Source organism: Ixodes scapularis, unplaced genomic scaffold, assembly GCF_016920785.2.
Source record: "Ixodes scapularis isolate PalLabHiFi unplaced genomic scaffold, ASM1692078v2 PGA_scaffold10__122_contigs__length_95168666, whole genome shotgun sequence".
NCBI lineage: Eukaryota > Metazoa > Arthropoda > Arachnida > Ixodida > Ixodidae > Ixodes > Ixodes scapularis.
In genome coordinates this window covers 74,688,581-74,760,669 of record NW_024609836.1, presented here as the reverse complement: position 1 = coordinate 74,760,669, position 72,089 = coordinate 74,688,581, and the positions used below count along the sequence as shown (strand labels likewise).

General features: G+C 46.3%; 1 protein-coding gene and 1 pseudogene across 2 annotated transcripts; both read right to left on the bottom strand.

The window, feature by feature from the left end:
- Positions 1–22,788: 22,788 nt before the first annotated feature.
- Positions 22,789–28,508, bottom strand: LOC120843966. Of its 2 annotated transcripts, XM_040215494.1 has the most exons (3): positions 28,279–28,508; positions 28,077–28,162; positions 22,789–23,597 (listed from the first exon to the last, which is right to left on the bottom strand). In XM_040215494.1, exons 1-3 carry the CDS (start codon positions 28,319–28,321, stop codon positions 23,376–23,378), a joined length of 351 nt encoding a protein of 116 aa, XP_040071428.1. In that variant the 5' UTR covers positions 28,322–28,508; the 3' UTR covers positions 22,789–23,375. The 2 variants fall into 2 exon arrangements, with proteins under 2 accessions (XP_040071428.1, XP_040071427.1); XM_040215493.1 differs by having other exon boundaries at positions 28,077–28,508.
- Positions 28,509–45,002: 16,494 nt separating this feature from the next.
- LOC120843962 lies at positions 45,003–49,401 on the bottom strand (annotated as a pseudogene).
- Between the last annotated feature and the right edge of the window lie 22,688 nt (positions 49,402–72,089).

Here is a 72,089-nt window from a genome sequence, read left to right as displayed (position 1 = left end):
GCTCCCACGTCGTTTGACCCTCTTCAAGCCACGGACGCATCTGCGACACCAGCTTGCCTCCTACCTCTAAGGCTTCGCAAACACACTTTAGGTCACCATAAGACAGCAGGACCGACCAGTGCTTTAGAGACGTGCTCTGAGAGCATTGACATGAGCTAGAAAACGACTGAGTGGAAGAAGAGAGTAGCCTGGCGCTTTGATTCGCGATGTCATTGAAACAGATGTAGACATCGCACAGGCTTTCGTACGGCATCGTAGTGAGCTCAACGGGGGATTTCTTCTTGCTTTTTGAAAAGGTCGACATGGTGTTCTACCCTTCTTTGACTTTAACGGTGAAAAACGACCGATATAAAGGGCGGGAGCGGCTATTCAAGAGTGGAGTCGATCTCGACGTTGATTGCCTGTGAAGGTTGTGCGAATAATGAACTTCGACAAGAGGAGCTTTTTCTTGCCTACCCGCTTTAGAGCTCTGTGCTCTCTTATCGTTCCATTATCGGTGCGTGATGTCACTTACCTCGTGCTTTTTTCTCCTGCTGGCCGTTAGGTATTGTAGATAATGTTGCCGCATTATCCGGACAGCCAAAGCAGTAGACAGATACGAGGAATCGTCACGGCCGAACAATAGTGGCTATACTGTTCTTTCTTCTTCAGTAGAAGAGGCCGCCTCCGATAGCGTATCAGTTCTCAGAATATGAAAAAATGGAATCATGATATATATGGCGACATGAGACAAAAACGAAAAGGGGATTAAGACAGCAGAGACGAACCTGCGAAAAGTCGGCATATAGAGCCGTCTGTCTTGGGGCTTGTTTTATGTCTTCTTTTTAGGAACGATCTGGGTTGTTATGTTAAAGCGAAAATAAGAAAGTTCTCGGACGACTGTATCTTGTTCCCCGATATAAAAAAACCAGGCGACAAGCTTTATTTCACTAAACTTTTGCAGGCTTTCTAAACTGGTGCTCTGCCTGGCAAAGGCCATTTAACCCAACCAAATATGCCAGTGTGACCGTAGCTAGAAAAAAGTGTCCATTTACGTTTTGATACACAACAAACAATCTTCCCCAAGCATCTCGACCTTTAAATGCCTTGGCGTAACTCTTTCAGCGGACCTATGGTGGAGCCTTCATTTTGATACAACTGTACGCCAAGTACAAGGCCAACTTTGGCACCTAAAACCTAACCTAAAGCATTGCACGAGAACAACTAAGCAGATTGCATATACAGACCCTTGCTTCGCCCAGTACTCGAGTACGTATCAGGTGTTTGAGACCATCCTACACAAGCAGATACAGTCATGTCTCGTTAATACGGACCCCTTTAATGTGGATGCCCCGCTATATGGACACCATTTTCGAGAACAAACTGGGAAAATGCATGCATACTTTGCTTGTTATTATGGACAACTCATATTCTGGATAATATATGGGGGGAACAGAGGCGTCCGTATTATCGAGGCATCACAGTGTAAACAAACTGGAAATGGTTCAACAGAAAGTACTACGTTTCATATATAATAAATGAATATAGAAACCTTGAGTCTCCCTCTCTGCGCACAAGCCAGTTTGCACACGCCAATAGAAAGGCGCTACCACACTAGGATGGTTTTCAGGTTTTCGCTATTAACCATTGAGTCTAATATTGACGTGGTTAAATACCTCAAACCGAGATTGTGTCGTGTAGTTATAGGCTCCAACAGTAGGCAGTTTGTGCCCTTATCCTCTCATACAAATCGTTTCAAGGGATCATTCTTCACATTCTCCTTTGATAATTGTAGCATGCCTCCTCCAAAGGCCACGGACTGTGACAGCGTCTATATGTTCTTAAATTGTCTACGGAATTTTATTTGGAAGAATTACTCCCACGTGCTTTAGTGCAACCTCCATTGATTTGAGGAAACATATAAATGATTTGTACTGATACGAAATATTTCTTTATTTTGTCTCAAAGTGTAGTTTATTTATTTGACTAAGTTCTGTATAATCTAATGCAAATGTTTTTTTGTTTTTTTGTCTGCACATTGATTTCATGTACATACCACCCACACCTGCTAGGGCTCTCAAATGTAAGCCAGCAGTATGTCTGAATAATAACTAATAAAAGTGTAGTCGCCGATCAAATATCCTAATGTCGGGCATTACTAGGGTTTATTTTCGCAGCAAAACTCTATAGCAAATATTTCTACAGAGTCAATCGAGGTCTATGTACGCGTAAAATACTGGTACTGAAACTTGAAATACCGATATAGAGAATATTATTCAGGTTAAGGTTTCCTTGTACACCAAAAGAAAAGGCTATATTGTGCCAATTCATTTAATAAGCATTTGACTAAAGCCCCCGAGACTGGGAAGAGAAGGGACGGAGAAGCACAAGCTCTCAAACAGAGCTGAAATTTATTGGACAGCGAAAGGTCTTATATAGGCATCAAATCCTACACAAAAAACTAGGGAGTAAAGAAAGAGAGAGTGAGAAAGAAATGGGAAAACCCTTGCCACAGGCACTACAACAAAGCAACGTTTACCATAGAACTTAGAAGCAGTGACCTCCTTTAAAAAAAAAAAAAATAAAAAAAAAAACAATAACCAAAATGTTTTTCAACACTGTTCACACCGGAAGTGGCCCCAAAGAACCCCGAACGATGGACGTTTCAAGGTTCACTCAAAGCGTAGACTTTTCTGGCGAAAGCCAGAACTCTGGAAAAGGAAGGACGCAACGAACTGAATGACCTGGAACCTACCAAAAAGCGAACTGATATTGAAAAAAACTTGAACTCGGACGAAAGTCATAACTCGGACAAAAGCAGTTTATCTTTCTCTCTCTTTCTCTCTAGTGTTTTGTGTAGGATTTGATGTGTGCATAAGCCCTTTTGTTGTCGAATAAATTTCAGCTGTGTCTGAGACCTTGTGTTTGTCCGTCCCTTTTATTTCCAGTCGAGGGGTTTTTAGTCAAATGCTTACACACCACCAGCTCGATTGCGGCCAAGCCTTTTGTGCATTTATGTATTAATGCACTCTTATTTTTTACGTGCTCAAAAACATCGGATGCCATTTAATAATGCGCAGATGTAAGATTAAACAGTAAGACGAAACTTGGATTATACAAAATCTGGGTTAAAAACGTGAATAATCGTTGCACTGAGGGTGTTATACCATTGTTGTAAGCGTGTCGAGGGGCTCGTTGGAGTGAATTGATCAGCAAAGGAAGTAAAAAAAAAAAAATTGCGAACATTTTCTCAAAAGGGGAACATGAATAGCTGATGTTAGATAAGGACTATCAATTCATTCATAAAGCTTTTTATAAAAAGAAATAATACAAACTCTAGCTCACGTTGTCTTGTTCTCATATAGGGAAGTTGCATCGTTCCAAAACTCTTGTATATTTATAGCAAACACTGCAACCACTATAAATATCACAAAGCATTAAAACGTTACTGAAAGCTTTATGTTAATACCTGACTCCAGTGTCGCAAGCGTTACCGAAAAAGTAACTTCCAAGTGAAAGGAACACGTTAACAACACACGTTACCTCGAATTAAAGGAAACGTGTTTCCGCTGCCATTACATAAAAAAGTAACGCACATTACCTTTGCGTTTAATAATTTATGTGTCAAAACTATTTGCCGTTTTGACGTTACAGGTATGCATAAGCGCCATATTTAAAGGAATATTATATCCATGCCGAAACATAACATAACTACCTTATTTGTTTTTCAGTTAGAAATAAATACTCAGAAATAAAATCGCAAAAAAAAGGCAAATTACAAAAAATTATATATCTTCGTGCCCAATAACAAAGATTAAAAGAATTCAAGTAGACATAATTTCGTTAGGTCTTGGGAAAAAATGCAAGGAGTCACGTGACTACCTCACTTGTCCTCAAAATGAAAAACCAAAGGACGTCATCAGTTTCTGTTTTAAAAAAGTAACGACCACGTAATATTATGAGAGATGCCACACCCCCGATTGATAAACCACCCTTAGTTTTGGCAAGACTTGCTATTCTTTCCAAAACACTCAAATATATCTCACTTGTAGTAATTGCAGGGCTCTGAGCGAGGGCGACCTTGGCTGAATTGGTGTTAATAAGTTGTAGCGGGAGATAAGCGGAAGTGAAAAACTGAGGACAGTTTTTTTTTATCCACCGTTGCCCCTCAATGTAAAAACAATCTTGACAGGTCACAAAATATAAAAGTAGCATTCTTAACAATTTCCTTGATTGCGCAACGAAAGTTAGCCCATTCCTCATTTTCACCCAATTCGCTCTCACTTTTAGGTGGGCTATATCTCGGAATTTTAAGGCACGTTGTTATGTTGGCAAAAAGTCACGCGTTACCGCCAACACTGTTTGACTTGTATTCCCAATGTTGTTCCAGGCGACACAAAGTAGTTCTACCTTGTATCAAATGAGCACAATCTGGGGTGGCGCGCCACCCCACTGTTCGGCTACCGCGCTTAGGAAGCGTTGCCTGTCGCGCGCGAGAGTCACGGGGAACGGCGGATTCCTCGTTTTGTCTGATAGGTTCTCGTTCATTGTCATCCCGATCACGAAGATGCAACTCTTCCAAGTCTGTGATGTGGACCGGGGCAGACTCCTCGTTCGTATTTTTCCGAGCGAGCCTGTAGTTAAGACGTGACAGTCGTGCCTTTACCACGTAGGGCCTTTCCTACTTCGGAGCAAAAAAGGCTGCATTTCTAAAAGGATCGCTTCTCCTGAGGACGAGGCCCCCACGTTGTACTCCAGGTGAAGATGACTCTTATCGTACAGAGCCGCCTCTTCGATCCTGGTGGCATCGAGATTCTCTCTGGCGTCGTGCAACGCATTCAAAAGACAAACTTTCAACTCCGCCGCGTATTTAAAGAGCCGTAGTTGCTCGTGTCTGTCTGTACAACGAACGGGCAGTTAAGGTCTGGCAGGCACAGGCTAGCTGTGGCTGCTATCGCCTTCGTGGGGGGAGAGAAAGCTACCTCTTGTTCTTGGCCCCAGGCACATCTCGAGCCTTTGTGGGGCAGAAAGTTCAGTGGCCATGTTAGTCCAGCGGACCCTGGAATGAACTGCCGATAAAAACCGACCATTCCAAGGAACCTTCCAAGTCTCTTCGCGTCGCGCGGTGGCGGAAGGATGGCCTTCAATTTATCCTCGTTCGGCCTCGAGGTACCATCATCTACGATAGAACCCGGGTGGTTGACTCTAGAGTTGGCGAGCGGTACCTTATTTCTATTAATCGTTAACCCCGCCTTGCTCATCCTGCTTAAGACCCAGGTAGCACACTTGGTTGGATTAGCTGGGGCCAGGATTGGCACCTAGTTGTGATAGCTTGGCCACGACTGCCCAGCCATTTACGTCTGTATACCAGCCTGGCCCTTCAGTCTTCCCTTGCTCCAGAAAGCCACGGAACTACCACGGAAGGTCTTTCCTGGTTGACCAATCAATTTCCTTGGTCATTGATGGCCAGGTAAACAGGCCGCTATTAGTATTTGATGCACCCTGGCTGTCTATTGATCTTCCTCGGTCAGAGATGGCCAAGGTAGCAATGCGTCTGCCAAGCTTCGAGGTTCCATGGTGGTTCATAGGAATTTCCTGGTTCACTCAATACAAGCAACAGCCAGTGTTTGGGCATGTTGCCAGATCGAAGATAGGGTGAGCCAAGGAATGACAGGAAATTGCCGCTATGCAATGTTCCTTGGCTCAAGCTCGTATTTTATTGGACCCAGAATGACCGCTGAAAGCCACTGCTACTCTCCATTAAAAAAAAAAAAACGATTTGAGAACAGTTTGGATATGAACTGGTCAAACCCGAAATTAACTGGTTGTAGTTGAATTGTACCGGGCAAATTGGAAATCAAACTGTCGAAACTGGCCGAACTTGGAAAGTGATCTGGCCAAGCTGGCGGCAGAATTGACTGAACTGTTGATTGTACAGTTCAAACTGGTAGCTAACCAGGCAAAACTGGTAGCTTGAACTGGCGACTCTGGTGTTTTAATGTTCAAGTTGGCAGCCAAAGAGTTTGAACTCGCAGTTGGCCTGTTCTAACTGGCAGTCAAACAGTTACCACTGGCAATGAATCTGGTCTGACTGTATCGAAACAAGTCATACCGCGGAACTAAAGAAACTGCTCGTTGAACTGGTCAAGCTAGCAGTATGCCCAGTTTAAAATAATTCACAATTGGAATCGATCCAATTGGCATTTTTCATTTGGATCAAGTTGGTTTCAATGTTTCTAATTTTAACTCCCAAGCGAGAGAACCGCAGTAATGACTTTTTTTTTTCCACATGAGCCGGATTGGGCTTTTACACTCCGCACAACTCACTATAAAAAAATAATTGGCAAGACAAGTTCTTATTAATTCTATGGGCAAATATGTGTTTCTAGAATGAACCTTGCCACAGCAGAGAAAATGTCTGGCCTTTACAGAACATTTTCTCTATGCAGATGTCGCATAACAGACTAGTAGAAAAAATAAAAGCTTTATTTTGATGCATGTACAGTTGTACCTAGCTTGCGACAATAGTTCGTGACAGGTCAAGAATTCAGTGTTGCAGTCGCCTCATAGAAGTTCATTTCCTTCTGCCGGCCAATCGTTCCCCCTTGGACTTTATAACTTTCCCTCTTTTTACCGCGGCCTTTATCCACCCTGGCTTGCACCGAAAAGCCGCTTCCAGCGAAAGTGCCCGATGCAGAGAGCCTCCGACGTGATGTTGGAAAAGCGCAGGAAAATGTGGCAGTGGGCCGATGTGTCAGGCACCTGGAATATGCCGGTGCCCTGGGACCGTAGGTCATGCAGTGTCCTAACAACACCTCTCAGAAGAGAAGGCCGTATCGCTCTTCTCATGACGTCGCGAAGGAAGGCCATCGGGGGGCGCCTCGAAGCGAAGGCAACGCGCGTGGATCGACCGTCGTAACGCGCTTTTAGCCACATACGCGTGTCTTATTAGTTAAAATGAAGGCTGCACATAGCAAGGGGTCTGGAAAATATTTTATTACACGGGCAAAATATTACACCGCTAAATAATTGGTATGCAATGGTACGAGATAGGCGTATAAGAGAAAGCATGAAGTCACGCAATTAGTGCCATAGGAATGCATATTTTACACAAAAATACTTCGACAGAATGGCGAGAAACGCAGTAATTGGACACAGCAAACCAGATCACAGTTAAAAATCAGGTAGATGTAGTCAACGCGGACACGGCTAGACAAGTGTCATTTACGATCATGTAAGCAATGTTATCGCGTGCAGTTCACCCTAGCAGTTCAGAGTTGGAGTTGGAGAGGGGGCACGGCGAAAATGCTACAACAATGACACCTAACATACCGCTCCTGTTTACTCTGCAGGTTAGCAGGCAAAAACTTTCGTGCTCCGTTAGGGGCAATTACGTTTGTCTTGTTTTGCCGTGCCCACGGATGTGTCTGAAGCGGTTTCTTGACTTGTTGTTACTTCTTAGTGGAGACATAGAGCATAACCCTGGTCCCATGTTTAAATCTGAAGCCGAGTCACTAGCGAAAATAGAGTCGCTTGTCAGCGAAATGCATTACGGCCAAGCAAGCGTGTTGATTCAGCTCAAAGAAATCAGGGACGAACAAAAACGAACAAATGACTCGATAACCACTCTTACCGCGCGTGTTGAAATGATTGAAAGTGATCTCGCCAGTTGCAAATCGAAAATGAACTCGACAGACGAACTTGAGGCGAAATTCGAGTCTGTACTTTCGGAATTGGCCATTCTCAAGCGTCGTTCCGATGACGCAGTGTCGTTCCCGTCTACACAACTTGATTTTCTTTGGCATAGATGACTCGGCTAAGTAAACGTGGGCTCAATCGGAAAGGCTGGTTTTAGATGTTTGCTCAGATAAGCTTGACGTACAAATTGACCCTGCTACAGTCGAACGGGCTCACCGCATCGGGAAGTTCGACACCAGCAAGAAAAGGCCTATCGTTGTAAAGTTTTTGTTCTTTAAACATAAGGATGCGGTGCTGGGGTCGTGCTACAAGCTAAAAATACGAGTATTTCTATCAGCGAGGATTTTTCACAAAATGTTCAACTTGCCATAAAACGGCTGTATGAATTTGCTCGTACCCAGGGGGGTAGTTACAAACTTCGTGTCGACAAAGTGTATATCGGCGATAACCAATTTTTGTTCCACCAGAACACAAACGAAGTTTATGAAGCCGCCTCCTACCTAACTAGAGATAGCGCGTTTGAATCTGTCCCCACTGAGCTAAAAAAAGAACGCCGGTAAACACACGCGGAGTCCCCTTTCTTTGCCAAATGAGATATCAGTTCTTTTTACTAACATGAGAAGCCCAGTCCGTAACCGCGATGACCTGTCAATAGTTATTGATGCATCATCAAGCGATATTGTTGTTTTGACAGAAATGTGGCTTTCAAGTGTCGTCCGTGATAATGAAATTTTTGACTGTTAAATGCTACAATTTTTATCGGTGTGGCAGAACAGATAGGCATGGGGGAGGTGTTTTAATCGCAGTGAATATAGCCATTGAATGTTATCACGTGAATATTGTTTCACCGTTGGAGTTTGTTTGTGTACGCCTACAGTGCGCGTATAGAAATATTATTTTGTGCGTTTGTTACCGTCCTCCCAATGCACCTGCAAATTTTTGCTCGGATTTGAATGATGCTCTAAATATGTTTTGTTCAAGGTTCCCCCTTGCACCCATGTTTTTACTAGGTGATTTTAATCTTCCCTGGATCAACTTGTCTGGACCGTTTCCCGCTGCATCTTGTAGCTCTTCTGAATACTCGGATTTATTAGTCTCTGTTCTGATTTTTCATTTTCTAAATGTGTCACTGAGCCTTCTCGGATTACTGATGCGAAGGCCAATGTGTTAGACCTTATTCTTACAACTGACCCTAATCTCGCTTCTCCTATAACTTGTTTACCGGGCATTAGCGACCATGCTATTTTGAATTTCAGCCTGCAAGCTTCCTCGCATGTTGCTAACAAATCTACCAAACACTTTCTTGATTATAGCAAAGCAAACTTCGGTGCAATAAATAATGAGTTGGCTTGCTTTCTTGCCGAAGTTTTGCCTGCGTTGTCAGAACGCACGATTGAGACTAATTGGAACATGTTTAAAAATAAACTAAATTCTCTAATTAATTTAATCATTCCGTGTAGGATTATCGTACCTAACCACATGTCTCCCTGGTTTAATGTAACTCTTAAACGCCTTGCTAATAAGAAAAACGCCTTTTCCGCGCTGCAAATTTGTCTGGCCTCGCTGAGCGCTGGGAGCTTTATAAATCTGTTGTCAATGCTTATAAGGCAGCCATCAAGCAAGCAAAACTGACTTTTTTTAACGTTACCCTTCTTTCAATGTCAGCAAATAGCCCTAAACAGTTTTGGAGTGTTATGAACGGGCCTAAAGGAATGGCGCTATCGCTCACTGATGTTGAGGGTATTGACATTCCGAAAGCTCAAAGTGCATCCGTTATGAACGACGTCTTTGTCAAGCCGTTTACTGATAGTGATGGTTTAGATTATCCTATTTTCCAGATTATGCATTCTTTCCCATGGATGCGCTCGCTTTTGATTACGACGGGATTGTAAAGTTGATTGATAATTTGAAAGTTTCTTCCTCGTGTGGTGTTGACAACATTACCTCTAAATTTCTTAAGAACACTAAACATTACATGTCAATTTTTCTTACAAATATTTTTGAGCAGTCACTCAACCTCGGTGTCTTACCGGATTATTGGAAAAAAGGAGAGGTGGTTCCACTTCACAAGACAGGTAACAAACATAATCCTCTTAATTACAGACCCATTTCTTTAACCAGCACCCCCTGCAAACTTTTAGAGCACATTATTTATTCTCACTTAGTTAATTTGTTAGATTCAAATTCTTTCTTTTCACCCTCACAGCATGGTTTTCGCCAATCTCTCTCTTGTGAGACTCAGTTTTGTCTTTCACTAATGACCTACTTTCCATTCTTGACCGTGGGTCCCCGGTTGACTGTGTGTTTCTTGATTTCGCCAAAGCTTTTGACAAAGTTTCTCATAAATTATTACTTTTTAAACTTAGCAAACCTAACATTGATCCTAATGTTTTGTTGTGGATTACATGTTTCCTAACTAATCGATCTCAATATGTTTGTGGGAATGAAACTAATTCTTCCCTTAGTCCTGTTACCTCTGGTGTTCCACAAGGTTCCGTTTTAGGACCTCTTTTGTTCCTTATTTATATAAATGACTTACCACTGTGTGTATCATCCTCCATAAGTTTATTTGTTGATGACTGTGTAATTTATCGTGAAATAACTAAGGATTCCGACGCAAAACTACTTTAATGTGACCTGTGGGCTGTATCCGAACGGTGTAACTTATGGAAAATGAATCTTAACACTAACAAAAGGAAATCCATGAGGGTTTCCCGACGGAACACGTCCCCATCGCCATATTCAATTTCTAACAACCTACTGGAATCTGTGACGTCTTACAAATATCTTGGTGTTTACATCACTTCTAACGTTTCATGGAAATTGCATACTGATCATATTATCGCTAACACTAACTCTATGTTTGGACATCTGAAAAGAAACTTCTCTTTAGCCCCAATATCATTAATATTGCTTCTGTACAAAACTCTAGTTCGTTCAAAATTAGAGTACGCCTCATCAATCTGGGACCCCGGTCTCACAACGCTTGTGACTAACGTTGAAGCTGTTTAAAATCGTGGAGTACGTTTTATCTATACTAACTATCATCGCACTGCTAGTGTATCATCTATGGAAATCTCATTGTCCCTGCCTCTTCTTTCCTTACGGCGAATAATATCTTGTCTATGCCTTTTCTTTTAAATTTATCACTTCAACGCTTCACTAAAAGAAAAGTTATTCCTTAACGACGCATATATCTCTTCACGCATTGATCATCGTTTCAAGGTCGGCATTCCTCACTGTCAGACATCAGCATACAACGACTCCTTCATACCAAGAACGTCTTCTGAGTGGAACCACCTTAAAGCATCTTTAGCAGCTATCCCATGACTTGATTTATTTAAAGAAGCGCTTACCAATAACTTTTGTTAATATTTTGTCGAATTGATTGCGTTTTGATCACTGCCTTTTACGTTTGTATTTTCTTTTGAGTGAGTTCTTATATGCCCCGCCCCCTCTGTAATGCCCTATGGGCCCTGAGGGTATTGAAATCAATAAATAGAAATAAATTCGACAGGAAGGTGGTTGATATTTTCCAGTTTCCTCAAATATGTCTGGGTTATGTCTGCAGTGATATCTACGATGTCCAGAGATTGCAAGGCTAAACAGAGCGATGACACATTCACTGAGATTCTATCGTATTTGCTAATTTCATGTGAAATCATGTCCTGCGTAACCGCAATAATGTAATTTGCTCTAGAATTGTGGTTCATTTGCTAAAATGATCTGAATCCTGCCGCTTTAAAGTTAACGGGGATGCCAGATGGTGTGCTCTTCGGATATGTCACTTGATTGAAAGGTGTTAATTCGTTGTTTTTGTCATTCGCATCAAGAAGTAGCATGACGTCTCGTTGTTATCCTTTGCAGGTGTCCCGTCCTTGTGCACTCTTTTGGTATGGATCATGACATCTTTCTCGTTAGTGTTTTTATTTTCAGTCGAATGGTTCATTGTAGTGCTGTTCCATGGATGAGGCCACCATGCGGATCCGGACTTTGTCGCCTGTGGCCGCCTTTTGCAGCTCACGGCAATGTGTTGTTGACGATTCTGGACCAGCGAGGCGCCAAAGTGCACTATCGCCACTGCTGATATGTTCAGATGTTAAAAGTTGTGGTAGGGTTGCCTTGCTGCATGTCCATCCGGTAGGAACAACACAAAGCCGAAATTTCCATAGCAATAAACTACATTTATTAGAGTAACAGGAATGGGTTCTTAATATCAAATAAAACATTGCCGTAGTGTTCGAACTTCACACCTCCGTGACCTCGGTCCGTACGCCCCCGGTTTTGTGGGCGTGTCCTCCTTTTAATGGCTCTTTCCTCATGCGCAGTTGGGCAGTTTGATACTAAAGACCAGGGTTGTAAAAGTTACTTAAAAATGTCCCTAAGATACAGTTACAGTTACTCCTACGAAAAGGTACGTAGGTACGCAACTAGGTACTTGCTAAAGGATGTACCTAGGTACAGGTACAGTTACTTTAAAGATACTGTCTTTATTTATCTTCCCCAAATTTGCAAAAATATATTGGAAGAAGAGCTTCTTATACTAAGGATGCACTAAAAAACGAGTTCGATAAATATGCGTTATTGGTGTCAATGCGATGTCCACATCGGTGTTGAGTCCTCACGTGCCTTGTCCCCACGCTCCAATTGGTTCACCGAGGCCACAGCTTCCACTGTTAACCATGTCACACCGAAACCGCCGAAACTCGCTTGTTGACGTTCTTGCCCTCAGAGCCGGTGCTGACGCCGACGGGCTCAGAAGACGTCGGTCCGCATGAAGAAACGCATGAGTCGAGTGCACATGCACCTAAACTTCGCGACGAAGAGCAAAAGGCTTCAAGCTTCCTCGTTTTATTTTTTCTTTCGTTAGTCAGTAAAAAAAAGGGTTTTTTCTTTTTTTTCTTCTTTCAGAATTTTCTCAGTTTTGATAACTGCAAAATTTAAGTCTGATTTATTGAGTGGAAACTGTGTTATATATACTATGTTACATTGCTTTACGATTGTACTTGTAATTTATCTGTAATTATATTTTATATTGTATTTATGGCAGAACAGTGCCGGCCACCATGACAAGACACGGGCAACAGAAACTGCGCACATCGTTCAAGTTATCTCCTTCCTTGTATAGCTGTCAGAGGAAGTTCAAACGCGCAATGAAGTCGATTTCAGTTTGAGATGAAGGAAGCAGGTTGCTATTTTTCCTAAACGGAGTTCCGAAGAGATTAAATAAAATTGGTGTCGCTAGAATGGCATCGTTAATTCACCGTTCGCTCAAATGAACACGTATATTCCCTAAAGTGTGTCGTTCGATGAAACATCATAGGCGGGGCTTCGTTCGCTAAAACGTCGTTTGATCAAGTCAGTGCCTGCGATGCCGTACCCAACTCAATGTTAATCACTGCACATGGTAGTGGGTTAATACTTCAAGATTTATAGTTTCTACCATTTTGACGAAGTGAATAGATAAGTACCTGTAAAACGCAACTTCACTTAGTTACAGTTACTGGAAAATGTACCTAAGATACAAATACAGATACCGAGAAATTAAAGAACCTAGGTTTGTACCTCAGGTACAACAAAGGTACCTAGATACCGATTTCCAGTTACTTGTACCGAGGTACTTTACAACCCTGCTTTAGACCGATGTTATGGATAAAAAAAAAACAGGAAGCGGGATGGCCATAAAACATGCTGTTCGTTTAAGGCTCGTCAAATTATGAGACGCTGGAGAAATGCAGCCTTCTGCGTTAAGTCCTTATTTCAAACTCTTTTTGTTCGCCTTCCACCCATTGAAAAGCATGCGGGAATGGCTTTAGAACGCACTTGGTATCGCTGCGCCGCAGTGCTCTTCCGCATCATAAAGTTTGTCCGCTTTCCTCGCCGTCACCATGGCAACGAACGCCGAATGAATGGAAGCACGCACGGTACTGCTGCGTAAAGCCAGCAACACCTGACACCATTTTACGAACGGCCTGAGCCGTTTGTAAAATGGCGTCAGCTGTTGCTGGCCTCATTGCTTGACCTCGGCGTCGATTACCATGCACGGCTTCCGAAGGCTCTTTCCTGCTCTCTAGTACGTCATCCTGCTTGCGGTACGTGTCAACAGCAACAACACCTCTCTGAACCCGCAATCACTTCGACAAAATCGTGACATTTCTCACAGTCTGCAGAGCTGCAGGCGACGGCTCTGTGGCAGTCTACTGGTTCAGCCTCGGAACCGCCAAAGCTGACAATGCTACTCATACTCATTGCCAAGAGCTCAACGACGTGAGAATAAACAGAATGTTTTGATTGCTCGGAGTCGGTCGCAGCATCTCTTCCGTCCTCAACATCGCATACCCTACAGCTAGCAAGCAAGAGACACACTTCACATGAAAAGAAGAAATGCTCAGATCACGCATGCTGCGGGTGTCCAAAATTATTCATCATGTCGAATATTGTTTACGTTTTTTTCATTCTAATAGAAGACGAATGTCATTATCGCGCAATTAAAATGAATACTTACAAAACACCCAAGTTCCAGGGTAAGTGCTCATTGCTGATCCAGAGCAGTGGCATATATTTATTTAAAAGTGCACTGATTATAGCACCTGCAGGTTTGGCAACAATACTGAGGTTACAACGCTTGTTATCCTCTTAACAGAAAAGAGTTTTCCATTATAAAATACAAAAGAAATAAAAAATACCGGAAACAATGCTAGGTACAAATCTGCTCAACAGACTTTCGAATCCCACTACCTCGTCCTACTGGAGTCTGTTGCAGTAGTAACAGCTTTGGATGGGCTGTGAGGACAGTACTCGCACTGAACTTGGGGACCGGACGCCGAGCCAGCTGCTGCGTCACATGCAGCAACTGCTCGGCACGACGACGGCGGGTCTCGACAGCATCCCGCTGCGAGAACTCTCGGCTCCCCACAAGCGTGCGCATGGTGCTCACCTCCGTCGGAGAAACAAACCTCTGAAGGCTGGCTGAGCTTGCCGATAGACTAATGGCGGTTCCCCCTTCCGCAGTCTCAGCCGTGCAAGCGGAACCGGCTACTCCTGATCAGCTGCAAAAGATCCGAGCGGAAATCTCGCACCTCACAGACATGGTAGCGGCCCTGCGGGCGTCTGATTCCCGCCCGTCATCCCAGGGTAACACGCCGCGTCCGCAACAGAGGTGCTGCTGTTAACACCGGAAGTACGGCAACGCCGCACGGAACTGTGTCCCGCCCGGCGAGCACTCGTCGGTAGACGGCTGGGGACGGCACTGAGGGTGACCGGCGCCTCCGCCCTGTCGGGAAGTCGCCCCTCGATCATCTTTCTCACCGACCGCGGCAAGGGCGTCCGTTTCCTCGTTGACACGGGCGCAGAAGTGAGCGTGATCCGGGCGTCTGCTGTCGATCGGAAGCATCCAGGCTCATCCGCCCTGCAAGCTGTGAACAACACAAAAATCGCCACGTACGGGAATCGCTCATTACCGTCGACATAGGCCTCAACAGGACGTTCCGCTGGGTCTTCATCGTGGCGAAAGTAAAGTTTGCAATCCCAGCACACTTTCTCCGTCACTTCGGCCTTTTGGTGAACATGCGGAACAGACGACTCGAGGATCCAGTCTCACAAGTGGCCGTGCAAGGCAAGCCTTCCAGACACCCTCCCCTCAGCCCTACGCTGCTCGGACCGTCGGGCTCTGTACGCTTCGCAGCCATTTTGCACGAGTTTCCGGAACTGACGTGCCAGCCGCAAGCGGACTCAGTGTGAAAACAAAACGTCTGCCACCACATCGTCACCACAGGCCCACCCGCCGACGCACGACCCCGCCGTTTATCGCCTGAGAAGCTACGAGTGGCTCGTCAGGAGTTCAACCACACGCTCGAGCTCAGTATTATTCGCCCGTCATCTAGTCCCTGAGCGTCTCCACTCCACATGGTGCCGAAGACCCCGCAGGGGCACTCCATGGCGCCCGTGTAGAAATTACCGAGCACTTAAAGGAGCAACGGTCCCCGACCGCTACCTCGTGCTGCACATCCACGACATTACCAGAAACCTGGAAGGCGCTACAATCTTATCGAAAGTGGATCTGGTCCGGGCATACTACGAAATCCCAGTAGCCCTGGAGGTGGGTCCCAAGACGAGCATATCGACACCCTTCGGCCTCTTCGAGTTCCTTCGTATGCCGTTGGGCCTCCGCAAATCAGGTCAGACGTTCCAGCGCTTCATCGACGGCGTCCTGCACGCCCTCGAGTTCTGCCACGCCTACCTCGACGACCTGCTCATCGCAAGTCGCTCGCCGGAGCAGCACGAGGAGCACCTGCGGACCGTTTTCCAGCGCCTGACAGAGCATGGGATTATAGTGAATACGGCGAAGTCCGAGCCAGGGGTGTGCGAGCTGTCGTTTCACGGCCACCTCATCTCAAGCTCAGGGATTCGACTACAGCCGGAGAAGGTACAAACCCTCAGAGAGTTTCCCCAGTCAAACACGAGGCGTCAGCTCCGCGAGTTTCTTGGGCAGGGGAACTTTTATCGAGACCCCGTTCCCCAGTGTGCGGCCATCCTGCATCCCCTTCACACCGACGATGCGGCAACAGCTTTTCAACGGATCAAGGACAGTCTCGCTGATACCACACTCCTTGCATACCCCCAGCCGGGCATCCCGCAGTTCGTCATGGTCAACGCCTCGGACACAGCTGGGGGGGCCGCACTGCTGCAACTGAACAACGGATTGTGGCGACAAATTTCTTTCTTCTCCAGAAAACTGACGCCCACTGAACGTCGTTACAACATGTTCGGGCGCGAACTGCTGGTCGTCCACGCAGCTATCAAGCACTTCCGTTATTTCCTGGAAGGAGTGGAATTTTTTTGCTATGACGGACCATAAACACCTCACCTACGCACAGTGATCCCTCACCTCAGGCGGCAGCGCTCACACGGCGCGCGAGCTGCGCCAAATGTCCTACATTTCCGAATACGCTACGGACATTCGCCACATCAAGGGAGTCGAGAACGCGGTAGCAGACGCGCACTTTCACGCAGCCCACTCAGCGCTCTTGGCTTCGCCCCGCTGCCGCGAATCGATTTCGGAGGGCTGGCGGCGGCTCAGCGCGGTGACGCCGAACTGAGTCACCAGCAAACAACAGCGACAGCGCTGAAGTTGGAGTGGCTGCCCCTCGCAGAAGCGGAAGAGACAGTGTGCTGCAACGTATCTACAGGCAGCGCTCGCCCATTCGTGCCCTCCCGTCTTCGTCGCGAGGTGTTCACGTCAATGCTCACGCTGCCCGCTTCATTTGGCCTGGCATCAACCGCGACGTCCGGCAATGGACATGCGAGTGTGTGCCGTGTCCATGAGCCAAGGTCCAGCGTCAAATATTGTAACACCCTTGGCATCCTTTCCGACCCCGGACGCCCGCTTCAACCACATTCACGTCGACATTGTTGGACCTCTGCCACCTTGTAAAAGCCACTAATATATTCTGACCATCGTCGACCGCTCCACGCGTTGGGCGGGAGACGTCCCTATTCCAAACACGACCACGGAAACAGTCGCCCGCAACATCCTGCAGCATTGGCTGTTTCGGTTCGGGGTGCCTTCCACCATTACAACTGACCGAGGCAGTGAATTTGAGTCGGCGCTGTTCGCGAGTTTTGCACATCTGGTTGGTACCACCCGTATCAGGACGACTGCCTACCATCCGGTGAGCAATGGCATGGTAGAGAGGTTCCATCGCCAACTCAAGGAGGCCCTGATGGTCAACGAGGGGCCCTGATGGTCAACGAGGGACGCTGATGTGCCGAGGCGCTACCACTTGTTCTCCTAGGTGTGGCCGCCGAGATGTTGTGTCGATCGACCGCGTGAAACCGGCCCATATCGAACACTCGGCGACCACGGCACCCACCCCCGCCATGGGCGCACATCCCGCAAGGCTATGCCGGACATTCAACCCGCAGTTTTCACCCCCCCCCCCCCCTACAAACGCAGCGGATGGCGCACCAGTGCCCCTGTTCGTTTGGACCTTTAATCTTTGACTTGTGGACTGCAACATGTTCGCGCACTCTTTAGGGGGGAAATGATGTAGTGGCCCCAAGCCACGTCCGAACGCAACCCCAGCGGGCCGAACCGGTTTTCCCTTCTCTCCCGCACCGGAGAGTTTCCCTTCCCCTGCAGCTCGGGAAGAGAAAGGACGACGGGAAAAAGGGGTGAGCTCGGGAGAGCGGAGAACTGCTAAAAATAAAGTTAACTGAGTTTGGTACGGACTTCCGTCTGGACTCCCCTCTCTCGACCTCGCGTTTGCGAGTGCTGCAGTGCCTTGTGGAACGGTAGGCAATACTGCCGTTCCGCAAGGCACTGCAAGACAAATCAGGTTCAACCTTCGAATGTCGCCGTGTTACGGAATGCTGCAACAACTTTATCTCGTGAAGTTGGTAGCGTCGGTGCAACGTCATTGCGCTGTACAACCAACTCAAGTTTTGGGGTGTCGTATGTGTAACAAGGGGTGTAACGTCTACACCCCCTTTTTTTAGAGTGTACACTTTATACAAACTTGATAAAAAAACAAATCAAACTCTCACCTTGAACTCCTAGGACCGCCGTACGGCCGTACTGCTTTCGGGCAAAGTCAACATAACGCTCGCCGTTTTGGGGTGTTGGGCTGTAATGTTTTCAGTGTTGTTTACACGCCTAGTTGTGTAAACCGAAATCGAAACACCGATTTTTACTACCCAAGTATTTTTATGACGATTTATCACTCGCAGAGCGTGTAAGAATATGCTAATGAGTGAAAATGGGGTGTAAAGAGGGTGTAATATTACATTTTCGCTAAGAGGTTATAACTTACATGATGTTTTTATCCAGCTCTTTGGCTAAATAGGGTCTTACTGGAAACAAAAAAATCGGCAGGAAGTTTCTCAGTGTGATGCATTGAGGTACAAACGACACATCTTCGTTGCCAGCCTGGAAAACGCAGTAAAGGTCTCGAACCGATCATGCTGTAGTCAAAATAATTGCTACTTTATTTCAATGCACCTCAAATACAAAATCAAGAAGAGAACCTGATGTGCACAAAGATGCTTCTCTCGCTGTACTGTAGCACAACTTCATACGTGTGATGATTTTCGCCAGACACTATCACGTATCGCACGAAATACAATTTATTTTTATAATCCTGATGTGTTTTCTTAGACCTGCCATGTTCCCAATACACACAACATTATAATCTTTCAATATGCACTTGCAGCGTCAATTGCCATCATAGCTGTGTTGGTTTATTTGTATGCCGACTGAGTAAACGTGATGACCCCTCCTATTACCTAGTTGGCAATTACGTGCACTATAGTTGTAAAGGCACAAGGGACATATGGCGCGATAGCAGCGCGAACGAGCAACTACATCCACTGAGCAACTACAACCACCGAGCAACTACGTCCGCAAATGCACCCATCTTGCAACGGCCTCCAAACCATCCTTCTACCCTTTGCTAAAAAAGAAACTAAAGTTCTCTTAAAAAAAAGGGGGGGGGGGAGGGGGGGGGGGGCGCTGCGGTAATAATGCCTCTTGCATTTCAAAAGAAAACGTAAATACTAATGAAAATAAATTCTAAGGACTGGTTTTCTTTAAAGGGCCGATGCAACGATTTTTGTACTCAGTTGCGCGAATACCGCTTACAACGGATCCCTGACGTTAAAGGGGTCATGAAACCCTTTTCCAACTTTTTTCTGTTTAGCTTTCCTCCTCCACTCATAAATCGCGCATTCCACCAAACAGTTCAAGAAGACGAAAAGAAGGGAGGCCCCACTCGCTCGGAATCTGGTTTGTCTACCCGGAGATAGCCATTGTCCCCCTAGAAGAGTATCCCGTCTCTCAAAATTCAGACAAAAGTTGCTTTCCCCACCCGGTTCATTCCGAAGCTGACAGTGCTGTTGAAGCTACGTGCTCCTTGGGCCAGCCACACTTGCCACGTGAGCGTGGCAAATGTGGCTGCAGAGAATGAAGTCAGGTGATGAAAGGGAGGCAGCTGATTGGTCCGGCAAGCGCGTAGCTTCGACCAAAATGTCAGCTTAGGGGTGAAGGGAATAAGTGAGGTCCGGTTGGCGTGTGACGTCAGTTTCGACCCGATGACGCGCTTTTGGGACCGCGGATGTATCACAGTGAAAAGGCAGAGAGGTTGCGAAGGGGAGGAGGAACGAAATAGTCCGCTCTGTTTTCAAATTTTCGCACTGAAAGTCAGGCTTTTGAGTTCCTACTTTTTTTCTTTTGGTACACTGAACGATGTGCTATTAATAAAATCCCAATCTAAACTGATTTATCCCAACCGAAAAATCGTTTCATGGGCCCTTTATTGACCTGTGAAACACCCGTTCGTTTTACATCACACGCAATCGAAGTCGCAGAAAAAATTAAAGAAAATGAGCAGCGTTCACTCTCTCAACTCGCAGCCAAAACAAGTGGCCACGAGATTTGGACCCGGTTATAAGCCGCCAATGTTGATTATAACCACGCGCTGGGGTAGGCAAAGCATAGGCCACGCGCTGAGTTCCAGACATTGTTATGGCTCGGCTACTTTCGTCGTTGCAGCGATTGGACACCGGACATTACCCGAATGCTTCTCGAGCTATCGATTTTTACGAGCCCAAATCGAGTGCCCACGCAATGCTCGGGTCAAGTCTATGAGTCACATTCAAATATCGTCACTGGGAGGTACTGCGACCACCCAGCTACGTCATCAAGTTTTGCGAAGGAGAGCTTTAATTAAAACGCTTGCTATTGTCCTCGAAATTACACCGTAACAGAGGAGTTTCTTGGCCCGTGGCATTGCGAGCGAGTATCGTTGAGTTCCACTAGTGCCAGTAAGCTCGTGTGAAGTGAAAAACATTCCAATTAAATATCGCTGCACCACCCCTTTAAAGTGTAATAGTTTGGCTGTTCTAACAAAAAATTGCTTATTGATAATCCTAAGATCGGAAACTATCTTAGATAGTTGCAACGGTATCTCAACCTCATTAGGTGATGATGTGAGAAAGTCATGAAATTTACGTGTGTAATGCACAGTGGCCGCCAACATGACCAGGCGTCAATGCAGACCACGGAGCCTGCAACACGGGAGGCATCACAGCGACAGTGATAACGCTTTAGTTCTGAAAGGCCCCTACTCAACAGTCAACGCGAATCTGATTGATTTGACGCGCACACTATTGCGGCGGAGGGTGTGCAGGTTTCGATCGTCGGGGTTGTGGAACACCGCGTAGACAGTAAAGCTTGCGCGTTACGTCACATGACATCACGTCCGGGAGGCCGGCGGGGGCGCTGATAGACCATTCGCTATATTACCCAAGCATGAAGGGGAATGTAGGGATTGATGTTCCACGCGACACACGCGTACGCCTTCCCCGTATAAAAGGTTCGAAGTAAATGCCCAGAATAAAGTGTTAACAAACACGCGTGCAAGATGCCATTTGTTTTAGGGATTTGCTTTAGAAAAGTTGCTGCTGCTGAGGCCAGCACGTGCGGCGCGTGGAACACCAATTCCTGCATTCTCCTTGATGATTGGGTAATATAGCAATAGGTCTATTGGATGCGACAACGCTGACGCGGCACTCGCATCCAATCAGCGCCCGTTCCGGCTTCCCGGACGTGACGTCATGCGACATAAAACGCAGGCTTTGCAGCTGTCTGGGAGGTGCTGGGTTGCGCGTCGACAAATTTACAGACAGCCACTACAGGGGCTTTAAACTCGCCAAACACAAAGTTGGAGCCGAAAGTTTGCGAAGCGGTTCGATTGGCCTTCGGCGACAAAAGCGCTGCGTCATTGTCGCGATAGTCCAATTGGCGCGCGCCGTGAGCTTCGACCTCTGCTTTGTATTTGACGAGTTTAGAGTCCGAGCTCTTACGTTTCACTTAATAATAATATTAATAATAGTGTTTATTTCCACCATAAAATGATGGTGGCGATCAGGAAAAAAAGCTCTGCGGTACAGCTTGACGCGGGTTCCTGACGGCCTACAGCAGCAGCGACAGAGTGGGGAAATAATACAGCAATCAAAAGAGAAACACAAATGTACAGAAAATGATCGCCATCACAACATGTTAATCACAACACCTTACACTCTCAGAAAAAAGGGTGTATTATTACGCCCTTCATCCCATATAATACACCCAAAAATTTCAATTCGACGTACAGCGCCCTATAATCGAACAGGCGACCCAAAATTTTTTGAGGGGCTTGATAGCCATGATGGTGCAACTTATTAAGATAGCTAATGTACGTATTATTGACTACGAAAAAGATTATCGGAATTTTCTGGGCCCTACTGCAAAAACTTCTTGTTTTTTTTCTTTGGTATTTGATACATACTTTAACAATTTAATAAGTTATATCCCACCGTTATCAAGCCCCTCAAAAAATACGGGGCCGTCTGATCGACTACAGAGCGCTGTACGTCGATTTCAAGTTTTGGGGTGTATTATATGGGACAAAAGGGTGACCTCACTTAACTCAACAATAACTTGTCCCAATCAATACCTTTAGCTAAAAACAGACTAAATAATTTAAAAACAAGGTATTTCAGCGTTTGTGTGCCATAGGTTGTTCTCGGTGTGACCACCTCGCAACATTCAGCTCCGCGGGTAGGGTAACTATGAATGTCTTTCGAGATTTGTGCAAGATTTATAAAAAAAAGTTCGTATTTCTAATTTGCTCCACTTTTAGGCTAGTGGCGAGCCTGTAATCATACAATGTGTGGACATTTATGACATGAAATTTTTTTAATACGCTGGCTGTATGAAAGTCAAACGGGACATCTCCTATAGCTCTAAGTGCCTTCTTTTGCAACACATGCTGTTTTTCATGTAGCTTTTGCTGCTTACTGCTTGTAAACTTCGTTTCAGCCTAAATCCAGGCGCAGCCGACGCTACGAGCTAATAGGGAGTTTTCGTAGATCGTTTTCGCCGCCCCGCAAGGCCCTCCGCAACCCGCTACGATAGCGGGAACTCCACAGTCAAGGCTATCGGCGCGCAGGCGCATTAGCAACTTCTTCGTTGCGGAATGCTTAGCGGAGGAGGCAGCGCGGTCTACGAAAACTCCCTATTGGGACAAATCAGACAGCGTCCAAAGCGGAAGTCACTGGCCCTTTCCTGTTTATGGTATTCATTCATAATAGAACACGTCCAAAAACACACAGAAAGCCATCACGGTGCGCTTGTAGCATTGTCTGACTGATTCCGTCAGTTCGTACTCGTAGTGTCGGCTACGTCTGGACTAAAGCTGAGACAGAGAGTGGACTGCTTGGCTTTTACTGCCTGGCTGACGCTCAAAGATTCCAGCTCTTATCGCCAGCCACTGAACAGACGTAAGATATATGAGAGAGAACAGCCTCTCACGTATATTTGGAGCACTTTTCTGTCGTTATTAACGTTCGGCTCTAAACTAGGGCTGAAACTTAAAGTTTGGGCTTCTGTCTTTTAACTCTGAGAAATTGAGATTATGACGGTTGTAGACTCTACAGTCACAGCAACAAGGCCGATGGGCTGTTCCCGCTTATATTTCTTACAACTGTAGTTTGACAATTTACATGCGTCCGAAGGAGTGATGTCAATATCAGTCCTTCGTTTACGTTTTCTTTAAGACCAACTCGTAATCTTGACATGAAACCGCTGAGTGGCGCACCGGAGTTGGGCTGGTTTCCGTCATCTTTGCCAGTCGTCAGAGAAACGTGCAATTGAAGGAGAGCTAGATGGACTCCAAGTCCATTAGCCAGTGCAAACAGCGATCGATGAAATTCGGCGTCTTCATGAAGGACGCATTGTCCAAGTCTATGCCAAGTTCTTTCAGCAGTTTCTTCGTCCAGTGCTTGCAGTTGTTTGTGAACAGGTTGTAATCTTCGTTCTCATTCAAGAGTGCCATGACTTCCATAAGTCGGGCCTTTGGAAGGTTATACTTGCCAAGGTGCACCTGCAAACATGAAACTTGAGAAGTTAAATTAATGCGACTACGGGTTTTTACATTTCTTGATTTTATAGCTCATCTAATGCTAAGACCTGAAATGGAAACGTGCATCTATGCCCATGGCTTATGGGTGAGTGAGCACTGAAATAAACAATGTGAATTTATCTTTATTTTGCCGTTTGCTGCAGTTTTCCTCGAAAACAAACAAACGAACAATCGTATTGGGTACATAATAATTTTATAAATAGAGATGATAATTTGTTTTTCTTGTTAGAACGCCTTCGAAGATTTTAGGTGCCATAATAATCAGTGCTAATAGACCCCTTTCGAAATACGGTACTCTGATAGCAGCTGTGAAATCCCTGCACAATGGCGGACTAAAACATCAACGTCACGGCACACTGGAGAAAACACACCCACAGAAAAAGGTGATGATCGCAGTTACGTTGCACTTTTGACGCTGTTTGATTGGCTCGTCGGCTCGGAATGTTGGCCGCGCTCCAGCGATCGCTATTTTATGGAATGACTTGCACGTTTCTCGATGCCGTCGCTCCGCCATTGTGCAGTGGTTCCGACCGTCTAATATTCAACACGTGACTTTTGAAAGGGGTCTATTCATTGTTTAAATTGACATCATAATGCTTCCCAGACTGGTCAGCTGATATTAAATGAGGTAACGCAATATTTCAGTTGTGTGATATTCGAACTGATTATGTTAGCACAAACATGTCGGCCTTCTTTATCAACAATTAAGTAAGTTTAGAACGAGCTGAATACAAATAGTACCATCATTGTACTAGTCTAATGTGAAATTTTATATTAATTAAAAAACCTTATTTTTTGTGCTTTAAAACTCTTCAGAATCTGAAAACGATGTGTTTTTAGAGTTTGCTTCAAATGAACAACTGATAAAGGAGTCATGGAAGCGTTGCACTATAACGTAAATATATAAAAAAAGAAGAAATCAGCTTTATTAGGAAGCAGGTTATGCAATCTCGAACACGCCTCTTTTCACTCTGACTGTACTTTATAATTACTGCCAAATTTTATTCTGTCAAAAAAAAAAAACATTTATATAAAAAAGACGGCCTATATTCAATTGAGCCTCTTAATTAAATTTATAATGGTTTTATGAACTGAAAATTTAAATATGGCAGTTTGAGATTTTACATTTATTGTTACAAATGAGCAGTAACATTTGGAAGAAAAAGATAAAGCAGACTTCCGTGTAAAAAGACAATCAGTACATGAGACAAGATTCAAATATGTGACTGTGGCGGTCCATAGGTTCAGCCTCGGCGTCGGCACCAGTGAAGACGAGAAAGCTACTCAACGGAACAGGCTCGACGGCACGAGAATAAACGGAATGTTTTCAGTAAACCTCGTAGTCGGTCGCCACTATGGTCGCATCATCTCTTCTGCCCTCATCATCGAACCCGCAACAAATTAGTGTAATGATCGATTCCGAGCACCTGCCATCCATGGGACCACTCTTCGCAGCCCAGGGCTCGGCATGCCTTTTCGGGTAAAAATGCAGCAGCGGCATCTTCCACTTTCCCGGCCTCCGCATTTGCAACCTCCTCGATCGCCTCTGCCCCGTGTTGTCTGCTGCCGGCTAGTTCGAGAAATTGGCTGCGACCACCTCGCTGGCCAAGCCGGCTCGGCAAGTGAACGTTAATTGACATTCCCACACTGTTCACAGCATAGCACCTTGCTAACTGACCAGGGTCTCCTCATCGCTTCTGCATCAGGCATACGCTCTCCGCTCGGTTCCTCATATTCTGGGATAATATTGCTTCGGCTCCACAGCCGACATCTTCCCTAGAGTCTGAAGCTGCACATTCTGTGCTGATCGAGCCGGACAAACAACACGACTGGGTCGATTTTCGCGCTGTCCGCTGCATCATTGCCTGACCTCAGCGTCAACTATCTGCAAGGATTTGAGAGCTGCCTTTCCTGCTCTCGCACACGTCGCCCTGCTCGTGGCAGACGGAAACACCAATAACTATTCTCTGGAGCCACAACTGGTACTGCAACGGAATCGTTCCATCACCCGCTGGCTACAGGCGGCGGCTCTAGGGGGGGGGGGGGGGGGGGGGGGGCGGGGGCAGCTCATCGGTTCAGTCTCGGCACCGAGGAAGACGACATAGTTACTCGTCGGCACGAGCTCGATCGCACATGAACAAACAAAATGTTTTCATCTAAACTTGCAGTCGATCGCACCATATATCTCCCGCCCTCATCATCGAAAAGGCTACAGGCACTAAGCAAGAAACACAAATCAAATGAAACGCATAAATGCTAAGATCAGACATACGGCGAATGTTCAGGTCTGGCTATCATGGCGGCGAAGCTTAGGGTCGGCAGCTGGAGCGGAGCAGGGTTGACAGGATCCCGTGGTTCGATGGCTCTCTCAAGCTCTTCCCTCAGAACTTCGGCGATGGACAGCGACGTCGGTGGGTCGGCAGCAGGCTGTAGTTTCTCGAGTTTTTCGCGTACGACTTGGCAGACTATCTCGCGAAGCTCGTCGGCGCTGGTGCTGAACTCGGAGCTGGCCGATGCCAGAGTTGAAACGTCGTTGAGCTGATGATAGTTGCGCATTCGGGCCATTAGCGCCCGCTCGGTGTTTGTCACTTCGGCAACAAATTCTTCAACGGTCGTCAGGGGGTTGCGAATAAGTCCGCCGAAGATTTCTCTTTTCACGCCTCTCATAAGGAAGCCCAACTTTTTTTGGTCAGCGGCTTGCGGGTCGGCGCGGCTGCACAGGCGAAGGATGTCTGCAACGAAAGTGGTGACCGTTTCGTTAGGGTCTTGAGTCCTCGCCTGTAGAAGGTCTTCGGCCCGCTGCCTACGATGCTGATTCATGAACGCCCGGTTCAGCTCGGTGACGCAGGCGTCCCACAACTTGACCGTAGCCTCTTGGTTCTCGAACCAGTGCCTCGCAGTACCCTCCAACGAAAAGTAGAGGTTTTGCAGGTGCAGCCGCGGGAAATATGAAGGTGAACACCTTACCTGGTTTATTGCATGTTTTACGGCTCCCTAAAGCTATATTAACTCTCAACGTCTCAAATGGTAGGTGGCTTGGGGTCTAAACTTTGCGTTCTCTTTTGGAACAGAACGTGTTCTAAAACTTGCAGGAGTGCCAAAAACAAGAAAAGGGCTGTTCACCTTCATATGGCTCACGGGTATACTGCTCGGCAGTCGATTTGTTATGGCGTGCCACGCGGTCGTGGTGTTGGATCAAGTCGTCGACGTTCTCGTGGATCTCGCCGTGGAAGGGCGTCGGCGTACGAGGGGCGATGGGCAGGTAAACGACGGCGGCGGCGGTCAGGGTCTGCGATGACTGGTGGCTTATCGTCGGCCTCGTTGGCTGCTTGGTTTTGATTGGCAGAAATCCGAGTTCCGGGGGTAGCCCTTGGCTGCGGCGACTTAATCGGGTCTTGGTTGTGTCTTCGTTGCGTCTTCGTGGGCTTGGTGTCGGACTTCCACTGCGGGCCCTCGGAGGGGTACGCTGCAGGGATATGCGTTACCCGCAGCTCCACCAGAAATATAAAAAAACGAAGGTGACGAGATAACGAACAGTGAAGTGAAAATGAAAGTTTAATCGACGGACTTTGCCAAGCAAAATAAATAACAAGCGTCGAGGCAGCGGAAAAGCGGCGATTAGACGACGAAACAGCAAGCGAGAGCGAGACTGGCTCGACAAGATCGCGGGCCGGCCGCTTCTTGTCAAAAGTGCGTCAGCACCTGAAATGTTCGGCAAAGAAGCTTCGAGCGTCGCGGGCTCGGGGCGAGAATGAACAGGCACTTTCTAGTGCAAGAAACAATGGCGAAAGGATGAAAATTACGCCCCGAGTAAAAATAAACGGGAATCTTCTGAAATTCCGTGACCAAGCGTTGCTTGCTGGGCCCTGAGCGCGGCAATATTTAACTTGCCTGAACCCTCAAAACACTCGGAAATACGTGACAAAACATAGTGAGTAATTTACGAGAATATGCTTACCTTCTAAAAGCGATGTTTATTTCACAATCTTGTTTCAATGCTTTTCGAAAAAAAATTGTTTTTTACCCTTTGGGGTTTGTTTGCCGCAAAATCGAAATGTTCGTAAAAAATTAAATGAAATAAATAGCTATATCAAAATTATCTTGGAAAGAGTACTTTTACATCACCAATACCACCTAGAATTTTTTAGACAGAATCCTTGAGGGTTGAATTTATTCCTGGATCGTTTGGCGTGAACTGACTCAGAAATGAGACGTGACTGCACAAACGGTTCTTCATTTTTTAATTCTTAAATATTTTAACTTCGAGTTGAAATATTATACGATGCTATGCCGTGTATATATGCTACGTTGTGCACCTCTGACAAGAGCCATGCACAATATGAAGCAGACGAAACTCATTAACTGGTTATGCTTTCCCTTGCCTGCGCAACTTTGGCTGCGACGAAGCTATAGTACTCAGTATAAAAGAATGTTGCTTACCTTTGGGGTCATCCGCTCCCACATCGTTTGATTCTTTTCAGGCAACAGACGCAAGTACGACTTCAGCTTGCCTCCAACTTCGGTGGCTTCGCAAAGAAACGTTAGGTCATCATAACACACCAGGACCGACCAGTGCTTTAGAGACGTGCACAGAGAACATTTGGATGAGCTAGAAAAGGACCGAGTTGAAGAAAAGAGTAACCTGGCGCTTGTAAGCCCGATGTCTTCGAAACAGACGTAGACATCGCACAGGGTTTCGTGCGGCATCGTTCTGAGCTCAACGGCGGATTTCATCTTGTTTTTTGAAAAGGTCGACATGGTGTTCTACCCTTTTTTGACTTTAACGGTGAAAAATGACCTAGATGAATGGCGGGAGCGGCTATTCAAAAGTGGAGTCGGTCTCGACGGCGCTTGCCTGTGAAGGTTGTGCGAATAATGATCTTCGACAAGAGGAGCTTTTTCTTGCCTACCCGCTTTAGAGCTCTGTGCTCTCTTATCGTTACATTATCGGTGCGTGAGGTCGCTTACCTGGTGTTTTTGTCTCCCGCCCCGCCGTTATGTATTGTGGATAATGTTACCGCATTATCCGAACAGCCAAAGCAGTATACAGATACAAGGAATTGTCACGGCCGAACTATATTGGATATACTGTTCTTTCTTCTTCAGTAGAAGAGGCCGCTTCCGATAGCGTATCAGTTCTCAAAATATGGGAAAACGGAATCATGATATATATAGCGACATGAGACAATAAATTGAGCTAAGACAGCAGACACGAACGTGCGGAAAGTCGCCATATAGAGGGGTCTGTCCTGGGGCTCCTTTTATGTCTTATTTTTATGAACGACCTGGGTTGCCGTGTTAAAGCGAAATTAAGAAAGTTCTCGGTCGACTGTACCTTGTTCCGCGATATGAAACAACCAGAAGACAAGCTTTATTTCACTAAACCTTTGCAGGATTTCTGAAACTGGTGCTCTGCCTGGCAAAGGTCATTTAACCCAACCAAAAATGTCAGTGTGACCATAGCTAGAAAAAAGTGTCCGTTTACGTTTTGCTAAACAATAAACAATCTTCTCCCAAGCCTCTCGAACTTTAAATGCCTTGGCGTAACACTTTCAGCGGACCTATGGTGGAGCATTCATGTTGATACAACTGTACGCCAAGTCCAAGGCCAACTTTGGCACCTAAAACCCAATCTAAAGCATTGCACCAGATCAACTAAGCTGATTGCATAAACAAAACCTTGCTTCGCCCAGTACTCGAGTACGTATCAGCCGTTTGGGACTATCCTACACAAGGAGATACAGTCATGTCTCCTTAATACGACCCCGTTAATATGAATGCCCCGCTATATGGACACCCTTTTCGAGGGCAAACTGGGAAAATGCATGCATATTTGGCTTGTTATTATGGACAACTCACATTATAACATATTTGGGAGGAACAGAGGCGTCCATATTACCGAGGCATCAGGGTGTAAACAAACTGGAAATGGTTGGAAGGAAAGTACTACGTTTCATATATAATCAATATATGTAACAACCTTGACACTCTTTCCCCTCTTTACGCACAAGACGGTTGCACACGCCACGTCCTGGAAAAGCCCACTTTGGCTGCTGTGCGCCTCTGTTGAAAAGTGAAGGGATCCAAGGCGCGGGGCAGAGCAGTTTCGCCACTCCTGTGTCCTGTAACGGCCACGTACGGCATACGTGGGTCATCGCAAGCGCCCGCGTCTCGTCCTGTCCAATCGCAACCCGGCTCCAGAGATTCCTCTGCGCGTGCAGGGGGGCGATACTTCAACTCTGCGAGCAAGCTCGCCTGAATGGTGCGTGCCTCTCTGGCAAGTGTTTCCATGTTTCCAGATCAGTGAAGTCACGTCCGCACAACTAGGTTTTAAAGCTAAGGTGGCACTGGCGGATCGCCCTAGCTACCTTCTCGGCGTCTGACGCTGTAGGTTCGGCTCTGAAGTAGAGCTTCTGGAGATCGGGGATGTACTTTATGAGGCTCTTGTCCGGGTGTTGAGTACGGATGACTAGCTCATCTCTGATCCGTATCTTATAATCGGGAGGCAGATATTCCTCCCTGAACCGTGCACGTAAATCTTCCATCGAAAGGAACGGCCTCTGCATTCGTCTCCAACGTGCTGCGTTGCTCGTCAACGCGATTGGGATAATCCGTATCAGGGCCATCACTCCGGACGCGCTCGACCCGGCAGTGTACGAGTCTATATCCTGCAGAAATCGTGTACCGATGTTCCGTCGGAGCAGCCCGAATAGGCCGGCGTCAGCACACTCAACCGTGGGCGGAGCACGGGCGTAGGCACGGGATTCATCACCCTGGGGCCAAACCCATCTGTCAAGAAAACGTCGCGAACATCGCCGTCATGGCGTGCATTAGATCGCTGGTGTTTTCCTTGTTCACCGCTGGAACTGGGGACTCTAGCGCTGCCTCAACGCTCGCTTGCCCACTCGTGCCTTCTCTCATGTCCGAGTCAATGTCTGCCACTGACCGGGTTGAGGCCTCTGGCGAGGTGGCCTTATTCCGAGACCTGTACATGGCGGCAGAACATTAAAGTCACTGGTGTCCAGTGGGGTAACAAAATTTCTATAGGAAAACTTCCCGCCTTTCCATTCTGTTGAAGAAGGGAGACCAGTGAAGCTATACTATGGTGGGAATAAAGTAATGGCCTGCCGCAAGTCGGCAAGCCAGAGTAGAAAGGCTAGAAAAGTTGCCACCATCAATAAATAACGGCGGCGACCAGACAACCGACAAGCCCGTTGTCTGGTTGCCGCCGTCGTTTATAGATGGCAGTAAATGTCCAAAGTTTTGTGTCGGCATTTGTTTGCCCTCAGACACGACACTGGGGAAATTAGCTCTTAACAGCACCGCTGTAAAAAAACAAAGGAATCCTAAATTTAGATATTGCGATTCGTGGGACTCCCTGGGAGCGAACAGAAAGAGCGGCAGACTGATCGGGCCCCACGTTGGAAGCGCCAGTCATGTGGGTCGCCCGTCGATATTGCCCGATTAGGCCGAATCCCATTCACACCGAGGAGGTTAGACGGGGAAGCGCTATCATCACAGAAAGGTTTAATCGATGCTCATGTATCGATGAGTCCTCGGAGGTGGGCCAAGGTTGGCAGTGGTGCGGCTCTTTTCTGTGGGCTCGATGTCTTCGACTTTTCGCCTTGAGTCCTGGTCTTGTTCTGCCTCGCGCTTCGCCCCGCCACGAGCCTTGTCTTTCTGTCTTCCTCTTCTTTCTTTTCTTCCCACCAGCGGCGCCGTCTCTCCACGTGCCGTGCGGCTTCTTGTACCGACAGCTTAGACGTGGTCGTTGTGAGATGTTTTGAAACAATAGCAGACAACAGTGTTGAACTATCGAAAGTAGTAGATCCATTGGTATAAACATGACTCGTTGAAGCGTGATTATACACAATGTTATATAAACTAAGTTGCATAATCGCAAATATTGGCGTGTTTGCTTTTTCTTTCTACCTTTTTCAACTGTGACATGAGGCTCAGGAACTCTCCATGGTGGCGCTTTTGAAATTTTAGATGGCGCAAGATCATCGGGAACAAAGGGTACCATTTGGGACAGAGCTCTTGAGGGGCTTGATTATTGTCCTTTTAAGTCATTATTGGCAAAAGGGAATTGCCATGTTTTGCACTAAGTCTTAAATTGGCTCTTACTTTTTATAATATATAGATATTCTAGTCGTGTTTCTTGAGCCTCTGCAATTGTGACCATGACCGAAGTACCAACCAGAATTCCAAGACAAGTTAAACGCGAAGAGCACGTGCTTCTATTCTTTTCATTTTCTTTGGGTTTGTTTGAAACATCGCATAAAGAATGGGGAGACACTACCGAAGCAAACCTAGTAATAGAGCCCCAATTTAACCGCAGGAGAGCCGGTACTGTCGCGCTCAACATAGTGCCGCTAATAAAAAAAAAATGGCCGACAAAGTTTGTGAGCTTATTGCTTTTAACTACGTAATATGATGTGACCATGTCTATCCTCTGCTTATAAACACAGGAACATTTTTCCCGTTACGTTGATAAGTGTTTGGCCGCATAAACGTAGCGGATATCTCTCCACTTTACGTAGGCTAAACGCGATGGCAGATGATTTGGTGACAAATTTCAGGGCCTCGGTAGCAAAGGTATTTATGGAGCCCCTTGAAATATATTTGTACTCTTGCCTTTGCTTTCACCCGAGTAGACAGGATGCCTATATCTGGATATATCTGCAAACAATTACAAACTAAGGCGGAATAGTAGCAATTGATCACGGCAAATTAGTGTTATATTAAATAGTGTTAAGTCTAAGAAGCCTCCCTGAGGAACACCTCGAGTGAAGTAGTGAACGACGGATTTACGCTCTCATGATATCATAAAGATTGCAACTTTTGAAAGGTAACTTTTTACCTATGCGTAGGAACCACTTTCCAAACCAACTTCCCGTAGCACTTGTAAGATAGCATCGTGTATGACATGATCGAATACCCCGTTCACGTTCAGTAAAGCAGCGATCGTGATTTTACATGGCACTCATCCTCTTCTACAAAATTAACACGGTCGAGAACATAACCTATTGAACTCCGTCCTCTCGGGATACCATACATTCTTTTGGGGCACACATATTGTTCCTCGAGATATGCTAAGCGACTATCAATAATCTTTCCCATCGATTTTTCTGCACCGGTTTCAAATGCCACATGGCGCGGTCCCGACTTTCCTGTTTTCAGTAAAAGAACACTTCTTGCCCGTTTTCATGCATCGGGTACTTCTCCATCTGCCCAAGATTGATTAAAACATTTTAGCAGCTAAATCCTAAGACCGGCCCCCATGTGAGCTAAGAAGGCGTATGTCATGCCATCGGGACCGGGACCAGATATTGGATTTATGTATGGAAGGGTTACTTCTAGTTCGCCTTAGTGAATCATTATAACTCATCCAAGTTCTTTTCGTAAACTGCAGGTTCATTACTCATTTACATTCTGGTGTCATTTTTCTGGGTTGCGTTTCCCGTGAGAGAGATGCGGAACGCGTAGGCCTCCCCTGTTGACCAGGAGGCACTGGGCAAAGGAACTTGGTAGGCCTTGTTTTGGGTAGTACAATCATGAACATCAGACTGCGCTTTTTGTTCTAAACATATGTTTCCGCATCGTCTTTCGCTGAGCTGCCTCCATAAGTTGCGCTGATTGGCTCTCCGAGTGTTGTGCGTGAAAGTAGACGCACAGACATTTTTTAGAGTGTGGACATTTGGCGAAAAAGTTGTCGAGAAATCTGGCAGCCGTGATTGGTCAACTCCGCGCTTGACTTTGGCGCCGGCTTTTTCTCGCTGGAGTTCTCGCCGACTTTTTCGCCAAGTGTCCAGATTAGGGCAGCTGCTCTGGTGCGGAACGCAATACCGATGAAAATGCAAAAAAAAAAAAAAAAGTTATAATGCCGTGGAGCGGAAGGCGATAACAAAAAAAAAAATACAAAGACACAAAAAGAAGTTATAGCGCCGTCGATGCACTGGTCAAAGCTTAGGCGATAAGAGCGTGAGACAATAGTCGCCGTATCACGTAATCCAAAGGAAAAAGTGTGCGGGGGAAATGACGGGATGCCAGAGTCAAGACACACGACTCGCGAGATTAGAAACGCATAACTTAGCGGTCTTATCATAAATCTGGGATTTTCGATTGTCTCCCGGCGTTAAATCTAACGTATCTCGGACGTCCAAAAGTGCTTTTTTGTCCTTCAGCACGACACAGAAAGAAAAAAGAGACTATAGTCAGTTACAGGTTAAGAAGGTAGCGGCAAATGCCCCTCAAAGGGAATCAGATATCCCTCCGCCACCTCCGCATCCAATAGCGTCCCACCGTTTTCGTGACGTCGCGGCCAACGGGAGAGGGGGGTCTTGCCTTTCTGTACATATTTGCTTTATCTTTCGACTTTGACTTAGCATTGTGGAAGCCACGAGAGGGAGATTAGAGTACTCCACCACCGACGGAAACAAATACGACCTTCGGGGATTAGCTTCCCCCCCGATGGATACAAAGGCTGCTTTCAGGGGCTCGGTTCGCTCTCCGATGAATACAAAGGTCGCTTTCTTAAAAATTGGGATCGAAGACAAGTGGGAATCCATTGAAGCGGAACAAGGAGCGTTTCCAGCGAACTCTTCTTTCGACTGCGGAGAGATTTGAAACGGGCGGATCACACTTGTGGGAGGAGCTTCTCCTACCTTCTTGACTTGTAACCGACTATAGCCGAGGTGCCGCAAGTAGTGCGCGGCCCAATCGAGTCAGCTTTTGCTACTCAAAATGAGGGCGCCACAGCTTGTTCAAAGTTTCATCACAGAAGGCCTATACGCAATAAAGTTTGCAATGTGTTTCATTGAAAATAAAAATGACTCGGAGTGGTTGTATATTTCAGGAGTTGTTTTGAATTCATTCAGGATCTTCCAAATTGTGCTGAGGGATTTTCGGAAATCGATTTTGGCACAAAATACTCGGTATTGACGTAGGCGTAGTTCATCTAAATGAAGATATCTTTTTTGAATGTAGCCTTCTCGCCGCACGAACATCTCCTGTCAGTTTAGATCGTCTTGGACCTCCTTCTGCCAGTCGAATTTTGTGGATAGGATAATACTCGGCATGAATTACTGTTCGATTGTCTGGCAGTTGATAACTGTGCGGGGATTATTCTGCAGAACAGATATCTGCATGTTCAAAATCGAAAATATTTGTCTTTTTTTTTTGGGGGGGGGGGGGGGGGGCTTTTTATCGCCTTTTTGAATTCCCACCAATTCACCCTCCCGTTCGTTCAAGTTTTTCTTTCATGACAAATTCATGAATTGTAATATAAGTGGGTATATAGTTTCTTTAAGGTGTTTCTGCACCTGTGAACCACGCAGCATGTGATACCAAGCTAAATGGCAGCGCAAGCGACTTATTACATGGAGGAATGTGGGATTTCCGTCATTCAGGGTCATGAATATTCGGTTTATGAGACGTTGTTTTCTAAGCATTGTCTCTCAAAGTTTTATTTCGGCGGTATAGATCGTACAGTTTTTGTGTACGAGGTATGTCATTTAGAAACTCTTGCACAAACTTACTCGTTACCCTCGTGGGGTAGAATGTAATATAGCATGTACGTGAGTTCTCGATCGAGGAATAGCGTTACTCGGTTCTCCCCAGCAGTACGTAGCGAGTAAAGCGCCGTTCACACTCTTGCAACCGAGTACGACCGAGAGAGACCAGACCGGTTTTTAAGCCTCTTGCGATCTCTTAGGACCAGCTCCGCTGCACCACATTCGGTCCTAAGAAGTCGCAAGAGGCTTAAAAACCGGTCTGGTCTCTCTCAGTTGTACTCGGTTGCAAGAGTGTGAACGGGCCTTAACCTTCCTTGTACACTGACAGCCGAAAATTCTGGGGGAACCTTGATCTGCATATTACAATAACGGGTATTTATACTTACAATCTAAGTGACGAAAGTCAGACAGCCGTGATCATATCGTCCGTGCGTTAGATTGAAATATTGTAGCATTCTTATGGGGCGAAAAAGGGAGTAAGAAAGGGAGACGAGAGCGTGCGGGACCTCAGAACGCCGAGCTCTGGTTCGGATGTTTAGTGGGTAGACCTAAAGCTTGCTGCCTTTTTCTTCACTTTCTCGTCGAACGCGCTCGATTGCCAAAGCCAAGCGCCGGGCACCGGTGATCCGCGTTTTGACACGTTTATGCGAGTGCAGTAGAGAAATCTGCTCTTTGTCACTTTTTTGGCGTATATTTTTGTTTTTCTTCATTAGCTGGGATATTGTTTTCTATTTTTTCAATTATCGTCTACTGACAGTAGCAAGTGTTCCATTGCAAAAAAATGTCCTGACTTCTGGAATGTTTTTAGATGAACTGGACTTTTAGTGCCAAAAAAGGAACACTGGAGCCTTTATCTGGCGCATACTACCTCTCTGGTGAGAATCAGATGGTCTGCAGATGTGAAGATGCTGTAGGGTTCGTAGGGTGGTATTTTCCTGACGAGGTTGGTGTTTTTATAGAAGATCCTTGATTTGGTTGCTGGGTGGTTTTTTTCCGTTTCCCCTTGTTGTTATGTGCCCTGCGCATTTTATTTGGACATTTTAGCATGTGGAGTATATAGCCTGCCGGGAAATTGCCTGTTGATTTTCAAACACCTCAGCAGGTACCTGGTATTTGGTATCTATATAGCGGTATCTCAACCTCACTAGGTGATGATATAAGAAAGTCATAAAATTTACGTGTCTAATGCACAGTGGCGGCCAACATGACCTGGAGGCAGTGCAGACCACGAAGACTGCAACACGGGAGGCATCACAGTAACAGTGATAACGCTTAAATTCTGAAAAGCCCCCCCCCCCCCCCCTCCGGCTCAATAGTCAACGCGAATCTGATTGATTTGAAGCGCACACTATTATGAAGGCCGCGGAGGGTGTGCAGGTTTTGTTCGTCGGGGTTGTGGAACACCGCCTAGATAGCAAAGCCTGCGCGTTACGTCACATGACGTCACATCCAGGAGGCCGGCAGGGGCGCTGATTGGATGCGAGTGCCGCGTCAACGTTCGCGTGGGCACTCGCTTCCTATCATAGTCCCACGAGGACGCTGACGCGGCACTCGCATCCAATCAGCGCCCCTGCCGGCCTCCCGGACGTGACGTCATGCGACATAAAGCGCAGGCTTTGCAACTGTCTACGGCGTGTTGGGTTGTGCGTCGACAAATTTACAGACAGCCACTACAGGGGCTCTGAACTCGCCAAACACAAAGTTGGAGCCGAAAGTTCGCGAAGCGCTTCGATTGGCCTTCGGCGACAAAAGCGCTGCGTCATTGTCGCGATAATCCAATCGGTGCGCGCCGTGAGCTTCGACCTCTGCTTTATATTTGACGAGTTTAGAGTCCGAGCTCTTACGTTTCACTTGCTGCCTACTGCTTGTAAACTTCGTTTCAGCCTAAATCCAGACGGAGGCGACGCTACGAGCTAATGGGACAAATTAGACAGCGTCCAAAACGGAAGTCACTGGCCCTTTCCTATTTATGGTATTCATTGATGATAGAACACGTCCAAAAACACACAGAAAGCCATCATGGCGCTTGTAGCACTGTCTGACTGATTCCGTCAGCTCGTACTCGTAGTGTCGGCTACGCCTGGACTAAAGCTGGAACAGAGAATGGACTGCTTATCTTTTACTGCCTGGCTGACCCTCAAAGATTCCAGCTCTTACCACCAGCCACTGAACAGACGTAAGATATATGAGAGAGAACCGCCTCTCACGTATATTTGGAGCTCTTTTCTGTCATTATTAACGTTCTGCTCTAAAGTAGGGCTGAAACTTAAAGTTTGGGCTACTGTCTTTTAACTCTGTGAGAAATTGAGATTAGGGGGGTTGTGGACTCTGCAGTCACAGCAACAAGGCCGATGGCCTTTTCCCACTTATTTATTTGTTTATTTATTTGGTGATACTGCCAGCATTCTGTAGAACGCCCAGGCAGGAGGTGTACACAAACAATATTCAAAAACAAGCGGAAGCAGTGTAAACAAACAGACAGAGCCACTACTCAACAAAGTGCGAGAGTAGTGCTCCAATAAAAGTATCTGATGATCTCAAATTTAAAGCACTTTCAGGAAGCTTATTCCACTCACACGTGGTTCTAGGAAAAAAGGATGCTTTAAACAAAGTGATTCGACACAAAGGCTCGACAAGTGTTAATTGGTGTTTGCCCCTCGTGGGCCTTCTTTCGTTAAATGAAGTGTAATCACAGAGACGCAGTCGCAAATTACCATGTACCATATTATAAAGAAACTTCAGCCGTTCAGCCGTTCTGTTTTTCTTCGGGTTGCTAAACACTCAATCCCGATCTTGGGTACAAATTGAAACGAATGACATAAAACCATAACGGTTGTACACAAACCGCAATGCTTTTTTTTGCACAGTCTCTAACATATCAATTGACAGCTTTGTATGAGGGTCCCATACAACACGTGCATAATGTAGCATTGGTCTTATTATGGTTTTATAAGCAGTCAGTCTAGTTTCAGGTGAACAGAGGTTAATATTTCGTTTCCAAAACCAGAGCTTCCGCATTGCTTTATGAGCTATAAACTCAATACGTGCACTCCATGACAAATCAGAGGTAAGGTAATTAAAACTGCGAGATATTGATATTGTTTAACAGTCTCGAGTGGTAATCCATTGGGAGAATATGCAAAAAACAAAGGGTTGTTCTTCCGCGTCACGGCCATTTGAACGCACTTTTTACAGTTCAGAACCATATTCCATTTTATGCACCATGCATGAACCAAAGATAGACAATAATTTATTTTTTCTTGATCAGACGGGCTGTTTACCTTAGCAAATAAAACACAATCGTCAGCAAAAAATCGGCTTTGTACATTGGGGTGGTGTATCTTTAAATCGTTAATAAAATTAAAAACAAAAGCGGCCGAAGGACCGAGCCCTGGGGCACACCCGAGAAAACGGGTGACTCGGTGGAAAAAACAGAGTTAACACTAACACACCGCGCACGGTTAGTAAGATAGGAATCAAATCATTGTAATATGTTCTCGTTACTGATGATTTAGCGTAACTTATGCAGTAGTTTGTCATCGGTGATGCGATCGAACGCTTTCGCAAAATCTAAAAAGATAACATCTGTCTGTCCACCGATATCAATGATAACCGCAAGTCCGTGTATCGTATGAACAAGTTGGGTTACAGTGGAAAAACCCCGTCTGAATCCATGCTGTTCGTCCTGAAAAAACATACTGTCCTCAGAAAAAGTTATAAGATGTTTGAATACGAAGTGTTCAAAAACTTTACTGGCCGTACACAAAAGTGAAACAGGTCTGTAGTGTTCGACGCATTGACTGTCACCCGATTTAAATATTGGTATCACCCTAGCCTTTTTCCATTCATCAGGCACGTCTCCCGTATTGAGACTATGGCAATAAATCAAATGCAAAAATTTTGCGACCATTCAGCGTATCTAAACAAGAAAAACATTCTGAATATCGTTGGGACCGTGGCTCTTCCTAACGTCAAGGCTAAAGGGATGGTGAACAAAAATTTGGACTAAAAAAAAAAGAAAAAAACAATGCTGGAGATGTAGGCGGGACTCTACCATCCCTACAACACTACTAGTAAAGCGATATCTCAAATGAACGGCCGTACTTTTGGAAAAAGAAGTCGAGATTGAACCAGGCCGACGAGGCGCGTGACCGTCAAGATATCTAGTTTGCTCCTCCCTCCGCTTCGCTCCCCCAAGGCCGCGTGGCGGAGAAGACGCGAGGCCGTTCCCTCTCCTTCTCGGAGAAATATGACGTCAACATTCCTGCCAAATGCGCCTCTTTTTTTGAAAAATACGGTCATCCGTTCGAGATATCGCTGTATGAGTGATGTTTTGGTGTTTGTAGCATCCCGTTGCACGCTTTTGCCGCGTTTTTTGGAGAATCCAGATTTCGGTTGAGCATCCCTTTAAGGAGGGCTGCAAAAACTCCCTCTTCAGTAATGCTGATGTCCGGTATCACTATTCTAGAACTCTCATAACTTGGAACTATTCCCGTTTCCACAGTAAATATAGACGTGAAGTACTCGTTGAAAGTATTTGAAATGAACTGCTTGTAATTTGTTAGGATATTGCACAGTTTCATGTCCGAGAAAGAACATTTCTTTTGTTTCAAACACCTCCAAAATTTTCGGGGATCACTAAGCAGATAGTTATGCTAGGTGACGTTAAAAAACGGTGTTCAGCATTTTTAACAGAAGACCTCAACTGTCTGCGCAAGAACGGTATAGACGAAATGCTATTCCCGTTACCAAATTTACGAACTCGCCGTATTTTACGCTTCAAATGTAGAATGTCACGTGTAATCCATGGGTTAAACTTTTTCACTCTCCTAACACGCAATGGAACAAACTTCTGAATGCAGTGTTGAACTATACCTCTAAACCGTAACCACAATTCATTGGTAGTACTTGTAACAGGATCATACATATTGTAAAGAAGCGAATAGCTTTCCTGCAGAACGTCTAAAATATCGACATCATCCGCATTATTAAAGTCACGGTACCGCTTAATGTCGATAGTAGTTTTTAACTGACAAGTGATACGTCGGCATGAGGCGGCCGATAAAAAGTATCTACAATGATTGCCATCGTTGAAAAAATAATTGTTTTAACCAAATCATTTCAGCGTCGAAAGTACCACTCACAACAGTGCATGATATGCTATCTTTCACAGCGATAGCCACACCCCCGCCTCTCGAATAACGATCTTTTCGAAAAATTTTGTAACCAGCAGGAAATACCTCATCATTTGTCACTTGCTCATCAAGCCAAGTTTCTGTGACGACGACCTCTTCTGGTTCGTATGTCCGAAAAACGGCCTCTAGCGCCGTTGCTTTGTTTAGCAGACTACGAGCATTCAAATTTAGGAGCCTAAAGGGGAGGATGCTGCATTTGACTGCGGAGGCATACTATCACGGCCTGGGGTGTCACTGCTCGGTTTTAGAATGCTAATAAATGGCCTGAACAACGAGCCCGCGAGCCACAAATCAGCATTTCGAATCTTATCCAAATCATTTTCACCTACTGACACATGAAAGGAAGAGCAGCTCTCGTGCTTCGTGGTTAACTTCGTACAAACACAGAACTGTGGACGAACTGCACTGTTCACAATGTTAGCAACGTCGTCACATGTAGTCGACGGATGCAGACTTGAAACAAAGAGTGCTCGACACCTAGGAGGCCTAGGAGCGGCAGACAGCTTGCTGTTTGCGCCAGTTTCCACAGAAGGCTGGGGTCTGCGCTTGCGTTGAACGCTAATGAAGCCATCGGAGCCGTTTTGGTTGCCCTGTGCAGCCGGGCCGAGCGCAGTTACAGCGGACTCGTTGTCTTGCAGATGTGGTTCATTCGGCACTCCGGAAGACTGCAAAGTGCCTGGGTGATAAGTAGTGCAGGTGTCACTGTTCACCGATGCGCCGTTGTCACTCGTGCGAGCACGGAGGTTGGCTTTGCGATTATCTCGCCGACAGAATGGTGGGCGTTGCTTTGCAGCGTTGCTGCGTAGGAAGGCCAGGCTGGCTTCTGCAGCAGACTGTTTCGCAGTAATTCCGTGTTCTTGGCAAGATGCACTCAAAGAGACTCGTTCTCGCTCTTCAGAGGGCGTACGTCAGTTGTAAGAGTGTCAATTTTTTGGCACAGAAGACGTACCAGTCGTCGTAGCTCGAATTGTTCGTACGATGTGGGTTCTTGCTGCATCTCCTGCGGCGTCCCGTTTGTCACAGCCGAGTCGTTACTTGGGGTGTCAGTCTCGAGGACAACACTTTCCGGGTCGTGCCGCTTCGCACAAGCGGAACACTTGAACGTGCTGACTCCCTTAGCAACAAGGAGACCGTAGTCTTCGTTCCTGACGCCATCACACAAGCAGTGAAACGTCCGTAAGCAAGGACCAGAGCAGACGATGAACGGCAGGCGCTTGATGGGGGCGGACCAGGACCCGCACACGTCCTTTCCGTGCGCCATCATGCGCAGCAATGTTCTTACGACTGTAGTTTGACAATCTACGTGCGTCCAAAGGGATGATGTCGATTTCAGTCCTTCATATACGTTTTCTTTAAGACCAACTGGTTACCTTGACATGAAGCCGCTGGGTGGCGCACCGGAGTTGGCGTGGTTTCCATCATCTTTGCGAGTCGCCAGAGAAACGTGCAATTGAAGGAGAGCTAGATGAGCCGCAAATCCATAATATCGAGCAAACAGCGATCGATGGGGTTCATCTTCTTCATGAAGGACGCATTGTCCAAATCTATGCCAAGTTCTTTCAGCAGTTTCTTCGCCCAGTGCTGACAGTTGTTTGCGAACAGGTGGTAGCTGTAATTTTCGTACTCATTCAAGTATGCAATGACCCTCAGAAGTCGGCCCGTTTGAATGTTATACTTGCCAAGGTGCACCTGCAAACATGAAACGTGAGAAGTTAAATTAATGCGACTACGGGTTTTTACACGTCTTGATTTTATAGCTCACGTAATGCTAACATCTGAAATGGAAACGTGCATCTATGTCCATGGTTTACGGGCGAGTGAGCACTGAAATAAACAATGTGAATTTATCTTTATTTTGCCGCTTGCTGCACTTTTCCTCGAAAAATAAACAAACAAACAACCGTATTGGGTGCATAATAATATTAGAAATAAAGATGATAATTTGTTTTTCTTGTTAGAACGCCCTCGCACATTTTAGGTTCCATATTAAGCAACGATAATTCTTTATTTAAATTGACATCATAATGATACACAGACTGGTCGGCTAATATTAAATAAGGTAACGCAATATTTAAGTTGTGTGATATTCGAAGTGATAATTATTAGCACAAACATGTCCGCCTTCTTTTTAAACAATTAAGTAAGTTTAGAGCGAGCGGAATACAAATAGTACCATCATTGTCCTAGTCTAATGTGAAATTTTTTATTAACTAAGATACCTTATTTTTTTGCTACAAACTCTTCGGAATCTGAAAACAATGTATCTTTAGAGTTTGCTTCAAATGAACAACTGATAAAGGAGTCATGGAAGCGTTGCACTATAACGTAAATATATAAAAAAAAGAAGAAATCAGCTTTATTAGGAAGCAGGTTATGCAATCTCGAACACGCCTCTTTTCACTCTGACTGTACTTTATAATTACTTCCAAATTTTATTCTGACCCCCCAAAAAAAACATTTATATAAAAAAGACGGCCTATATTCAATTGAGCCTCTTAATTAAATTTATAATGGTTTTATAAACTGAAAATTTAAATATGGCAGTTTGAGATTTTACATTTATTGTTACGAATGAGCAGTACCATTTGGAAGAAAAAGATAAAGCAGACTTCCGCGTAAAAAGACAATCAGTACATGACACAAGATTCAAATATGTGACTGTGGCGGTCCATAGGTTCAGCCTCGGCGTCGGCACCAATGAAGACGAGAAAGCTACTCAACGGAACACGCTCGACGGCACGAGAATAAACGGAATGTTTTCAGTAAACCTCGTAGTCGGTCGCCACTATGGTCGCATCATCTCTTCTGCCCTTATCATCGAACACGCAACAAATTAGTGTAATGATCGATTCCGAGCACCTGCCATCCATGGGACCACCCTTCGATGCCCAGGGCTCGGCATGCCTTTTCGGGTAAAAATGCAGCAGCGGCATCTTCCACTTTCCCGGCCTCCGCATTTGCAACCTCCTCGATCGCCTCTGCCCCGTCGTGTCTGCTGCCGGCTAGTGCGAGAAATTGGCTGCGACCACCTCGCTGGCCAAGCCGGCTCGGCAAGTGAACGTTAATTGACATTCCCACACTGTTCACAGCATAGCACCTTGCTAACTGACCAGGGTCTCCTCATCGCTTCTGCATCAGGCATACGCTCTCCGCTCGGTTCCTCATATTCTGGGATAATATTGCTTCGGCTCCACAGCCGACATCTTCCCTAGAGTCTGAAGCTGCACATTCTGTGCTGATCGAGCCGGACAAACAGCACGACTGGGTCGATTTTCGCGCTGTCCGCTGCATCATTGCCTGACCTCAGCGTCAACTATCTGCAAGGATTTGAACGCTGCCTTTCCAGGGGGGCTATGTTGCGCTTTTTGGACTCCCAGGAGACTTGGAAGAGGGAAGTGACGTCAACGACTAGAGCAAACGCAGATTGGATGTTGACAGAAGAAAACTAAATCAACATCCAATCTGCGTTTGCTGTGGCGTTGACGTCACCTCCCTCTCCCTAGTTTCCTGGGAGTCCAAAAAGCGCAACATAGCACCCCTGCTCTCCATCACGTCGCCCTGCTCGCGGCAGACGGAAACACCAACAACTATTCTCTGGAGCCACAACTGGTACTGCAACGGAATCGTTCCATCCCCCGCAGTCTTCAGGCGGCGGCTCTGGGGGGGGGGGCGGGGCGAGGGCAGCTTTATGGCGTTCCATCGGTTCAGTCTCGGCACCGAGGAAGACGACATAGTTACTCGTCGGCACGAGCTCGATCGCACGTGAACAAACAAAATGTTTTCATCTAAACTAGCAGCCGATCGCACCATATATCTCCCGCCCTCAACATCGCAAAGGCTACAGGCACTAAGCAAGAAACACAAATCAAATGAAACGCATAAATGCTAAGATCAGACATACGGCGAATATTCAGGTCTGTCTGTCATGGCGGCGTAGCTTAGAGTCGGCCGCTGGAGCGGAGCAGGTTGACAGGAGCCCGTGGTTCGATGGCTCTCTCAAGCTCTTCCCTCAGAACTTCGGCGATGGACAGCGACGCCGGGGGGTCGGCAGCAGGCAGCAGTTTCACGAGTTTTTCGCGTACGACTTGGCGGACCATCTCGCGAAGCTCGTCGGCGCTGGTGCTGAACTCGGAGCTGGCCGATGCCAGAGTTGAAACGTCGTTGAGCCGATGATAGTTGCGCATTCGGGCCATTAGCGCCCGCTTGATGTTTGTTACTTCGGCAACAAATTCTTCAACGGTCGTCAGGGTGTTGCGAATAAGTCCGCCGAAGATTTACCTTTTCACGCCTCTCATAAGGAAGCCCAACTTTTTTTGGTCAGCGGCTTGCGGGTCGGCGCGGCTGCTCAGGCGGAGGATATCTGCAACGAAAGTGGTGACCGTTTCGTTAGGGTCTTGAGTCCTCGCCTGTAGAAGGTCTTCGGCCCGCTGAATACGATGCTGATTCATGAACGCCCGTGTCAGTTCGGTGACGCAGGCGTCCCACAACGTGACCGTGGCCCCTTGGTTCTCGAACCAGTGCCTCGCAGTACCCTCCAACGAAAAGTAGAGGTTTTGCAGGTACACCCGCGGGAAATATGAAGGTGAACACCTTACCTGGTTTATTGCATGTTTTGCGGCTACCTAAAGCTATATTAACTATCAACGTCTCAAATGGTAGGTGGCTTGGGGTCTAAACTTTTCGTTCTAGCCCACTTCTAGAACAGAACGTGTTCTAAAACTTGCAGCAGCGCCAAAAACAGGAAAAGGGCTGTTCACCTTCATATCACTCACGGGTGTACTGCTCGGCAGTCCATTCGTTATGGCGTGCCGCGCGCTCGTAGTGTATGATCAAGTCGTCGACGTTCTCTTGGATCTCGCCGTGGAATGGCGTCGGCGTACGAGGGGCGATGGGCAGGTAAATGACGGTGGTGGTGGTCAGGGTCTGCGACGACTGGTGGCCCATCGTTGGCCTCGTTGGCTGCTTGGTTTTGATTGGCAGAAATCCGAGTTCCGGGGGTAGCCCTTGGCTGCGACGACTTAATCGGGTCTTGGTTGTGTCTTCGTTGCGTCTTCGTGGGCTTGGTGTCGGACTTCCACTGCGGGCCCTCGGAGGGGTACGCTGCAGGGACATGCGTTTCCCGCACCTCCACCAGGAATGTAAAAAACGAAGGTGACGAGATAACGGACAGTGAACTGAAAATGAAAGTTTAATCGGCGGATTTGTGCCAAGCAAAATAAATAACAAGCGTCGAGGCAGCAGAAAAGCGGCGATTAGACGTCGAAATAGCAAGCGAGTGCGAGACTGGCTCGACAAGATCGCAGGCCGCTTCTTATCAAAAGTGCGTTAGCACGTGAAATGTTCGGCAAAGAAGCTTGGAGCGTCGCGGGCTTGGGGCGAAAATGAACAGGCACTTTCTAGTAGTAGTAGTAGTAATAAATATTTATTTGTCCAGATGGAGTGTTAGGCGATCGGTGTCAGCTGCCCCGCGAGGGGTCGCCTTCCCCGGTCGTCTTCCTCAGACGGCGGCTTCGATCCCCTGGATCTTGGCGGCGTCCTCGGCCCAACGGACAACGGCTTCTTGGACCTCCTGTGAGGAGGCCTTGAGGAGAGCGTCCCAGTCGTCTTGACTGGTGACTGGGGAGATCTTGGGATACTTCGATCGATCGAGTCGTGCGCACTCCCACAGCATGTGCCGCAGGTTCGCCTTCGCTCCACAGAGCTTGCACTTGGGTGGTGCAGCGGTCCGGGTACCACTTGTGGAGCGTGGAAGGGTTCGGGTAGGAGTTCGTCTGCAAGTGTCGCCAGGCCACCGTCGATGCCTTGTCCAGCGCGGCGTGCGCCGGCGGGTAGCGAGCGCGATCGCCCGCGTAGTAGTTGAGGACATCCCGGAATGTGACCAGCCCGTCTCTCCCCGCCAACGACGTGGTGGAGGGGTCCAGCGTTAGGCCAGCCCGGCCAATCAATCCTCGTGCTGCGCTGTGAGCCTCCTCGTTACCGGGAAGAGACGAGTGAGCTGGGGTCCGGATCAGCTTGATGGGAGACGTCGCGGGGGCGAACCCGCACAGAAATCTGGCTGCTTGTGGCGATACACGACCTTGGCAAACTGTCGCATGGCCCGTTGTGAATCGCTCACAACAAAGCGCGCCTTGTACGTTTGGAGAGCGAGGGCGATGGCCACCTCTTCTGCCGTTCCCGGATCCGTAGTGTCAATGCTGCAGCTTGCGACGAGGGACCCCCCGGCATCGGTTACAGCAGAGACCATCTTGCCGGTGCCGTAGTCGGCTGCATCTACGTAGTAGACGTCACGTTTCTTGCTGAGGAGGGAGTGTAGAGCCCGAACACGCGCACTCCTGCGTCCCACGTGGTGTATCGGGTGCATGTGCTTCGGTATGGGCTGTATGAGGAGTGCGGTCCGGACCTGCGTGGGTACGGCGCACTTGGGCCCAGTCTGACTGTCGTAGCGAATGCCTAGGCTGCAGAGGATATGCCGATCTGTCGCACTTCTCGTGAGACGTTCCATTTGAGATAGGCGTTGAGCTTCCACGATCTCGTCCACCGTGTTGTGGATGCCGAGGGCCGCGAAACGGTCGTTTGAAGTGGAGTCGGGTAGACCCAGCGCCCTCTTGTACGACTTGCGAATAAGACAGTCGAGCTAGGTCTTCTCTGCTACCGCGAGACGAAGGAACGGGAGCACGTATGCCATCTTGCTGACGACGAAGGCACGTACCAGTCGGACCAGGTTACGTTCTCTCATGCCAAATCTACGGCCGCAGATCCGCGAAATGAGTCGTGTGGTCTGGTAGGTCGCAGCCTTGAGCGAGTTGATCGTCTAGTAATTGTTGCCGTCCGCTTGGATGCAAAGCCCGAGAACCCGGATGCTCTTAACCGCCGGAATTCAGGCTCCCCGCGAGTACAGCTCGATGTCTGAAGGGAGCTGTTTAGCTCGAACCGGTTTGAGGAGGAGGAGCTCTGTCTTCTGGGGCGAGCAAGTGAGGCTTCGAGGCGTCACGTAGTCTTCGACCGCGTCGATCGCCGCTTGAAGAGTGTCCTGGATTGGGCCATCGCTGCCGCCAGCCACCCACAGCGTAATGTCGTCCGCGTAGATGCTGTGCTGAAGGCCGCCTATGGCTTCCAGGCGCTCCGGGAGGCCCAGCATGGCCGTATTTAATAGGAAAGGAGAAAGGACAGAGCCCTGGGGGGTGCCCCTGTCGCCCATGGGAATCTGTTCAGAGGTGGCACCGCCGATCGAGATTCGGGCTGTGCGGTTCGTGAGAAAGTCTTGGATGTAGGCATACGTCCGGGCTCCAACCCCCACCTGCTCCAGGCCAGCCAGGACCGCGTTGTGCTTGATGTTGTCGAAGGCTTTGGTAAGGTCCAGGCCGAGCACGGCCCGCGTGTCCAGCCTGGAGCAGCCCTCTCCGTCTATGATCTGGTGTTTGAGACGCAACATGACATCGTGCGTCGAGACGTGTGGTCTGAAGCCCACCATCGTGTGCGGGTAGAGAGCTCTATCTTGCATGAACCTGTTGAGTCGGTTCAGTACGACATGCTCCATGAATTTCCCGACACACGAGGTGAGCGGGATAGGACGCAGCGCGTCGATGGAAGACTTCTTTCCGGGCTTGGAAACATCACCACCCTCGCCGTCTTCCAGGCCGGAGGAATCTTCCCGTCGTGCCAGCACCTGTTGAAGTAAGCCGTGAGCTTGTCGACCATGTCGTGTTGAAGGTGTCGGAGCATCCTGTTTGTGACTCCGTCGGGACCGGGAGCGGATTTCGTTTTGAGGTCGCGGATGGCAGCGGTCACTCCGAAGGTTGTGAAATCGGCGTCCAGTACCTCGTTAGGGCTTCCCGCGTAGGTGGTGGGCGAGCGGGGCGGCGTGTCACCCAAATATCTTTGGCGGACCAAGTCGATGAGGTCCTCTTCGGATTTTCCGCTTCTTTGGACGATCTCGCACATACGGTTATTTTTCGCGGCCTTGTTGCCTTCCGGGTCGAGGAGGTGTCGAATGATGTTCCACGTTTTTGGCACGTTGGGCTGCCCGTCGAAGCTGTCACATAGATCTTGCCATTGCTGTTGACAGACGAGCTCGGCGTGCTCTTCGATGGTGCGGCTAAGCTGAGCGATGCGTCGGCGAAGCGATCTGTTCTTCTTCTGCGTGAGAAGTCATGTCTCGAGCTGTGTCTTGGCTTCCCAGAGGTGGAGAAGGCGGCTGTCCGCCGCGTCGAGACCTCCGTCTCCCGGAATCACCTTGGTGGCGTGGTCAGCTGGGGTGCGGATCCAGTCTGACCAGAGGTCGATGTCCCGGATGTCGTCGACGTGCTCTTCCTCGAGAAGCGAACGGAACTTGTCCCACTCAACGACCGTGCAAGGTTTGCCCCTGCGTTGAGTCGGGCCAGCCGTCGCATCGATGCGGACAACAAAGTGGTCGCTTCCGAGGTCTTCTCCCGTGTTGCTCTATATTACCTCCTTGACGTGCTTCGTAAAGGCGATGTCCGGCGTGGTGTCGTTTTGTCGGATGTTCCCGCGCCGGGTGGGTTGGTCCGGGTCGGTGAGCAGCGAGAGGCCGGACTCGTGGGTATCTGTCCAGAGATTCCTGGCCTTAACGCTTTCCGTCCCGTACCCCCAGGCCGGGTGTGGTGCGTTAAAATCTCCCACGACGAGGAGAGGCTGTTTTCGGGCGATGTTTAGCGCCGCGCAGAAAAGCTTGGCAAACTTGTGCTTGGAACGAGGACCGCTATAGATGTTCAGCACGAAAAGACTGCGGGTGTCCGCTTTCTTGGGGGCGATGATTTCGATTACGAGATGGTCGATGGTCGAGATGCCCGTGTCATGGAGGATTACCGGAACGTTTCTCTTGACCAGTGTCGTGACTTGCGTCTTCTCCGATTTGTCGCACCCGAACGTCACGTAGCCCGAGAGCTTGGCTAGGCGCCTTGGCTCTTGCAGCGCAATCACGTCCGGTCGGTCTTCGACGGGGAGTGCATTTATGTGCTGTTGGAAGTGTCCGCGTTGCTTGCCGTAACCGCGACAGTTCCACTGCCAGACGACGTAGGTTTTGGATTTACGCATGGTGCTCGTGCGCGTTAGGTGGTGTCGCCCGGAGGCGGTCGAGTTGTGAGGCGAGACTGGCGAGCCATGTTGGGTTCTGCAGCACTTCGGCAAAGGCTTGGTGGATTTCCTGTTGAACGGACGGGGCCGAAGAGCCTCCCTCTCTCGCAGGTGCAGGTGATTTGGATCGTGTCGCCATCTTGCGCTTGACAGGCGGGGATGTTGCTGCTGGATCTGGTGTCTGGAGTGTCGTCCCGGCTTGCAATTGCTGTCGAAGGTTGGCGCATTCCTGCTCCGTCCGTTCGAGTCGGTCGAGCAGCCGTCGGTTCTCATCGCGAAGCTCGGTAACCATCTTGCGAAGATCGTTCAAGTCCGAGTTTCTCGAGTTGTTGGCCGTCTTGTCCTTGCTCTCGCGCGTCGGCTTGCTGGCGGGCGGCGCACCCCTTGAACGGTTTGATCCCCTCCAACCCTTTGTCGGGACCGGGAGCGGCTTCTGCTAGGTTTCCGCGGGTTTTTCCGCTTCGCTGGCGTGCGGCTTCGCGACCGTGACGCGGGAGGGAGAGGAGGGAAGTCGATTGAATTCGGCTGGAATGGCGTGCGCTGTTCCGCAGCCTGTCGAAGACGGTCCCACTTGCGCTTGACTAGGATGTGCGGGGTCTTGTAAAGAAGCTGGCATTTCTTATTTCCCGTCGGATGACTCTTGCCGCATATCCCACAGGATGGTAGGCAATCGTGAGTGGGTGCCGGGTTGAGCGCGTAGCACGCGTTGCAGCGGCGATCTGTAGGGTTGGGGCAGACATCCCCCCTGTGTCCCACGCTGCCGCAGGTTGGGCAAATCTCTACCTTCTTTTTATAAATGTAACATCGAAAGTCGACGTTCTCGTACCGGACCCAAAAGGGTACACGATCACCCTCGAAGAGAATGAGGACGGAGTTGGAGCGTCCCATGCGGCGTGCATGGAGTACGGAGGGGTTTCTGCTGTGAACGAGATTCTCTAGAATGTCTTTGCTCGGAGTCTTCCTGCGGTACGCCTTGAATGACGCCTCGTTGGGTGTTGTCGGGAGGAACGACGTAGGCGGCGACTTCCCATTCCTTCTCTCGGTACGTGTACTTCGTGAGTTGACAGTAGCGCGTGGCGATTTGGGGCTCGGGGTGCTAACAAGAAGCGTGTTTTGCTGCTCGTTTAGCCGAAAGGTGTTCCTAGCTGCCATGCCGCCAGTCACGTTCGCCGCTAGTTGTATGCTACGCTGTAGCGTCACGCAGTCCACCGGTTTTAGTTGAATGCCCCCGCGCAATCGAAAGACCACCCGGACGTCATCTTCCGGTAGCTTGGGAAGCCTCGGGGTTTTCTTTCCTCCAGCTGCTCTTTTGGCCGCTAGGCCAGTCGTCTCGAGTTGATTTTGGCGGGGTTGCACCGCTGCGCTTTGCAGCCTGCGCCTCGCATATGCTTTCTTGATTGCGTCTTGCCAGCCGCTGTTAGGCGCGTGGAAATCTTCCGGCGAAATCTCGTCTCCGTCCATGACGACGCAAGAGTGAGTAGAGCGTACCGGTGTGTGTGGTAATCCCTGCGTGGCAGTCTGGTCCCACTTGGACTCCGGAGGACTCGAGAGGTTTCCACTCGGTGTGGCCACATAGTACGGTTAGGCTTAGCGAGGCGGCGCCTCGCTTCGGCCACGGAAATCGAAGTTTCTCGGCGAAAAACGGGTCGAACACCGAAAAAATGGTATCCAAATGTTCCGCGCCACTTCCGCCGTGCGGTAGCGTAGAAATAGAGGCACAATCAAGCAGATGACCGCAGGAAAAACTGATTAGTGAGCGGAGCCCATGTAACACACGTCTTGCCCCTGCGGCCACTCGCAGCGCCTCCGCACTTTCTAGAACAAGAAACAATGGCAAAAAGATGAAGATTACGCCCCGAGTAAAAATAAACGGGAATCTTCTGAAATTCCGTGACCAAGCGTTGTTTGCTGGGCCCTGAGCGCGGGAATATTTAACTTGTCTGAACCCTCAAAACACTCGGAAATACGTGACAAAACATAGTGAGTAATTTACGAGAATATGCTTACCTTCTAAAAGCGATGTTTATTTCACAATCTTGTTTCAAAGCTTTTCGAGAAAAAAAAATTGTTTTTTACCCTTTGGGGCTTGTGTGCCGCAAAATCGAAATGTTCGTAAAACAAATTAAATGAAATAAATAGCTATAGCAAAATTATCTTGGAAAGTTTACTTTTACATCACCAATACCACCTAGAATTTTTTTAGACAGAATCTTTCAGGGTTGAATTTATGCCTGGATCGTTTGGCGTGAACTGACTCAGCAATGAGACGTGACTGCACAAACGGTTCTTCCTTTTCTATTTGTTAAATATTTTAACTTCGAGTTGAAATATTATACGGTGCTATGCCGTGTATATATGCTACGTTGTGCACCTCTGACAAGAGGCCATGCACATTATGAAGCAGACGTAACTCATTAACTGGTTACGCTTTCCCTTGCCGGCGCAAATTTGGCTGCGACGAAGCTACTCAGTATGAAAGAATGTTGCTTACCTTTGAAGTCATCCGCTCCCACATTGTTTGATCCTTTTCAGACAACGGACGCAAGTACGACGTCAGCTTGCCTCCGTCTCCGAAGGTTTCGCAAAGATACGTTACGTCACCATAACACACCAGGACCGACCAGTGCTTGAGACACGTGCACAGAGAACATTTGGATGAGCTAGAAAAGAACCGAGTGAAAAAAGAGCGTGACGAGGCGCTTTTATGCCCGATGTCATCGAAACATATGTAGACATCGCACAGGGTTACGTGCCGCATCGTTCTGAGCTCAACGGTGCATTCCATCTCGCATTTCGAAAAAGGCGGCATGGTGTTCTACCCTTCTTTGACTTTAACGGTGAAAAACGACCGATATAAAGGGCGGGAGCGGCTATTCAAGAGTGGAGTCGATCTCGACGTCGATTGTCTGTGAAGGTTGTGCGAATAATGAACTTCGACAACAGGAGCTTTTTCTTGCCTACCCCCTTTAGAGCTCTGTGCTCTCTTATCGTTACATTATCGGTGCGTGAGGTCACTTACCTCGTGTTTTTTTCTCCCGTCCCGCCGTTATGTATTGTAGATAATGTTGCCGCATTATGCGAACAGCCAAAGCAGTAGACAGATACGAGGAATTGTCACGGCCGAACTATAGCGGCTATACTGTTCTTTCTTCTTCAGCAGAAGAGGCCGCCTCTAATAGCGTATCAGTTCTCAGAATATGGGAAAACGGAATCAGGATATATATGGCGACATGAGACAACAACAACAAAAAAAAAAATGAGTTAGGACAGGAGAGACGAACGTGCGAAAAGTCGGCATATAGAGGGGTCTGTCCTGGGGCTTCTTTTATGTCTTATGTTTATGAACGACTTGGGTTATCGTGTTAAAGCAAAAATAAGAAAGTTCTTGGACGACTGTTTCTTGTTCCGTGATATAAAACAACCAGACGACATGCTTTATTTCACTAAACTTTTGCAGGATTTCTCAAACTGGTGCTCTGCTTGGCAAAGGTCATTTAACCCCATCAAAGATGTGAGTGTTACCGTAGCTAGAAAAAAAATGTCCGTTTACGTTTCGCTACAGAGTAAACAACTTTCTCCCAAGCCTCTCGAACTTTAAATGCCTTGGCGTAACTCTTTCAGCGGACCTATGGTGGAGCATTAATGTTGATTAAACTGTATGCTAAGTCCGAGGCAACTTTGGCACCTAAAACCTAATCTAAAGCATTGCACCAGATCAATTAAGCTGATTGCATGCTTCTCCCAGTACTCGAGTACATATCAGCTGTTTGGAACCATCCTACACAAGGAGATACAGTCATGTCTCCTTAATACGGACCCCGTTAATATGGATGCCCCGCTACATGGACACCCCTTTCAAGGGCAAACTGGGACAATGCATGCCTATTTGGCTTGTTGTTATGGACAACTCACATTATAACATATTTGGGAGGAACAGAGGCGTCCGTATTATCGAGACATCACAGTATAAACAAACTGAAAATGGTTGAACGGAAAATACTACGTTTCATATATAATGAATGTATGTAACAACCTTGACTCTCTTTCCCCTCTCTACGCACAAGCCAATTTGCACACGCCAATAGAAAGGCGCTACCACACTAGGATGGTTTTCATGTTTTCGCTATTAACCATTGCGTCTAATATTGACGTGGTTAAATACCTGAAACCGAGATTGTCTCGTGTAGTTATAGGCTCCAACAGTAGGTATTTTGTGCCCTTATCCTCTCATACAAAGTGTTTCAAGGGATCATTCTTCACATTTTCATTTCATAATTGTAGCATGCCTCCTTCAGAGGCCCCGGACTGTGACAGCGTCTATATGTTCTTAAATTGTCTACGGAATTTTGTTTTGAAGAATTTCTCCCACGTGCTTTAGTGCAACCTCCATTAACTTGAGGAAACGTATAAATCATTTGTTCTGATACGAAATATTTTTAATTTTGTCTCAAAGTGTAGTTTATTTATTTAACTAAGTTCTGTATAATCTAGTGCAAATGCTTTTTTTTGTCTGTACATTTATCTCATGTACATACCACCCACACCTGCTAGGGCTCTCAAATGTAAGCCAGCAGTATGTCTGAATAATAACTAATAAAAGTGTTGTCGCCGATCAAATATCCTAATGTCGGGCATTATTGGGGTTTATTTTTGCAGCAAAACTCTATAGCCAATATTTCTACAGAGTCAATCGAGGTCGATGTACGCGTAAAATACTGGTACTGAAACTTGAAATACTGATATAGAGCTAGTTATTCAGGTCAAGGTTTCCTTGTACACCAAAAGAAAAGGCTACATTGTGCCAATTCATTTAATAAGCATTTGACTAAAGCTCCCGAGACTGGGAAGAGAAGGGACGGAGAAGCACAAGCTCTCGAACAGAGCTGAAATTTACGAAAAAACAGTCAGAGTCCAGGCGAGCTGGTGTAAATTGAACATGATTGTAAACCTGAGACTGGTGCAGGAAGAGAACACAACAGAAGGTAGTAACTACCTTCTGTTGTGTTCTCTTCCTGTTCCAGTCTCAGGTTTACAATCATGTTCAGCTGAAATTTATTGGACAGCGAAAGGTCTTATATAGGCATCAAATCCTACACAAAAAAACTAGAGAGTAAAGAAAGAGAGAAAGAGAAAGAAATGGGAAAACCCTTGCAACAGGCACTACAACAAAGCAACGTTTACCATAGAACTGCGTAGCAGTGACCTCCTTTACCAAAAATAAAAAAAAACAAAGACCAAAATGTTTTTCAACACTGTTCACACCGGAAGTGCCCCCAAAGAACCCCAAACGACGGACGTTTCAAGGTTCGCTTAAAGCGTAGACATTTCTGGCGAGAACCAGAACCCTGGGAAAGGAAGGACGCAACGAACTAAATGACCTGGAACCTACCAAAAAGCGAACTGATATTGAAAAAAACTTGAACTCGGACGAAAGCAACAACTCGGACAAAAGCCATTTATCTCTCTCTCTCTCTCTCTCTTTCTCTTGTCTCTAGTATTTTGTGTAGGATTTGATGTGTGCATAAGCCCTTTTGTTGTCGAATAATTTTGAGCTGTGTTTGAGACCTTGTGTTTGTCCGTCCCTTTTATTCCCAGTCTCGGGGTTTTTAGTCAAATGCTTACACACCACGAGCTCGATTGCGCCCAAGCCTTTTGTGCATTTATTTATTAATGCATTCTTATTTTTCACGTGCTCAAAAACATCGGATGCCATTTAATGATCCGCAGCTGTAAGATTAAACAGTAAGACGAAACTTGGATTATAAAAATCTGGGTTAAAAACGTGAATAAGCGTTGCACCGAGGGTGTTGTACCAGTGTTGTAAGCGTGTCGAGAGGCTCGTTGGAGTGGATTGATCAACAGGGGAAATAAAATAAATTTGCAAACATTTTCTCAAAACGGGAACATGAATAGCTGATGTTAGATAAAGACTATCAATTCATTTATAAAGCCATTTATAAAAAGAAATAATACAAACTCTAGCTCACGTTGTCCTGTTCTCATATAGGGAAGTTGCATCGTTGCAAAACTTTTGTATATTTATAGTAAACACTGCAAACACCATAAATATCATAAAGCTTTAAAAACGTTACTGAAAGCTTTATGTTATTACCTGACTCCAGTGTTGTAAGGGTTACCGAAAAAAGGTAACTTGCAAGTGAAAGGAACACGTTAACAACACACGTTACCTCGAAATAAAGGAAACGTGTTTCCGCTGTTATTACACAGAAAAAGTAACGCACATTACCTTTGCGTTTAATAATTTATGTATCAAAACAATTTGCCATTTTGACGTTACAGGTATGCATAAGCGCCACATTTAAAGGAATATTATATCCATGCCGAAACTTAACATAACTACCTTATTTGTTTTTCAGTTAGAAATAAATACTCAGGAATAAAATCGCGAAAAAAAAAATCCATGCAAAATGCAAAAATGTATATCTTCCTGCCTAATAACAAAAATTAAAAGAATTCGAATGTACATAATTGCGTTAAGTCTTGGGAACAAATGTAAGAAGTCGCGTGACTACGTCACCTGTTCCTCAAAATACATAACCTAAGGACGTCATCAGTTACTGTTTTGAAAAAGTAACGACCGCGTAATATCAGGAGAGATGCCATACCCCCGATTGATAAACCACCCTTATTTTTGGCACGACTTGCTATTCTTTCAATAACACTCAAATATATCTCACTTGTAGTAATTGCAGGGCTCTGGGCGATGGCGACCTTGACTGAGTTGGTGTTAATCAGCCATAGCGGGAGATAAGCAAAAGTGAAAAACTGAGGACAGTTTTTTTTTATCCACCGTTGCCCCTCAATGTAAAAACAAGCTTGACAGGTCACAAAATATAAAAGTAGCATTCTTAAAAATTTCATTGATTGCGCACCGAAAGTTAGCCCATTCCTCATTTTCACCCAATTTGCTCTCACTTTTAGGTGGGCTATATCTCGGAATTTTAAGGCACGTTATTATGTTGGCAAAACGTCACGCGTTACCGCCAACACTGCCTGACTTGTATTCCCAATGTTGTTCCAGGCGACACAAAGTAGTTCTACCTTGTATCAAATGAACACAATCTGGGGTGGCGCGCCACCCCACTGTTCGGCTACCGCGCTTAGGAAGCGTTGCCTGTCGCACGCGAGAGTCACGGGGAACGGCGGATTCCTCGTTTTGCCCGATAGGTTCTCGTTCATTGTCATCCCGATCACGAAGATGCAACTCTTCCAAGTCTGTGATGTGGACTGGGGCAGACTCCTCGCTCGTATTTTTCCGAGCGAGCCTGTAGTTAAGACGTGACAGTCGTGCCTTTACCACGTAGGGCCTTTCCTACTTCGGAGCAAATAAGGCTGCATTTCTAAAAGGATCGGTTCTCCTGAGGACGAGGCCCCCACGTTGTACTCCAGGTGAAGATGACTCTTATCGTACAGAGCCGCCTCTTCGATCCTGGTGGCATCAAGATTCTCTCTGGCGTCGTGCAACGCATTCAAAAGACAAACTTTCAACTCCGCCGCGCATTTAAAGAGCCGTAGTTGCTCGTGTCTGTCTGTACAACGAACGGGCGGTTAAGGTCTGGCAGGCACAAGCTAGCTGTGGCTGCTATCGCCTTCGTGGGGGAAGAGAAAGCTACCTCTTGTTCTTGGCCCCAGGCACATCTCGAGCCTTTGTGGGGTAGAAAGTTCAGTGGCCATGTTAGTCCAGCGGACCCTGGAATGAACTGCCGATAAAAACCGACCATTACAAGGAACCTTCCAAGGCTCTTCGCGTCGCGCGGTGGCGGAAGGATGGCCTTCAATTTATCCTCGTTCGGCCTCGAGGTACCATCATCTACGATAGAACCCGGGTGGTTGACTCTATAGTTCGCGAGCGGTACCTTATTTCTATTAATCGTTAACCCCGCCTTGCTCATCCTGCTTAAGACCCAGGTAGAACACTTTGTTGGATTAGCTGGGGCCAGGATTGACACCTAGTTGTGATAGCTTGGCCACGACTGCCCAGCCATTTACGTCTGTATACCAGCCTGGCGCTTCAGTCTTCCCTTGCTCCAGAAAGCCACGGAACTACCACGGAAGGTCTTTCCTGGTTGACCAATCAATTTCCTTGGTCATTGATTGCCAGGTAAACAGGCCGCTATTAGTATTTGATGCACCCTGGCTTTCTATTGACCTTCCTCGGTCAGAGATGGCCAAGGTAGCAATGCGTCTGCCAAGCTTCGAGGTTCCATGGTGGTTCATAGGAATTTCCTGGTTCACTCAATACAAGCAACAGCCAGTGTTTGGGCATGTTGCCAGATCGAAGATAGGGTGAGCCAAGGAATGACAGGAAATTGTCGCTTTGCAATGTTCCTTGGCTCAAGCTCTTATTTTATTGAACCCAGAATGACCGCTGAAAGCCACTGCTACTCTCTATTAAAAAAAAAAACGATTTGAGAACAGTTTGGATATGAACTGGTCAAACCCGAAATTAACAGGTTGTAGTTGAATTGTACCGGGCAAATTGGAAATCAAACTGTCGAAACTGGCCGAACTTGGAAAGTGATCTGGCCAAGCTGGCAGCAGAATTGACTGAACTGTTGATTGTACAGTTCAAACTGGTAGCTAACCAGGCAAAACTGGTAGCTTGAACTGGCGACTCTGGTGTTTTAATGTCCAAGTTGGCAGCCAAAGAGTTTGAACTCGCAGTCAGCCTGTTCTAACTGGCAGTCAAACAGTTACCCCTGGCAATGAATCTGGTCTGACTGTACCGAAACAAGTCATACCGCGGAACTAAAGAAACTGCTCGTTGAACTGGTCAAGCTAGCAGTATGCCCAGTTTAAAATAATTCACAATTGGAATCGATCCAATTGGCATTTTTCATTTGGATCAAGTTGGTTTCAATGTTTCTAATTTTAACTCCCAAGCGAGAGAACCGCATTAATGACTTTTTTTTTTCCACATGAGCCGGATTGGGATTTTACACTCCACACAACTCACTATAAGAAAATAATTGGCAAGACAAGTTTTTATTAGTTCTATATGCAAATATGTGTTTCTAGCATGAACCTTGCCACAGCAGAGAAAATGTCTGGCCTTCACAGAACATTTTCTCTATGCAGGTGTCGCATAACAGACTAGTAGACAAAATAAAGGCTTTATTTTGATGCATGTACAGTTGTACCTAGCTTGCAACAATAGTTCGTGACAGGTCAAGAATTCAGTAATGCAGTCGCCTCATAGAAGTTCATTTCCCTCTGCCGGCCAATCGTTCCCACTTAGACTTTGTAACTTTCCCGCTTTTTACCGCGGCCTTTATCCACCCTGGCTTGCACCGAAAAGCCGCTTCCAGCGAAAGTGCCCGATGCAGAGAGCCTCCGACGTGATGTTGGAAAAGCGGGGGAAAATGTGGCAGTGTGCCGATGAGTCAGGCACCTGGAATACGCCGGTGCCCTGCGACCATAGATCATGCATAGGGCTCCGTGTTTTCGTAGTTCATTTTTCGTGAAATTCGGAGGGTGTTTTTCGGAGTTTACTTTTTAGCGAAAATTCGGTGTTTATTGGTGTTTATTTTTTGGAAATCCCCAATTCTCCGAAATTCGGAGATTACTTTCGCAGTGTTTCCTATTAAAAAATAAGAAATAATAACCGGATGCAAACGTATGCCAGATAAAAAATAAATCGCGCGCTCGTATCAATTAAGATTTCTTCAGTTGAATTCGGCGCCGGTGTCATTGGGAATATTAATTTGTCCCACAACAAAAGTCGCAATCAAGTGTGGCTTCGATAAACGTCGATAGATTAAAAAAATAAACTGCCGGAGGTAGCCGCAAGGAAGCTCGTAGTCATCCCATCAATCTATCCCGCGACCGCGCGAGGTGGAGTGGTTAAGGATGTAATAGAGAAGTTTCAACTGCCCCTCTTGCCCATTTTATGCAATCTCCGTAGTCCATAGCTTTCACTGTTACCCCAGAAGCATACGCTCTCCTTTCTCTAAATCCCAAATCCCATGGCCCAAACTGGAAACCAAAAGAGTGGCTTTTGTCATGACACGAATGGTACGATGACCTGTTTCCTTCGATTTATTCACTTTCCCACAGCTTTAACGGTGAAAAACGACCGATATAAAGGGCGGGAGCGGCTATTCAAGAGTTGAGTCGATCTCGACGTCGATTGCCTGTGAAGGTTGTGCGAATAATGAACTTCGACAAGAGGAGCTTTTTCTTGCCTACCCGCTTTAGAGCTCTGTGCTCTCTTATCGTTACATTATCGGTGCGTGAGGTCACTTACCTCGTGTTTTTTTCTCCGGACCCCCCATTATGTATTGTAGATAATGTTGCCGCATTATCCGAACAGCCAAAGCAGTAGACAGATAGGAGGAAGTGTCGCGGCCGAACAACAGTGGCTATACTGTTCTTTCTTCTACTGTAGAAAAGGCCGCCTCCGATAGCGGATCAGTTCTCAGAATATGTGAAAACGGAATCATGATATATAAGGCGAGTAGAGACGGAAAAATGAATTAAGACAGCAGAGACGAACGTGCGAAAGTCGGCATATAGAGGGGTCTGTCCTGGGGCTTCTTTTATGTTGTATTTTTATGAACGACCTGGGTTGTCGTGTTAAAGCGAAAATAAGAAAGTTCTCGGACGACTGTATTTTGTTCCGCGATATAAAACAACCAGACGACAAGCTTTATTTCACTAAACCTTTGCAGGATTTCTCAAACTGGTGTTCTGCCTGGCAAAGGTAATTTAATCTAATCAAATTTGTCAGTGTGACCGTAGCTAGAAAAAAGTGTTTACCCCGTTTTGCTACCCCCACAATAAACAATCTTCTTCCAAGCATTTCGAACTTTAAATGCATTGGCGTAAGTCTTTCAGCAGACCTATGGTGGAGCATTCATGTTGATACAACTGTACGCCAAGTCCAAGGCCAACTTTGGCACCAAAAACCTAATCTAAAGCATTGCACCAGATCAACTAAGCTGATTGCATATACAAAACCTTGCTTCGCGCAGTACATGAGTACGTATCAGTTGTTTGGGACTATCCTACACAAGCAGATACAGTCATGTCCAGGGTTGTAAAAGTTACTTCAAAAATGTACCTAAGATACAGTTACAGTTACTCATAGGAAAATGTGCCTAGGTGCGTATCTAGCTACTCGCTTAAAAATGTACCTAGGTACAGGTAATGTTTCTTCAAAGGTACTTTTTATTTTCACGTCAAGTATTTTTAAATCCTTTGTATACTGGGATGTACACAAAAACAAGTTTGATATACGTGCTTTATTGGTGTCAATGAGAGAAATAAGGCAAAACGCTCTCACCAGAGCATTCGAGGATTGTCTTTTTCACTTGAGTGCTCGATTTGACCTCAGAATCAGGACTTCTTCGAAATGTTCATCCGACATCTACGATCGCAGTTTGGTAGCAATTGTTCCTCCTATGCTAAAAACGCGCTCCACCGCCGCACTGCTTGGAAGCCCTGTGTTGAATTTTAAGAACACGCTTTTCAGCAGCGGCATGTGCTTGAGACAGTCCAGACTTCTTGTCGGAGGAAGTTCGGTGTACTGTACAAACTCCTGCTCCCATGAAGCAGATTGTTTCGCAGTTAAAGAAGTGCTGCAATAAAATGCTTAGGTGGGCCAGTTGGTACATCATGGGAAATAAGCGCCAAAAGAACAGGGACAAAGAGTAGAAAAACAACGACACAGGGCGAACTCTCAACTGAATTTATTAGGAAAAAACACAAACTTATATACCAACGGGAGCACACCATCAGACACGACACGTCACGTTAGTCTCCGCCCAGACCACGTTTCAAATATTCAAACTCATCCGTAGACAGAGCCAGAGATGTATCGCTAATGCATTTTTCACCCCTACTCCTAATCTCAAATGCCTCGTGAAGCTCTCGTGACACTCTGTTTTTGTACTTCGCCAATATTTTAGTGCTGTCAAATGACGGGACGCAACCGCATCTGTTGCAATGTACAGCCAGAGGAGCCTCCATACACGAGCTCGCGATGCCTCTCTTCACGAGCTTGGAGTGGCAGGAATCAAAGGGAAGGATTCCCTTCTTAGATCTAGGGAAGTACTCCCAGCAAATATGCTCACCTAGGAAACTGAGCTTGAGGTCAATAAATTGCATAATTCCGTCTTTAGGTGTCTCGTGCATAAATGACAATCCGTAGCAGCAAGAATTGAATACCTTTAGCGTCTCTGAAACTTCAGCGCTAGAGAGAACGGGATTGCGTCCGAGGATGAGAAAACCATCTGCATACCTAAATACCTGGTATTTGCCATCACTCATCTCCGAGCTATCCGCTGTCACGCCGGTTTTGTGCAATATCTTTTTAAGTAAGTGCGGAAAGGCGATAGCGGATAGCTCGGAGATGGGTGATGGCAAATACAAGGTATTTAGGTATGTAGATGATTTTCTCATCCTCGGACGCAATCCCGATATCTCTAGCGCTGAAGTTTCAGAGACGCTAAAGGTATTCAGTTCTTGCTGCTACGGATTGTCATTTGCGCACGAGACACCTAAAGACGAAATATGCAATTTATTGAAATCAAGCTCAGTTTTCTAGGTGAGCATATTTGGAGGGAGTACTCCCCTAGATCTAAGAAGGGAATCCTTCCCTTTGATTCCTGCCACTCCAAGCTCGTGAAGAGAGGCATCGCGAGCTCGTGTATGGAGGCTTCTCTCAGAAAGTCTTGCCTGCATAGCGCCCACGATAGTTTTCTTAGACAAGTAGATCGTCTGCGAAAAGGGGGTTTCCCAACGAGCTCGTTGATCGAAGTAGCTGGGAGCTTGATAAAGAAGTTCAAGGGGACGCAGAAACCACCGCACGAAAAGAGCAACCTGCGGCCTGTGGTGATACCATATATGCACGGTGCCTCCCATAATTTTAAGAAGGTGGCTGGGCGCTATAATGTCCCGGTCGTATTTTCAGCGCCTAACAAAATGTCGCGATTATGCAGGAGTATCAATGACCCCCAACCGATAACAGACCCGTGCAATACCAAGCATAGGAATAAATACACTGATTGCACCATCGCCGTCGTTTACGAAATCCCAATGACGTGTGGTTTAAGCTATGTAGGGCAAACTGGAAGATGTGTCAATGATCGGGTCCGCGAGCACGCCGCTTCAACTAGAACCAGACCGTCAGGGCATTTGGCTGTACATTGCAACAGTTCCGGTTGCGCCCCGTCATTTGACAGCACTAAAATATTGGCGAAGTACAAAACAGAGTGTCACGAGAGCTTCACGAGGCATTTGAGATTAGGAGTAGGGGTGAAAAATGCGTTAGTGATACATCTCTGGCTCTGTCTACGGATGAGTTTGAATATTTAAAACGTGGCCTGGGCGGGGACTAACGTGACGTGTGGTGTCTGATGGTGTGCTCCCGTTTGTATATAAGTTTTTGTTTTCTCCTAATGAATTCAGTTGAGAGTGCGCCCTATGTCGTTGTTTTTCTACTTTTTGTCCCTTTTCTTTTGGCGCTTATTTCCCATAAAGAAGTGCTCACAGTCTTCTTCATCCTCACCACTTTGTTCGCCTGACGACGCTTTTTCTATAGTTGATGTTCACATAAGTTCGTTCTTCAGATAAACCCAGGCCCGCTTTCATTCCACTTCCTTGTCTATCCATGCAACCTTAAATTTTGGATGGCATACGGCAGATATTATCAAATGTTTTTCTTCCACCATACCTGCAAACCTCTTATTGATCGCCGTGATTAAGCTCTCGACCACCGGGCGGCAGTACCCTCAAGTTCTGTGTCAGCAACGCGAAAATTTTTTTGCGAAGTGAAGCCTCTGTAGGCAGGAGATATGCCATGAACATGCTGTTTTTGCGCTGGAGAAGAGTTATAGCTTGTGCGAGAGGTGTAAACACCTGAACATACTCATCAATAAAGTCAATGTCTGACATCGTGAATCGCGGAATTTTAAAATTCTCGCAAACTTCCTTCAAACTTCCACTTGACAAACTAATTCATTCGCCTTAAAGAAAAATTTGAAAAATTTTACGCAGGATCGCACCCACGACCCTTCGGTTGCGAGCCGGACATGCTACCGACTAGGCAACGGAGGGCTTGGGAATGGCACTGCGATCCTGCCATCATTAGAGTGCCTCGATGTCTGTGTCAGCGTAAAGGCATTATCGCATTGAGTGTTGTTAGCGCGTGCCGAGCAAACACATAAATAATCCTTGAGGGTCAAAATGGCATCAAAGCACTGGCAAAAGCTTCTCGATCGCGCCGGGAGTGTTGTATCATAAGAACTAGGTCGTTGTGTGACTCAAGAGCATGAGAAGCGATTGAGAGGGCCATGCGAATGGGGCCCGATAACCCTATCGCGTTCAACTCTTAAATGCGAAGGTTAATTGTCCTGCCAGTTTTGTTTTCTTCACAAACATTTTCAGTTTTGTAAAGTGCACATTTGGAGTTCGATTTATTGCGTGGAAACACTACGTGATGTTAAACTGCTTTACGACTGTAATTATCATTTATTTGCAGTTATATGTTATATTGTATTTTCTACGATTTTGAAGAAGTGAATAGAAAAGTACCTGTAGAAAGTAACTTCACTTAGTCACAAGTTACTTGAAAATGTACCTAAGATACAGATACAGATACTGAGAAATGAAAGTACCTAGGTTTGTACCTCAGGTACAACGAAAGTACCTAGATACCGATTTACAGTTACTTGTACCTAGGTACTTTGCAACCCTGGTCATGTCCCCTTAATACGGACCCCGTTAATATGGATGCCCCGCTATATGGACACTCGTTTCGAGGGCAAACTGGGAAAATGGATGCATATTTTTCTCGTTATTATGGACAACTCACATTATAACATATTTGGGAGGAAGAGAGGCGTCCATATTATCGAGACATCACAGTATAAACAAACTGAAAATGGTTGAACGGATAATACTAAGTTTCATATATAATGAATGTATGTAACAAACTTGACTCTCTTTCCCCTCTCTACGCAGAAGCCAATTTGCACACGCCAATAGAAAGGCGCTACCACACTAGGATGGTTTTCATGTTTTCGCTATTAACCATTGCGTCTAATATTGACGTGGTTAAATACCTGAAACCAAGATTGTGTCGTGTAGTTATAGGCTCCAACAGTAGGTAGTTTGTGCCCTTATCCTCTCATACAAAGTGTTTCAAGGGATCATTCTTCACATTCTCGTTTGATAATTGTAGCATGCCTCCTTCAGAGGCCCCGGACTGTGACAGCGTCTATAGGTTCTTAAATTGTCTACGGAATTTTATTTGGAAGAATTACTCCCACGTGCTTTAGTGCAACCTCCATTACTTTGAGGAAACATATAAATGATTTGTTTTGATAAAAAATATTTTTAATTTTGTCTCGAAGTGTAGTTTATTTATTTGACTAAGTTCTGTATAATCTAGTGCAAATATTTTTTTCTTTTTTTTTTGTCTGTACTTTGATCTCATGTACATACCACCCACACCTGCTAGGGCTCTCAAATGTAAGCCAGCAGTATGTCTGAATAATAACTAATAAATGTGTTGTCACCGATAAAATATCCTAATATCGGGCATTACTTGGTTTTATTTTTGCAGCAAAGCTCTATAGCAAATATTTCTACGGAGTCAATCGAGGTCGATGTACGCGTAAAATACTGGTACTGAAACTTGAAATACTGATATAGAGCTAGTTATTCAGGTCAAGGTTTCCTTGTACACCAAAAGAAAAGGCTACATTGTGCCAATTTATTCAATAAGCATTTGACTAAAGCCCCGAGACTGGGAAGAGATGGGACGGAGAAGCACATGCTCTCAAACAGAGCTGAAATTTACTCGACAGCGAAAGGGCTTATATAGGCATCAAATCCTACACAAAAAACTAGTGACTAAAGAAAAAGAGAGAGAAACAAATGGGAAAATCCTTGCCCCAGGCACTACAACAAAGCAACGTTTACCATAGAACTTAGAAGCAGTGACCCTCTTTATACAAAACAAAATAAAAAAAACAAAGACCAAAATGTTTTTCTACACTGTTCACACCGGCAGTGCCCCCAAAAGAACCCCAAAAGACAGATGTTTCAAGGTTCACTCAAAGCGTAGACGTTTCTTGCGGAAGCCAGAACTATGGAAAAGGAAGGACGAAGCAAACTGAATGACCTGGAACCTACCAAAAATCGAACTGATATTGAAAAACTTGAACTCAGACGAAAGCAACAACTCGGACAAAAGCCATTTATCTCTCTCTCTCTCTCTCTCTTTCTCTTGTCTCTAGTATTTTGTGTAGGATTTGATGTGTGCATAAGCCCTTTTGTTGTCGAATAATTTTGAGCTGTGTTTGAGACCTTGTGTTTGTCCGTCCCTTTTATTCCCAGTCTCGGGGTTTTTAGTCAAATGCTTACCCACTACCAGCTCGTTTGCGCCCAAGCCTTTTTTGCATTAATTTATTAATGCATTCCTACTTTTTACGTGCTCAAAAACACCGAAACCATTTAATGATGCGCAGCTGTAAGATTAAACAGTAAGAAGAAACTTGGATTATACAAAATCTGGGTTAAAAACGTGAATAATCGTTGCACTGAGGGTGATATACCATTGTTGTAAGCGTATCTAGAGGCTCGTTGGAGCGAATTGGTCAACAAAGGAAATAAAAAAAATTTGCAAACATGTTTTGAAAACGGGAACATGAATAGCTGATGTTATTTAAGGACTATCAATTCATTGATAAAGCCATTTATAAAAATAAAGAATACAAACTCTAGCTCACGTCGTCTTGTTCTCATATAGAAAAGTTGCATCGTTCCAAAACTCTTGTATATTTATAGTAAACACTGCAACCACTATAAATATCACAAAGCATTAAAAACGTTACTGAAAGCTTTCTGTTAATACCTGACTCCAGTGTCGTAAGCGTTACCGAAAAAGTAACTTCCAAGTGAAAGCAACACGTTAACAACACACGTTACCTCGAAATAAAGGAAACGTGTGTCCGCTGCCATTACATAAAAAAGTAACGCACATTACCTTTGCGTTTAATAATTTATGTATCAAAACTATTTGCCGTTTTGACGTTACAGGTATGCATAAGCGCAATATTTAAAGGAATATTATATCCATGCCGAAACTTAACATAACTACCTTATTTGTTTTCCAGTTAGAAATAAATACTCAGGAATAAAATCGCGAAAAAAAAATCCATGCAAAATGCAAAAATGTACATCTTCCTGCCTAATAACGAAAATTAAAAGAATTCGAAGATACATAATTTCTTTAAGTATTGGGAACAAATGTATGAAGTCACGTGACTGCCTCACTGTTCCTCAAAATACATAACCTAAGGACGTCATCAGTTACTGTTTTGAAAAAGTAACGACCGCGTCATATTATGAGAGATGCCACACTCCCGATTCATAAACCACCCTTATTTTTGGCAAGACTTGCTATTCGTTACAAAACACTCAAATATATCTCACTTGTATTAATTGCAGGGCTCTGGGCGATGGCGACCTTGGCTGAATTGGTGTTAATAAGCCGTAGCGGGAGATAAGCAAAGGTGAAAAACCGAGGACAGTTTTTTTTTATCCGCCGTTGCCCCTCAATGTAAAAACATGCTTGGCAGGTCACAAAATATAAAAGTAGCATTCTTAAAAATATTCTTGATTGCGCACCGAAAGTTAGCCCATTCCTCATTTTCACCCAATTTGCTCTCACTTTTAGGTGGGCTATATCTCGGAATTTTAAGGCACGTTATTATGTTGGCAAAACGTCACGCGTTACCGCCAACACTGCCTGACTTGTATTCCCAATGTTGTTCCAGGCGACACAAAGTAGTTCTACCTTGTATCAAATGATTACAATGTGGGGTGGCGCGCCACCCCTCTGTTCGGCTACCGCGCTTAGGAAGCATTGCCTGTCGCGCGCGAGAGTCACGGGGAACGCCGGATTCCCCGTTTTGTCCGATAGGTTCTCGTTCATTGTCATCCCGATCACGAAGATGCTACTCTTCCAAGTCTGTGATGTGGACCGGGGCAGACTCCTTGTTCGTATTCTTCCGAGCGAGCCTGTAGGTAAGACGTGACAGTCGTGCCTTTAACACGTAGGGCATTTCATACTTCGGAGCAAATAAGGCTGCATTTCTAAAAGGATCGGTTCTACTGAGGACGAGGTCCCTCACGTTGTACTCTAGGTGACGATGACTCTTATCCTACGGGGCCGCGTCTTCGATCCTGGTGGCATCGAGATTCTCTCTGGTATCGTGCAACGCATTCAAAAGACAAACTTTCAACTCCGCCGCGTATTTAAAGAGCCGCAGTTGCTCGTGTCTGTCTGTACAACGAACGGGCGGTTAAGGTCTGGCAGGCACAAGCTAGCTGTGGCTGCTATCGCCTTCGTGGGGGAAGAGAAAGCTACCTCTTGTTCTTGGCCCCAGGCACTTCTCGAGCCTTTGTGGGGCAGCAAGTTCAGTGGCCATGTTAGTCCAGCGGACCCTGGAATGAACTGCCGATAAAAACCGACCATTCCAAGGAACCGTCCAAGGCTCTTCGCGTCGCGCGGTGGCGGAAGGATGGCCTTAAACATATCCTCGTTCGGCCTCGAGGTACCATCATGTACGATAGAACCCGGGTGGTTGACTCTAGAGTTCGCGAGCGGTACCTTCTTTGTATTAATCGTTAACCCCGCCTTGCTCATCCTGCTTAAGACCCAGGTAGCACACTTGGTTGGATTAGCTGGGGCCAGGATTGGCACCTAGTTGTGATAGCTTGGCCACGACTGCCCAGCCATTTACGTCTGTATGCTAGCCTGGCGCTTCAGTTTTCCCTTGCTTCAGAAAGCCACAGAACTACCACAGAAGGCCTTTCCTGGTTGACCAATCAATTTCCTTGGTCATTGATGGCCAGGGTAAACAGGCCGCTGTTAGTATTTGATGCACCCAGGCTGTCTATTGATCTTCCTCGGTCAGAGATGGCCAAGGTAGCAATGCCTCTGCCAAGCTTCGAGGTTCCATGGTGGTTCATAGGAATTTACTGGTTCACTCAATACAAGCAACAGCCAGTGTTTGGGCATGTTGCCAGATCGAAGATAGGGTGAGTCAAGGAATGGCAGTAAATTGCCGCTATGCAATGTTCCTTGGCTCAAGCTCATGTTTTATTGGACCCAGAATGACCGCTGAAAGCCACTGCTACTCTCCATTAAAAAAAAAAAAGAAACTACTTGAGAACAGTTTGGATATGAACTGGTCAAACCCGAAATTAACTGGTTGTAGTTGAATTGTGCCGGGCAAATTGGAAATCAAACTGTCGAAACTGGCCGAACTTGGAAAGTGAACTGGCCAAGCTGGCAGCAGAATTGGCTGAACTGTTGATTGTACAGTTCAAACTGGTAGCTAACCAGGCAAAACTGGTAGCTTGAACTGGCAACACTGGTGTTTTAATGTTCAAGTTGGCAGCCAAAGAGTTTGAACTCGCAGTCGGCCTGTTCTAACTGGCAGTCAAACAGTTACCACTGGCAATGAATCTTGCCTGACTGTATCGAAACAAGTCATACAGCGGAACTAAAGAAACTGCTCGTTGAACTGGTCAAGCTGGCAGTATGCCCAGTTTAAAATAATTCACAATTGGAATCGATCAAATTGTCATTTTTCATTTGGATCAAGTTGGTTTCAATGTTTCTAATTTTAACTCCTAAGCGAGAGAACCGCAGTAATGACTTTTTTTTTCCACATGAGCCGGATTGGGCTTTTACACTCCGCACATCTCACTATAAAAAAAAAAGAATTGGCAAGACAAGTTCTTATTAATTCTATAGGCAAATATGTGTTTCTAGAATGAACCTTGCCACAGCAGAGAAAATGTCTGGCCTTTACAGAACATTTTCTCTATCCAGATGTCGCATAACAGACTAGTAGACAAAATAAAAGCTTTATTTTGATGCATGTACAGTTGTACCTAGCTTGCGAGAACAGTTCGTGACAGGTCAAGAATTCAGTGTTGCAGTCGCCTCATAAAGTTCATTTCCTTCTGCCGGCCAATCGTTCCCCCTTGGACTTTATAACTTTCCCTCTTTTTACCGCGGCCTTTATCCACCCTGGCTTGCACCGAAAAGCCGCTTTCAGCGAAAGTGCCCGATGCAGAGAGCCTCCGACGTGATGTTGGAAAAGCGCAGGAAAATGTGGCAGTGGGCCGATGTGTCAGGCACCTGGAATACGCCGGTGCCCTGGGACCGTAGATCATGCAGTGTCCTAACAACACCTCTTAGAAGAGAAGGCCGTAGCGCCCGTCTCATGACGTCGCGAAGGAAGGCCATCGGGGGGCGCATCGAAGCGAAGGCAACGCGCGTGGATCGACCGTCGTAACGCGCTTTTGGCCACATACGCGTGTCTTATTAGCTAAAATGAGAGCTGCACTTAGCAAGGGGTCTGGAAAATATTTTATTACACGGGCAAAATATTACACCGCTAAATAATTGGTATGCAATGGTACGAGGTAGGCGTATAAGAGAAAGCATGAAGTCACGCAATTAGTGCCATAGGAATGCATATTTTACACAAAAATACTTCGACAAAATGGCGAGAAACGCAGTGATTGGACACAGCAAACCAGATCACAGTTAAAAATCAGGTAGACGTAGCCGACCCGGACACAGCTAGACAAGTGTCATTTACGATCATGTAAGCGATGTTATCGCGTGCAGTTCACCCTAGCAGTTCAGAGTTGGAGTTGGAGAGTGGGCACGGCGAAAATTCTACAACAATGACACCTAACGTACCGCTCCTGTTTACTCTGCAGGTTAGCAGGCAAAAACTTTCGTACTCCGTTAGGGGTAATTACGTTTGTCTTGTTTCGCCGTACCCACGGATGTGTCTGAAGTGGTTTTTGACTTGTTGTTACTTCTTAGTGGAGACATAGAGCGTAACCCTGGTCCCATGTCTAAACCTGAAGCCGAGTCATTAGCGAAAATGCATTCCGGCCAACCACGCGTGTTGATTCAGCTCAAAGAAATCAGGGACGAACAAAAACGAACAAATGACTCGATAACCACTCTCACCGCACGTGTTGAAATGATTGAAAGTGATCTCGCAAGTTGCAAATCGAAAATGAATTGGACAGACGAACTTGAAGCGAAATTCGAGTCTGTACTTTCGGAATCGGCCATTCTCAAGCGTCGTTCCGTTGATCCAACTTGCTTTTCTTTGGCATAGATGACTTGGCTAAGGAAACGTGGGCTCAATCGGAAAGGCTGGTTTTGGATGTGTGCACAGATAAGCTTGACGTACGAATTGACCCTGCTACAATCGAACGGGCTCACCGCATCGGGAAGTTCGACACCAGCAAGAAAAGGCCTATCGTTGTAAAGTTTTTGTTCTTTGAACATAAGGATGCGGTGCTGGGGTCGGGCTACAAGCTAAAAAATACGGGTATTTCTATCAGCGAGGATTTTTCACAAAATGTTCAACTTGCCATAAAACGGCTGCATGAATTTGCTCGTACCCAGGGAGGTCGTTACAAACTTCGTGTCGACAAAGTGTATATCGGCGATAAGCAATTTTTGTTCGACCAGAACACAAACGAAGTTTATGAAGCCGCCTCCTACCTAAATAGAGATAGCGCGTTTGAATCTGTCCTTTCTGAGCTAAAAAAAGAACGCCGGTAAACACACGCGTAGTCCCCTTTCTTTGCCAAATGAGATATCAGTTCTTTTTGCTAACATGAGAAGCGCAGTCCGTAACCGCGATGACCTGTCAATAGTTGTTGATGCATCATCAAGCGATATTATTGTTTTGACAGAAATGTGGCTTTCAAGTGTCGTCCGTGATAATGAAATTTTTGACTCTGTTAAATGCTACAATTTTTATCGGTGTGACAGAACAGATAGGCATGGGGGAGGTGTTTTAATCGCAGTGAATAAAGCCATTGGATGTTGTCACGTGAATATTGTTTCACCGTTGGAGCTTGTTTGCGTACGCCTACAGTGCGCTTATAGAAATATTATTTTGTGCGTTTGTTACCGTCCTCCCAATGCACCTACAAATTTTTCCTCGAATTTGCATGATGCTTTAAATATGATTTGTTCAGGGTTCCCCCTTGCACCCATGTTTTTACTAGGTGATTTTAATCTTCCCTGAATCAACTGGTCTGGACCGTTTCCCGCTGCATCTTGTAGATCTTCTGGTTACTCGGATTTTATTAGTCTCTGTTCTGATTTTTCTTTTTCTCAATGTGTCACTGAGCCTACTCGGATTACTGATGCAACGGCCAATGTGTTAGACCTTATTCTTACAACTGACCCTAACCTCGCTTCTTCTATAACGTATTTACCGGGCATTAGCGACCATGCTATTTTAAACTTCAGCCTGCAAGCTTCCTCGCATGTTGCTAGCAAATCTACCAAACACTTTTTTGATTATAGCAAAGCAAACTTCGTTGCAATAAATAACGAGTTGGCTTGCTTTTTCGCCGAATTTTCGCCTGCGTTGTCAGAACGCACGATTGAGAGTAATTGGAACATGTTTAAAAACAAAGTAAATTTTCTAATTAGTTTATTCGTTCCGCGTAGGAATATCGTATCTAACCACATGCCTCCCTGGTTTAATGAAACTCTTAAACGCCTTGCTAATAATAAAAGACGCCTTTTCCGCGCTGCAAAGTTGTCTGGCCTCGCT

What these genes read in the sequence shown, in the direction of transcription:
- LOC120843966 (XM_040215493.1), bottom strand. Translation starts at nt 28,394, where the DNA reads ATGTCGACCTTTTCAAAAAACAAGATGAAATCCGCCGTTGAGCTCAGA. An exon ending in GGGAGCGGATGACCCCAAAG is followed by an intron (nt 23,598 to 28,076) that starts GTAAGCAACATT and finishes TCATGTTTGCAG; the next exon opens with GTGCACCTTGGCAAGTATAA.